Source organism: Chrysoperla carnea, chromosome 5 (assembly GCF_905475395.1).
Source record: "Chrysoperla carnea chromosome 5, inChrCarn1.1, whole genome shotgun sequence".
Classification (NCBI taxonomy): domain Eukaryota; kingdom Metazoa; phylum Arthropoda; class Insecta; order Neuroptera; family Chrysopidae; genus Chrysoperla; species Chrysoperla carnea.
Window position 1 is genome coordinate 22,602,725 of NC_058341.1, and position 72,089 is coordinate 22,674,813.

The 72,089-nt window shown below is 29.2% G+C and overlaps 1 protein-coding gene and 3 non-coding genes across 4 annotated transcripts; all 4 read right to left on the reverse strand.

The window, feature by feature from the left end:
- Positions 1–5,974: 5,974 nt before the first annotated feature.
- On the reverse strand, positions 5,975–6,184 carry LOC123301901. The gene has a single exon (XR_006535457.1). It is a non-coding gene; the product is annotated as a small nucleolar RNA U3 (small nucleolar RNA).
- An 867-nt stretch (positions 6,185–7,051) lies between these two features.
- On the reverse strand, positions 7,052–7,123 carry Trnae-uuc. The gene has a single exon. It is a non-coding gene; the product is annotated as a tRNA-Glu (tRNA).
- Positions 7,124–19,978: 12,855 nt separating this feature from the next.
- On the reverse strand, positions 19,979–55,940 carry LOC123301061. The gene is made up of 10 exons (XM_044883788.1): positions 55,889–55,940; positions 25,850–26,449; positions 24,727–25,416; positions 23,720–24,523; positions 23,318–23,651; positions 22,658–23,193; positions 22,378–22,594; positions 21,789–22,125; positions 21,238–21,513; positions 19,979–20,253 (listed from the first exon to the last, which is right to left on the reverse strand). The coding sequence occupies exons 2-10, from the start codon at positions 26,418–26,420 to the stop codon at positions 20,131–20,133; spliced, it is 3,888 nt and encodes a 1,295-aa protein (XP_044739723.1). The 5' UTR covers positions 26,421–26,449; positions 55,889–55,940; the 3' UTR covers positions 19,979–20,130.
- A 1,492-nt stretch (positions 55,941–57,432) lies between these two features.
- Positions 57,433–57,504, reverse strand: Trnap-cgg. Its single transcript has one exon. It is a non-coding gene; the product is annotated as a tRNA-Pro (tRNA).
- Between the last annotated feature and the right edge of the window lie 14,585 nt (positions 57,505–72,089).

The following is a 72,089-nucleotide window of genomic DNA, read 5'->3' on the forward strand; positions in this document are numbered from 1 at the left end:
TATTAATATAACGCGTGGCGCATTCTTTATTCTGTTCGTGTATGCAAAAATAAGTTAAGGTAATATGTTAATAATTATTTATTTATAATTTGATTTTAGTAGCTGATACTGAGGACATTTTATTACGATTTTATTGGTAGATTAATTAGTGGGTAATTGCAGGTAATTACATAAACGTTGTTAAAAGTAAGATTATGGGGTTACGGTGAACTTTTGTCTTTGATAACAACTTATCATGATTAACATCCTGTTTTATCTGTAGTATACCTAATACATATACAAAAGAAAATTTGTTTTTTAAAGGTATAGTTGAATAAAAATGAATTTGGACAACAATTATGCTGCCAATTATGTTAATTAATTATAGACAATTGATGAGGAGGTTGATTCCATATGTGACTGACGCTACATTTGATCCAAAATGCGTTTTAATTTGCATCATAGTTTGAATACCTACTATTATATTAACGACTTAAGTTTTAGTATACTTTTATTGTTGATTCTATCCTCTGCATTAAAAAAAATGTCGCGTTCGAGAACGATTTAAACTTTGAATATCTTCCCCAATGCAGGATTTATGATTTTAAACTGTATCTGGAGCTAAATTACACAAATTATTGGAAAATGTTAAAATAAAGAACCTTATTATTTTAGAATCAAATTTATTAGAAAAATAAACCGTGACTGACATTACCGTCACTTTGGATTGCAAAATAATTGTATTTTAAAAGAAACCTGAGAAATTACTATTCCAGGACACAAGATATAGGAAATTCAAAACCATTTTAAAGATATATAATAAAGTGAATAAGCCGGAAAAAAGTGTCGGTAGGGAGAAAGTTGGGAAACAGCTCTCAATTTTATGTAACTTTTGCAACGTGTTTATATAATCCCAAGGAATATTCAGCCAATTTAACCTAGTCATATGCGGGCATAGGGACTCAGTGGGATGCATATGTAGCTCAAAAATATTTTGAAATGTTTATTTGAGCTTTAAGTTGTCATCTATTAGACAACTAGTATTCCGATAATTGTGCTATTTTTGACCATTTTTGGCACAAAAACAGCAAACTAAGTATTTATCATCTAAATTTGTATTCGTTATTACATATTATACTTGTTGTAGCAGGTATTTTTGGTTTCTGATTACGAATTCGATGTTAAATAACACGATTTTTTTCTCGAATTAGGTCAACAATTTTACATTTAGACAATTTTATCAAGGTGTTAGTAGCTTCTAGAGACTACGTTCAGAAAAAAATATTAAAGTTTTAGTAACTGGCAAAAATGGTTTCGATGTTGGGAGGACGTGAAAGAATCTGTGTAATCTATCATCGAATTCGTAAACAGCGACCAAAAATACCTCCTAGCACACAGTTTGGACGATAAATGCTGTTTAAGCTTTGATTTTATATTTTAAGTAAATTTTTTCATTGTAAATAAAAATTACATTTTATGACCGAAAAACAAATAAATTTGAATTGATTTCAAATCTCTTCATTCTTAATTATGTAAGTTTAAATTTAACATGAATATTTTCGCTATAAAAACAACAAACATCCTGTGTTGAATTTCTAAGCCGAATATTTGGATATTACACTTTTTTATTTATTTTTATTTTAAAATAATAATAATAATATATGTAAATACCAAAGAAGTAAAAGTTAGATAATATATTAACAACATAAGTGTTTAAATAAAATGGATATCGTAATGGAGAATTACTTAACTAGATTAAAGTGTCAAAATTGGTTTGTTAATTATAATGTGGTAGGTGTGAATTTCTATGTCAACATGATTACGATGACGCGAATATAGCAAAGGGGGAAACGAGCGTTTTTATGCAGGGGATATTTGTCTAGGTCGACCCTCTATCAAGGTGTAGACCCGTCGCAGTTTTTCGGTCATCTTTAGTAATGTAAAATGAATTTAAATCATGTCAGCACTCGCGTTATGAGTACTTTGCTCATGCTTGATTAAAAAAAAACATAATTAATTTTTATTTTTCAAATGGTATATATGTGGTTGATCATATAATTTTATCTATTTTCGAATTATGGTCCAAGTCCTTCTTCCTGTTCCTGCCCTTTCGTTAGTTCATTATAAGTCGTACTCAGTAAATTAAAAAAAATTGCCATCGAAATATGGTGAAATTAGTTAAAATGAATTTAAAGTTAAAGAATCATTAACGCGCGAAACATTTAACTCATGTGCAGAACGCGTTGACAAATCTCTCATCACGCGAATAAAAATTACCAAACGGTTGACGCCAGTGCTGATGGGTTATTTATTTTTCCAAAAGGTCTATGTATCTAAAAATGTATTACCTAAATTCTTAAACTAAAATTATGGACGACCTTAGCAACCTTCTCATATGTATGATAATGTTCGTTTAATAATATAATTAAATTAATTAGTTCATTTAATAAAAGAAAAGTAACTACTTTTATAAGTAATTATTATTTATGTTTAGTCTCATTTCTAGACAAAATATAACACCTACAACTTGTTTATATATTACTATAATAGACCCAAGAATTATTTTCTGACCCTATATTCTCATTAAATACAGTACAATTATAACACCGTGTTACCCAGATTTTGACTTTTCAAAGGACCTAGTGTAGTAATCAAATTTTCTTGTTTAAAAAAGCGTTGTAACTTGAACATTTTCAAACCTATAACTTTTATAAAATGTCCTAATTTTTTTGTAGAAGCTTCTACCTAGGTATAGATTAATATATATACTACGAAAGCTCAATGTCTCTAGTTTTTATTTTAACTTTAGCATAATGATGCCAATTGTTCGCTCATTCAGGACGATTAAATTGACCATAATCTTCCCGTAAAAGTCTTTACACATTTCTTACAGAATTGTTAAGTATGTAGAACATATGCATAATTTGAACGTTATAACGTTCTTGTAGGGTTTGCATAAGTTGGGCTAGTATAATCAGCCCCGGTCTGTCACCTTTCATGGCTCACGTCATCAGGCCTTCTTTTCATTCCCCGATCGGGCCCTGGTTGCAAGTCGGGCAGTAATCGGGCACTTTCTACCAGGGATAGGTAGTTGATCATACCGTAAATTGAATGTTTCAAACTAAAATTTCACGTTTAAAACCAGCGAAATTATCCACATAGCATTTTAATTTACAGAATTGCAATCATAGGAAATTAAAATTTGATCACATTTGGTAACAGCTGATTTACGAATAAAATTTGTTTTTCATAGAATTATAATAATAATTAGCAAAAAAATTTAAAAGGAAATCGTTAGCGAAAAATGAAAAATTATTATGAAAATAAAAACGTAAATATTATAATTTTGTAAATTTTTTATGCAAACAAAACATTTAATAATTTTTTTTATATTGTTCCGTTATTTAAATCATATGGTCGCCTATTCTTTTACTAAAATAGCTTACAAAAAAAAACTGTCACTTATTATTATATCGTGGTTATTATTAATTTATTAACTGTGTTTGGTGTGAATTTGAAGCGTTTTTTTTTGTATTATAAAGCTGATTCCACAATGATGGATACAAATGGTAATTTCCTGTTGTCGAAAATCAAGTAATCGGTTTTATTATCGAAAAATACTTTCGAAATTTTCGTTAGTATATAGGATTATGTTCAATTTTTATTTACACCATAAAAGCGTCCTAAGCTTCCTTTATTATTAAAGCTACCTATCAGAGGCTCAAATGATAAAAAAAAGTCCTGAAAATTGGGTTTTTTAAATGGGCTACGACATATCCAGCCGAGGCAATTATTTGAATAAAATACTACTCAAAAAAATAAAAAATAAAATTAACCACTAAAAAAATGACCTAAATAAAAGTTTAGGAGCTTGAGGAAGGGCATCATGCTCCGACATTAGGTTGGGCCTAGTTCTTCAGGTTTGCTTTAAAAGTCAAGTTAGATCCTAAAAGGTAAGAAATAGAGTAACACTTTAAATAAGAAAGTTGATTCTCATAAAACATTTTTTCGAAAATCGTCATCTTTCCGAGGAAATGAGACTTGTCATTACTGCATTTAATAAAAGATCATGGTTAAATGACCTTAAAACTACAATTTCAGGTCATGGACACAGGCGAATGCCCTATACTGCCCTTGACAACATTTTTATGAGGACTTTCTTCATTGTTAATTCTTTTGAAAACGAAGAAACAAGAAATCTAGACGTTTATTGGATTTTGCTAATATGAATGTTCGAAAAAAGGATTTTAGTAATTACTAACATAGCGCCTTTTCAATGCACAAAAATCGGAAAAATATGCAATGTATGAATAGAGAAGATTCAGAGCGAGTTTGTATTTGGCTGATTTTCGGGTGGCTGTGCCATGCCCATCACCTTTTTTGAGTACTGGATCCGCGCCTGAGAATGGTCCACCCGGTATAAGTGTGAGATAGACTTTAGGATACAATTAAATGACGTTAAATAATCACTTGTTGGTTTAAATGAGATGATTATATCATTTGAATGTTTTTGTGAACTTCATCATAGTGACAAACAACATTACTATATAAATGTCACGGCCTTTGATAGTTCTTTTATGCACATTAAATTCATATTATTATGTAAGTTGTGTAGAAAACTTATACATATTATTATTACTTACTTATAGCTTGAGAAATTGTTAAGTTTTTTTATTTATTTAAAAAACATCATATTGTAGAATCTAGATTATATACACGAACTCTCTCTCTAAGAAAAACTTTCGTATAAAAAAGATAGTATCACTTATATGTCCGTTGAATTTTTAAATATAATCAGATTGTTAACTCTCTTAAAGGTTACCTACCATGTTTAAAGATTTCATTCACATAGAAATTAGATTGAAAAAGTAAAATATGTGGTAAGAATTCATATTTTATACAACTAATGGAAAAAACTACTAAACAGGCCAAAAAGATCGTAAACGCAATTTTAAAAGCAAATACGCGGTAAAAACTTTATTTTTTTATGAATGTTTTGTTGTCTCTAGTGTCGCAAAAGAAAATACACTTCCAGAAATAATTTAAAACAACGGCCAATTTAAGTTTTTTAAAAGCCAATTAAATTACTTTTTGAGCTATGTAAAAAAATATTAATGCATTTTATTAATGCAAATAAATGACTTCAAAAGTAGGCATATTTAACATTGGGCTTATGGGGAAACGTTACATGGATGATTTTTCATAGATTTCACCAAAACTTGTCTGTGGAAATTAAAAACAAACTAAATTAATGTTAAAACTTTAATAAATTATTGAAAACAAAAAAGTGTGTTGTGCCAGACTAATTGAGGATGTCTGAGCACGGTAGGGCACAAATTTTAAAAAATATATTTCTTCAATTTTGATGATGAATTATGTTATAACGACAATATAAGACGAAAAATGAGTGGGAATAATATTTTCGATATCTGGAGTAATTTTTAAAATATCGTATTTGAACATTTTATTTTATTAATTAGCTTTCGATATTTCGAATACCAAGGCAGAAAACCAAAATTTTTTAATTCTAATTTTTCGTCTACACTCTACATTCATGAAATTTTAACAAAATCTACCATCGAAGTTGAAAAATGAGGAATGTAGTGGCTGAGGGGTTCTAAGTTTCTAACTAAATAGGTACCTCTACTTAAGGTATTAATAATTTCAACCACAAATTTAAACTTGCTTTAGCGCTCGTACTACCTTAATTAATGGTTAAATTAAAATTTGAAGTAGCAATTTCTATTTTCGGTTATCGAGAAACTTCAATAAAATTGTTGTAATACACATCAATACACCATTTTAGGTTATCGAAAATCATCAATAAAATTTGTGTAATAAAATCAATACCCTCAACCCCACAATCATCATACGGAGAGCATTTTTTACATGGATATATCCCCCTGCCATTCACAGGCGGGCAGGAACACTGATTAAGACTGGGTTCGTATTCGGTACCCATTGAAACATGAATATTTTAGAATTAAATAAAGAAACCACTCAGCATGTGCAGTTTCCATACCCATCTGTAAACAGATGGTTGAACGATCATCGCTGGTTCGAATTCAACAGAAGTCAAATATCGAACCTACCTCACGCTCAGGAAACCACACTACCGCTCCTCATCGTGGTTACATTGACTCTACAGTTGAGTAGAGATAATGTGAAGACATACTACAGAAATGATCCTGTGAAGTATGATCTTAACTGAAACAACATTTCACAAATATTATATACAAACGACTTCATCATACCACTTGTGCGAGGATATAAGAATATAAAATTTTTACAAGTAGCATAGCACTAGTATGAATAGTATTTCAGCAAAGCAGTAGACAAAGACAGTATAATAAATATTTTACATTGAGCAGTGAGCACATGTTTCTTATCTACATTTTGTTCAAATTTAAAACACTAAATATATTCATACGGAAACATATTCCATTGGAATTTCATTAGTTGAATTAATTAATTATTATTGATATAATATCAAATGAAATTGACATATTGTCTATTTTTAATTAAACTGAAATATTAATTAATTATTGATTGCTAGATAATATGCAATTCGTGGTAATAAAATGTTGGTTTCACGTCACAGAAAAAAAAACTTTATATTAAACTTCAAGTTATTATTATAATAAATAAATAATTATTATTAACAACCATGAATAAGTAAATTAGTCATGGGAGTAATAAATAACTGAACTATTTTAATCATTTTACCCGCGTTATTTGAATTTTCATATTAACTTTAATAAATAGACTTTTTTTAACTATGTATTTTATAATTTAAATTAGACGTCATTAATAGTTATAAAATTATTTATGTTTAATAAAATTTAAATTGCGATTTTGCATATATTAATTATAAACTTTAATGCCTATTGGTTTTAAATGGTCCAGTGAGTATTGGAAATGGTAATTATTACAATCACAGTAATTACTGCAATCAAATATTTGTATCTTTACATTTAAAAAAGTTTCGATTCTCATTTTAGATATATTTGGCTCATTACCCTGCGTAAACAGAAAAATTAATTTCAATGTAAAAATATATTTAAAAAAAATATTCCGATACCGGGAATCGAACCCGAGCCTCCTGGGTGAAAGCCAGGTATCCTAGCCACTAGACCATATCGGATATATCAAATAAGTTTCTAAGCAACTATAAATTTATTTTATAACAAAACTAACCTTTCTTGTTTAATATTCCATAGTTGTTTAACATTTATAAGTTTATATTGATATTCTAGATATTTTTCTTTCGTTTAACAAGAAAATTAGAATTGAAATTGTATTTATATTTAATTATTTAATTACGTAATGCGTCTAACAACATTTGATATTGATAAATAAAATGATTTTTTTAATTATCATTTTGGTAGTTCTTAACTTCGCTAATTTTGTGTCAACACCATAGACATAGTAATACCAAAACCATAGACATGTCAAAACAATCAATATAGATTATAATAAAAATGTATTCTATTATTGATTCCAACAATTTATTTCTACTTCGATTTTTAAGCAACCCTTTTCTACATGTTTCTAATGAATAAAATTGATAAAAAATGCTGCACTGGCTGGCATTTTGTTAAATCAAACGCATATAATTCAGCTTTAAATTAAAGCGCAATGGTACAGAACGAAACAATGATCTCATCAAACAACATCATAAAAAACCAAATGACTAAGTAATTGACAAAAATTCACATATTGATGAATTTTTTTTTTTACACGTAAAACAAATATTTAGTTTGTTCCACATGATATAAATCGTAAAAAAATACCGGTCAAATGCGATTTGGATTGTCGAGGAGAGGGTTCCGCCATAAATATGTTGTTTGAATTTTTATTCATAATAGGGGGAGCCCAAGAGTGGATTTGTGTAGTAACTCGTGTGCGTCAGATTAACATATGAGGGGTTCCTTGGATATTTCTTAGTACCTTCTCCAAATATTAGCCCTAAATATGGGGGGATACACCCTAGGGTAAACGATCAGATTAGTAAATAAAAATTGCGATAGTTGAATTAATACGAGTGCGTCAGATTAAGCTATGGTAGATTAATTACTTGCTAAAAAATGTACATTTCAATATTCTGATGATCTAAGCGTGACGCAAGAAAATGGGAGACTATTGAAATGTTCATCTTAACCTGACGCCCTGAAGTTAATTAGCCTACCGCAATTTCTTTTTTACTAACCTGATCGTCTGGCCGACAAATGTCCTCACATATTCAGTCCTAATTCTTGGTAGAGGTAAGAAAGATCCAAGGAACTGGAGTTACTATGTAAATCCGGCTTTGGGCTTCTCTATAATCAGGACCACTTAACACATATAGTGATTAATATTCAATTAAGGCACTTATGATATAAAAACTATTTCATCATATCACTTGTGAGAGGATCTTTCAAACTGCATTTTCAAATTTAAAAAATGTATGTTTGTATTCTTCGTAAAAAACTAACTCTAACTTCATTTTGAGATTTCACACGATATTCTTGCTTACGTAATTTAAATTTCTAAATTTATCCTCGAACTTTCCTCTGAAAACGAACCTACGAAATTAGAAATCATTTGCTTATACTATGAATCAAATTTTTTTTCGTCAAGTAGATAGGATACAATCTTGATCCCTATAAGTTTTCCTTTTTTTACATCTTATGACGGAACCCTAAAAAATATATACGATAATCAACGAAAAAGATTATTTTAGTAACACGTTCTTCCTGTTTATACAACATAATAATTATCCAATCCAATCGATATTATTTTTATATTGTGTTAAGTCATTGATCGACAATTTTTTGGATTACAAATTAATATTATCGGTTTAAAAAGAATTGCTACTTTTTTTTTTTTTTTGGTTTTGTTTCAATAAGTTTTGATCAAATAATTAAAATACACTTTTAATGCAACAAAAAAACGTTTTTATAAATACTTCATCATTTATTTACTTATTTCAACTAAATAATAGAGGCAATTAGTTTAATTTTGTAGAAAATTTATAATTATTATTTTTATACTTAAAAGTTTAGTTACACTTTTTGATATACTTATTTATAGGTAAGTTATAATAAAGCCCACCCACTCGCATTTTTATTAATTGAGGGAGTTGACCTTTCCTTGAGGTTATATTAATCTACCTACCGAAAATTGAATTTCTATATAAGGAATCTTTTCAGTTAAAGGTAGTACGAGCGAAAAGGTAATTTTAGATTTAGGGTCGAAATTATTTGAACCTTATTTTCAACTTTGATGGTGAATTTTTTTTATAATTTCATGAACGTAGATGAAAATTAAGAATAAAATTTTTCGATGTATTCATAGGTTTTCAAAATATCGAAAGATAAATAGATACCCAGATATCTATTTAGTATGCATGTAGTTATACATATCTGTATATGTATTTGCCTATATACACATAGGCAAAAAAAACTCAAAAACTCATAAGCTGCTATCTAGTAAATTGATCAATAAATCAATTTTTTTTGTATTCTCTTGACAATTCAATGCACTTGGCAGTGATTTTAGGCTTTTGTATAAAAGTTAAAAGATTTATATCTTTATTATATTTAAGGTAATGTAATTAATCAAATATTTCAATAGCAAAAATACAATTTTAGATATGTTTTCATCGCATCCAGGATATAACAAACTAAATCAATTTAAAATCTTGTGAATAACGGATATTAAAAAGGCCAAAATCACAATAACAAGATTTAGTGCGATTACCTACTCATACTAAAAATCGTTAAGTATGTACAGTCAAAATTGATTATAACGACATTAGAAGGGATGAAGGGACCAAAAATTATGCTTGTTATAACCGAAAGTCGTTATAAGCAATATGTACATAAATTACATGAAAGTACTTTGGATGTTTTAATTGTTTGTTCTTGAGACTAGGTTTTTGCGATTCTCTTTTGAATTTCAAGGTGCTTTTTTAGAAAATTTCCTCAAAATACGAAACTAGAGCCAAAATGTAATTGTAATACCATGAATATAGGAAATATATCAAGGTATGCTAAGTTTAGTCCCAAGTGTTCAATGCTTCAAAATATTGATGATATTATGTTCATAAAATCACTTAATTTGTCCATTTCAATTTCTATTAGTCCGTCTGTAAACACAATAACTCAAAAACGAAAAGGTATATCGAGCTGAAATTTTTATAGCGTGCTTTGGACGTAAAAAATGCGGTCGAGTTCGTAAATGAGCAACATAGATCAATTGGCTCTTGCAAGGTATGGAGGACCCACCTTGTAAACCGTTAGAGATAGAACAAAAGTTTAATGTAAAAAATGTTCCTTATAAAAAACTTTTGTTTGAAACAATTCTTCAAAAACACTACTGTTTATCTCTGAGAGTGCAAATTAGGCGTTAATTATATGAGAATCTCTGTTTTGTGAATGTGACATGTATTTATGTGTGGCCATCTAAGAGTGACTATCTTTTTTTACTTACATGGCTTAAAAAATTAAACGATCGCGTAATCAACACTGTCTATACATGGTCTTTCAACAATTAACTCAGTCACTGGTCACTGGTTTGTTTTCACTTGTTTTAATAGATTTTTTTACATTCAATTTCTAAGGAATCAATTTATATTTCGAAAAATTTATAAGAAATAATTTTCTTATTCAAAGCCACGGCCACCATTGATGCGAACAACTTTTGCTTGAAAAGTTTTTATGTAGGAATCTTTACTTCTGGATCTTTTAGGACTCACTGTATAATTAGATGTTAGAAAGATAATAGAAGTACTAGAAGATAGTAGAAGTAATTAATAAAAAACGTAAAAATTATACTAGTTTTTTTCAGTTAAAAAAATCTTCCCCACTTTTGGATGAAAAAAAAGGTTCCAAATTGATCCTGAACAAGGAACTATTTCAAAAAAAAAAAATCGACGGCGCTGGGAGTAATATCCTTATTAAAATAAACTTGTCTTTTATATGAGATAAAAAAAAAAACATTGAAAAATTAAAAACATCTTTTTAGTACCCAGAACAAATAAATACAACAATGATACCCATTTATATTATTACGAAATAAACAATCGTATATATTGAGATTTCCTTTGACCCTCTAATTATGTAGATGTCATATCAACAATGTACAACCTATCATCTATCTACTTTTATAACAGTGAGTAATATATTGTTGTAATAAGATCTAATCAACAATCAATTAGTATTTATACCTATATAAAATCAACTTTTATCTTTATACTTATTTATTATGTTTATTTTTTAACAAGTGTAAAAATATTCTTTTCCTCAATTAAACGCAAATAAAAAAACAATATTTTTATTTATTTATTTGTATTTTTTTATAAACATTCCTTTTAATTAATAGTTAGCCATCATATTTCTTGTTTTTGTTCTTTTAAGGTAGTTCCATCGTGGCAAAATATCTTTTCATTTTAAAATTACGATTTAGTTTTGTTTCGAATGAAATGATTGATGATAACACCAATGAGATAAAATGAATAACAAAATATCTTCTATCGTACTACCTATAATTTACCCTTAATTCTAATAAAAAGGTTCATCGAAGATGAAAAATCCTTAGTTTTTACCCGACTGTCAAGAATATATTTGTTTGTAAATTTCTTTGATTACCTCGTATTTTCCAAACGGCTTGATGGATTTCGAGAGTTATCGTTATATTCGGATAACCCAAGTATCCATAGATAGGTTTTTGAAAAAAAAGAAAAAATGGCGTATTTTTGGCACGAAGTAAAGGTATACTAAGTTTAATCCCAATGAACAAAATTTTCGTATAGGTGTTCATAATATCACCTAATTAGTCCATGTCCGGTTGCAGTCCGTCCGTTAACACGATAACTCAAAAACGAAAAAAGACACCAAGCTGAAATTTTTAAAGTGTGCTCAGGACGCAAAAAGTGAGGTTGAGTTCGTAAATGAACAACATAGAACAATTTGGTCTTACGTCTGTTGGACCCATCTTGCAAACCGTCAGAGCTAGAACAAAAGTTTAAGTGTAAAAAATGTTCCTTATAAAAAAATAAACAACTTCTGTTTGAAAACTTTTTTCGTAATCATCACGGTTTACCCGTGAGAGCGCAAATTAGGTTATGCCATTATAGAATGTATTAAATGGGAATATCAGTTATGAGTGACCCCCAGTCGTGTTATATATACGCAACTAGGGCAATCTAAGGTGACTATCTTTCTTTACTCACCAGACGCAAGAAACAAACGATTGCGTAATCAACACTGTCTATGCATGGTATTTCAACAATTAACTCAGTAAATTGTTTGTTATCACTTGTGTTTACAAACAGTTTTCAAGTAAACTACCTTAACTTCGATATCTTTTTTTTAAATTTTTACAGATACAATTCTTTAGTTCTAAGTTTAGAAGCGGAAAATATTTGTAGTAATAAAATTGCAATTAAATAGTTACCGGAGTCAATCATAATTCATAGGAAATAAATAAAATAATTCCGTTATATTTTCTTAGGATATTCTTTTCAAGGCTGTGTTTTACACATCATATTATCCTCCAAAAATAGAAATTAAATATTGTAAGAAGTTATAGATATTTATGGATATGATCATTTTATATTTTATATCTAAGAAATATTTGATAATCAATTTTTCGAAAATGCTTCACAAATTTGATTTTGAGAGCAACAACAACCTTTTAACATTTTTCTAACGGCATTAAAATCGAAGTTGGGGTGTTATGAAGTTTTTAGTACACTGATGGCTAAAAACTTGAAGTTTCTAAGAGTAATCTTGAGGTTTTATATTTAATAAAATATCAGTAATCATTGAGAATAACTAATTTTATTCTTTTTAGTGCAATAAAAATTTGAATATTGAAAATCCTTATTTTCTTAAATTTTTAACTCCTAAACGATTTAGTTCAAGTGACAAAGCTTACTTAACTGTCGGAAATAAGACTATTGGGGTTATTTTGTATAAAAAAATTTGTGCTACCTATGTAATCCACAAAAAACTGCAAAATTTTCTTTTAGACTTTTTACAGTTTTTGCGAACTAATTCAAAAACTATGAGCTTTTGACATTAGTTGCTAATATTATTTTGAAAGTATATTAAATTTGAAACAATTGAAGCCAACTCTCAGGTCCGTATGTCTAATAGTTTTTGAGATATGATGTTTGAAAAATTTACATGGTTTTCAGAAATGTTAAAATTTTGAGTTTTGATCATGTTAAACCGTTAGAAATAAATCAAAAGTTTAATTACAAAAAATGTTCCTTATAAAAAAATTAACAACTTTTGTTTGAAACAAGTTTTCGTTAACATCATTGTTTTCTCGTGAGGGAGCAAATTAAGGCAAAACTTTGGTGTTCATTTTTTCTAAAAATATAAAAGATAGAGAGATGAAAATTTGTAAGTAGCTTCAACTATAGTTTTTTGCAAACAAACAAAAAAAAAGTTTTTTGAAAAATACTTCTCTAAAAATTTTCAAAAACTAGCCCAAATTGCGATCGGAAGGCGATGTAAAGATACTTTTTTGGTATGTTATTTGGATATTTGGACCTCTAAAGGGTAAGTCAAACTACGTTTTGCAAGCAAAAATACTCTGCTACCTGCGTGTTAGGTGAAAACCTGAGAAAAGTTTGATTTGAAGCACAACTTTATTTAATTTGTAAAGCGTTGTTTTACACTAAGAGGTCCATATTACATACCAAAAAAGCAGATTTACATCGCTTTTTGTGATTTTAATGTAGAATTTGAGTGGCGCAGTATCTGATTTATCATATTTTAATACTATTTTTTGTTCAAGGTCTTATAACAACTAATAAGTCAAATAATAATAATTGGTAACGCGAAGACAATTAAGACTGATATCTTAATTTATAGTCTTCCCATTATTATCACAGAATATTTTACATTCATCATTTTGTACACACCAAGTTTTGCTTTTTTTTTTCATTTTATAAGGTAAGAAGTAAGTAATATGCGAGGTGTGACGTACCTGGGTAATAATGGGAATTAAATATTGTTTTTTTTTCTAAAGAAATGATGCGAGTGAACCATATAATATACAACTCTATTGAACCAAGACCACCTTTGCGATTACAAACTTCATATAAAATTAAATAAAAAAAAATAACTTTTTATTCTCTTTTTGTAAAAAATATATCAGACTTCAAACAAAATATTTATTGTAAAAGAGCGAGGTTTTCTGATTCACATTGCATTTACAAAACAGTAGAGATATGAGAAAATTACAATTTAAATATGTAATTATCACCCATTCAATAAAATGAACCGTTGCGGATATGATATTTACGGGGCAGATCCTTCACTTTCTGATTAATTGCCAGCATATTGTAGGTACACTCTATTATCAAGAATTTTGACCAACGCGGTACTATATATTCTTTAAATCAATACAAATATGTGCCAATGCTGATGAAATTGAATTAATAACTCGAACAAAATTGAGACTTGTGTGGAGTTATTCAGAGGCATGGAAAAAAAGGCTAAGGAAGTCGGTCTCACATTCAATGATAAAAAAAAACACAGTACATGATTGCGCCATCAAACAAAAGACAAAACTAACTAGACCTTGTAATTGATAATAGAACTTTCAAAGGAGTAACATCCTTGATCGACGATAATGCGCAATGTTTAACGTCCATCAAAGGACGAATACAAGCTGTATTTAGGGCATACTATGCAAATATAAATCTCTTTAAAAACAAACTATTAAATGACAAACAAAAAATGCAAATTTATATATCACTAATTCGCCCAGTAGTGACATATGATCGAGAAACATGGACGCTGACCGAGAATGATAAGGAAAGGCTGAGAAGATTCGAAAGGTGGGTAATCAGGAAGATATACGGCGATGTGAAAGAAAATAACGAATGGAGAATTCGATACAACACGGGGAAAAATAACAATTTTCAAAATTAAGACATTGTCCGTTTCATCAAAGCTCGTAGAATTGAATGGTTTGTCCACATAATGCCTAAAAAAGTATTTAATGTCATAGTTTACAACACAAGGATAAGAGCAGAACCCAAAATGAGATGGATGGACAATGTCATGGATGATCTCGTAATTATGAAGATCAAAGGATGGTTTTCTAAGGCGAAAAAGAAACTGCTATGGAGGTCAATTGTTGAATTGTCATCGTTTTAAATTGATCAGAGATTTAAATTTAAATCATTTCGCCGTAAGGTTATTAAATATCTGTAATTTCGATGTGAAAACAGTATCTTTTTATCAGATAACTAAAATTTAATCGATGCAGTGTGTTTAAAAACGACCCTTCTTACAGTTCTGTCGGTACCTACATAAGTCGTTGTTGAGTTCCAAAGCACCAAAGCTCCATAACTGAGACTTCTTTATAGATCCTATAAAAAAAGGTTGTGTCTGGTTATTTATATAACCAGACATTTTAGGCCGAGCGTAAATTAACAAACATTTTTGTCAGGTGACATGACACGTGTATTTTGTAAATGAAAGTCAGTGACTAACGCAGGTTTTTATATGATGAAAGGAATAAAATAGATTTGCGTCGAATTATTATTGTATGAAAAAAAAAACTTTCAAAAAAAAGTTGTTTGTCTCTACCCGTTTAAAGTTTTGAATTTTGGGCCGCCTGTGCACTATCACCCACTCTTAGCCCAATTTTCCCCAAAAACAATAGAGCTTCTTTTCTCCTTTAAATTCAAAATGTATATACTGAATTTTATTGTCAATGGTCCAATCGTGTGGCCTGAAGGAATAATATGAAAAAGCCCATATATCTAAGAATATTAAGGATGATTATATCTTACCTCTAAACCAGAAAAATTTTATTAAGGAGTTCTTAATACATGAAATATTGACGAAACAGCGAAAATTATTATTTTCAACCTTTCTATACTTTATCTTTTTACATTGTATATGGGTAAAATTAGTGTCCTAGATAGCAATATATTTTAACTAACATTACAGTGATCCAAGGTACATTATTCACAAAGTACAACACTTTATCGTATACGGAATGCTAAAAACAAAATTGCGTTAAAAAATCAAACAAAGAAATATATATATTTCTCAAATAAATAAATAAAATGCTTTTATTTTATTGATTACTTTTTGATTATTTCAACAAATAGTTATTATTAAAGGTTGAATACTTATACCTATATAGACATATAAGTATGTATTTCTTATATTATTACCTTTACCTTTACGTTCTACGTTTTGCTGATGACAAAACAAAAATAAAAAGTATGCAGAAAGAAATTACTTAGGGTTAGTCATGTACAACAAACACATCTACTCCAGCATTCAGTTCTGTTCAGATGATGATTATATTGCATTTTAAGAGGCAAAGACCAAACAAACCATCTATAAAGTCACTCTACCGCGAAATCAAAAGGTTATTGATGCTTTTTAAACACCTGTGTAAAAAAAAAGAACTAGAAAAAAAATCATACATACCATTTGTCAAGTGTGAATGAATAATTCAACCCTCAAAATTTTGGCATGGTATCAAGATGGTTCTTAAGAATGACAAATATTTAATCATTGCTCAATTATTTTGTTAAATAGGTATTATTGTGTGGCCTTGATGCGGATATAAAATTAGGACGAATATTTTCTGAAAAATTATATTTTTACTTCTCATAGTTTTCTTTACAACCGAACATTATACATTTATAGGCAATATGTATAGCATTTTTGATAAGTATTTGCTTTAACACGGTGCTGTTGCTACTGCTTACAGTGAAAATTCTATGATTTAGCTGACTTTTGAACCTGAGCTGAGTGAAGTATTTATATCAAATTTCGGGACGAAGAGATATTTATGCTCAAAATCGATCAAAAAGACTATTTAGGAGCAAAAATACCTTTTATTTGGCCATATAAAATTCTTCAAATCTAAGTATTTCATTTTCTACTTCAATTTTTTTAACTTTTTCTGCTTCTGACACATGTTTTTGTGTTATCTATGCTTACTTTTGTGTCCACGTAACGTGATTTTGGAATTATAAACTACAAAGTTTCACTGGAAAACTGCTCGCTCTTTTTTTGACATTTGCCTCAAGCTATTTTAATCCCTATCCTTATCACAATTATTAACATATCTAAATGAGAAGAAATTATCGCTTAGAAATAACAATGACATCTCGAAAGATTATGATAATCTTCAGCCACCCTCTGAGAAGGAGCAAAATTTTCATTTAGAATGCATTCACTTGTAAAGCATTTTTAACACTTTGATTTGATTGAAAAGTAATAATGTAATTTTTCAATTTGCACGTACTTGAGGCTAATTGTGCTTAGATTGTGACTAAGAAAAACAGTTACATTCATATAGCTGGAGTGTAAGAGCTTTCTTTGTTGAAATTTGTTCAGCTACGGAATTCTAAACTTGATTATTTTAAAAATTCAATAACTATTTAAGAAACAATTTACAAAACGCACGACTTTTTAAGTTACACAAACAAGAATATCATAAACAACCCTCAATCCTGATAATAAAAATTTAACTTTCCTACCTACCTACAATCCTCAAAATCATTGATAACAAATAATACCTACCCCTTTATAAAAATGAATTATTATTAAATAATAATAGATTTTATTATTATAAATCATTGACTCAAGGTCACCCGCACAAACAATGGTAAAAATAAATTCACATTTGTAATAAAATGGTTTTTTTTTCTTGTTCTTGATGATTGAATGCACATTATTATACACTTCATTTCAAAAAACAATAGTTCAAATAAAAATTAGCCATTTTTTTAAAAACATTATAAGTAATAATAAGTATCGAATTGATTTGGTTCAATTAAGAAATTTATTTTGTCTATGCTATATGGTGGATAGATTCATGTTCGTTTAACAGTATATTTTTTATGATTTAGTCTTATAGATCAGCTTTTAATTATCAGAAGAGTATTTCCAATTAATTACATAACTAGTTATTTTTGATTATTTTAACACTATTCAACAATTTATAATTCAGTTTAAAACAAGTGAAAACAAACAATTGACTGAGTTAATTGTTGAAATACCATGCACAGACAGTGTTGATTACTCTATCACATTACACATACATACATTTCACACATACGTAACTGATATCCCAATATAATACATACTATACAATTTACGCCTAATTTACGCCCTCACGGGTAAACAGTGATGTTTACGAAAAAATGTTTCAACCAAAGTTGTTTATTTTTTGATAAGGAAGATTTTTTATATTTAACTTTTGTTCTATCTCTAACGGTTTACAAGATGGGTCCTACGGACCCATAATTCCAGGCCCAATTGACTTATGGTGCTCATTTACGAACTGGACCAAACTTTTTAGAATTTTAGCTTGATATCTTTTTTCGTTTTGAGTTATCGACTATCAGACAGGCGGACAGACAACCGAAAATGGACTAATTAGGTGATTTTATGAACACCTATACCAAAATTTTGTTCATAGCATCAATATTTTTAAGCGTTACAAACTTGGGACTAAACTTAGTATACCTTGCATATTACATATATGCATGGTATAAAAATATTAATCAACATTTTATAAATCATTAAATTATACCTCCAAAAATTGAAAAATAATTTAACAACTTAAGAACGTTACCAAAAAGTATGCAAATATTTTTGACTTACCTACAGCTTGTTTCTCATTGTGATTATTGGTATCTTCATTTTGGTGGAAGCGCAACTCAGCTAAATGCATTAAGGAAGGACGTTACCAATAACATGAGTGTATGAAAATATTGGAGATTTACGTTTCATATTTTGATGGTGAATTCTGTTAGCACTTGGGAAAATTAGACGAAAATTAAGAGTACAATTTTTCGATAATATGTATATCATAGTTTTTGAAATATTGATGCTTAAGGATTTTGAAAAAAGTCACTTTTAGAAGAAATACTTATTTTCCAAACACATCTGTCATTCATTTCATCACTTCAATTAGATTTTATTGAAAAACTTGAGTGCTGCTTGTTATAATTTTATTTATTTATTTGTCATGCTTTTAACTAATGAATATTAGTTTTCCAAATTAATCTTAAGAAAATAAGCCTTGTTGCATTAATTAAATTTTTTTTCATAATATGACGTCTGGTGGTTGCCATATTGAATTTTCATTATTGCCATATTTTCAGTAGCACTTGTAAGGTTAAGGCAAATTGATTGACATCAGAATCATCAAAATCGGCCAACGCGTTTGGTCTATGGTGTGCCATATAGGAAAATACATACATTCGTTTTCCACAATATGGCATCTGGTGGTCACCATATTGAATTTTCATTACTGCCATGTCTCCAGTAGCACTCGAAAAGTTTAGAAAAATAGATTGACATTGACATAAGAATCTTCAAAACCAGCCCACGCGTTTGGTGTCTAGTGTGCCATCTAGGAACAGGCATAGAAACACATACCATTCCTTTGCGTTGCTCAGTCGGATAAAAATAGTTAGGTCGAAAAACATTCCTTCAAAAAAACTATCAGATGATTTTTTAAATTTTATTTAATTTTTTTACTTTTAACATTTTTACAATTTATTTTCATTTTTTTTTTTTTAAATTTTGTTTTATTTTTTATAAAAATGATTTTTTTAAAGGTCTTTTTGAAGAAAAACTTACAATGTTAATTTGTTTTTTTACACAACAAAAATGAACATTTTTTCAAAAATAGATTTTCATGTTTATATAGATTTATAATCAAAATTTTCTCAAAATCATGAAAATTTTTTGTTTATCAAAAGTTATGAAAGTTTTCATGATTTCGGAAAATATATGTTTTGAATAATTTCGATTAGTTTAATGATTTTTTATATATACAATATTTAAACTTTTCAATAAAAAAAATTTTCGTATAAAATTGTTTATTGAATAATTAATGATGAACTGTTGACAAAAAATCGATAGGGCCTTAAATATTTAAAATTATAAAACATCAAAATTTTAAATTTTGGAAATTAGATTTGAAAATTATTTTAAATGTCTACTCTTATTTTATTTTAAATTTTTAAATTCTAAACTGAATGAACGTCAAAATAAATCCCAAATTACATTCTAGAAATCGTTTTCTAAGACAACTATCGATATTTTATCAACGCAAACTTCATGATAATTAGTTAAATAAATAATAATAATTTTTTGTTTTTCAGTTTCTAAAATATGGTGGCCGTCCTGGTGTGTACGTGCTCATCGGTATCCCTCCACCATTTGCATGTTTATAAATTTCCCCTTGATCATAATCCACATCATAATATATTCCACTTTGATTCTACAAGAAAAATTACATTTTTATATTTACACGTTTTATTTTTTTAATTTTATATAAAATATTACAGTTTAACCGTCTTAAGGTTATATTGCAATAAATTTTAGTCTTTCACCACATTTTAATAGATGATACAATTTTACTTAACAAATTGATATCTCAAAGGAGAAATTTTTCTGGCGTTTGGGTTTCCTGAAAATGAATGTGAAAGTTATAGATGTGTCCTCCTTACTCTTACATTACCTAATGAAATAATTTTGACAGTCAAAACTGTTTTGGTTTTTCATAAAGAAAAAATTAGAAGCTTTTTTTCAAACGAAAAAGTCTACCAATACAACTATATACGGTTTGGAAAAGAGTGCATTTCATATTGTTTGCCAATTCTTCAATAGCAGACTGGGTGAAACCAAGAAATTTTTGTTGATAAAATTTAAAAAGTTACTCGTTTACCTGTGAGGTAGTCTATTAGCAATTTTCAGATAATTAGATATTTTTCTAAGGGCTATAAACATATTTTTGTATAACCTTTTTCAAAATTTTCTTTGACGCTATTCATAAACTACGTACGCAAATAGGCACGCAAATTCTTGAACAAACACATAAAATTATAAAAACAAATCTTGAAATCAGGTCAGTTGGTAATAGCAAAGAGGTTTTAACCCATGGCAGTCGTAATTACAACACTTTTTGGACAAAGAGGATGGAATGAAAATCTAAATAAACTACGAAAATCTAAACTATATTTAGAACTCAATTGTATATTCTCTTCTAATACCATATTTTAATGACATTTTTCGTTCTTCAAATTTTTAGTTGAGTTTCGGAAACGTTATCTAATGAATAGGTCCTATATTGCAATTTTACTGGCCTTAATTTTTGTAAAAATGAAGAAAAGTAGCTTTTGGTTACTTCGTTTTCATATTTTTTAATATTCAGCCCCTTAAGACGGTATTCTATAATTTTTATAATTTAATGCCAATTTCTTACAGCTACACTACTTCTACTTTTCGGCCTTGGCACATGGAAATTTCTTCCTAATAAATCTGTACGATCCTCTTCTTCACTCGAACTTGTATTATCCGCCGATTGTTGATTACTTCGTAGATTTGCGCCATGTATGCTAGCTGCTCGTTGCTGTTGTGAGGCCATATGTAATCCTAATCGTGGTAATGGTACAGGAGGTGCTATTGTACCATGTAACGATAATGTTGGATAACCACCAAATACAGCAGATGAAGGGCGTGTTATAGCTCCTGGTTCAGGCTGCTAACAATAAAAATTGTTATTAAAATAAACGATATATTGTACGATAATCGGATAATTCGGATGCTCGATCACGATTCGAACATGGGTCTTCTTATAGTTACTTAATTTTAATATGCAGGATCTTCTCAAACTCAACTAAAGTTCATAAATGATAGAGAGATAAGAGATAACATTTTTCCCCGGAAATTTTGAAAATCGAACGGTTTGATAGAAATAAAAAACTACAAAGTTTAACTGGGATATTGTACTCGTATTTCCTTAAAAATACTTACGGCATAATGATTTGCTTGAGCCATGACATCTGCTAAATGTGCCCATCGCATTCTATCTTCTAATGTCAACTGGTATGGCGGGGGTCCAACTGCGGGTGTTTTTACAGTACCACCAGTACCAGCCGCCATATAACCAAACACTGGACTTCCTAATCCGCCTAAACCACCCACAGCCGCTGCAGCAGCTTTTTGTTCTCTGTTCCATTTTCTACTCCACATTACCAAACATACTAAAGTCAATCCTATTATAATAATCGCTGCAACACTTGCTCCAACCGCTACGGTTACAACTTCACCATCAACTTCACATTGGGAGCCATAATAGTTTCCTTGACAGCTGTAATAAAAATTTGTGTTATTAAAGTATTTGCCTAAAACTAACGATTATTTAACGTAAGCATTTGTACGAGTCCGTAGAAACTGCCTGTAAAAGGTAGTTAGGTCGATTTTCTTTTTTTAAACTAACTGTAGGAGCGTAGGCTCGTACTACAGTGTAGCCTCCCAGTGGCCGTACCCTTGTTCTTTTATCATAGGCCTTTTTGTAACTCTAAACCGCGAGGTATTTTAATTAAAATTTTTAGAGACTTACACACAGACTTGTTGCCCTTTGTCATATTTACATTGTCCCCGATTATTACAATAAGATGTAGGACAAGTTTCACATTTTCTTCCAGCTCTGGCACGATTATCAGCCCAAGGATCTCGGAATCCATTCTTACATTGACACTTAAAACTACCAAAGATATTTGTGCAGGTTGCTTCAGCATGACAATCATTCAAATCAGGACTTGAACATTCATCCAAATCTATAAATAAATAAAAATTAAAAATGTAAAATACGAATTAAAACTATAAATTTATTTATTTACCATGTAGAGCGGAAACTGCTCCTGCTGGACCATCAACCCATAGTGCACTACTTCCAATATTATTACTTCGCCTTTGTATGACACCTAATAAATGCCTATGAATATCCGCTTTCACTTGGGGTCTTACTGTTTCACTATCTTCTTCCAAGTGCATTGTAATATTAACAAATACTCCAGCAGTTCCAGCAGCAGGATCTCCTTTAAATACATTATTCACTTTAGCTTCGAGGAAGTCATCACTAAATGGTGTCATAGACATTGCTGAATCGATTGCTCGAGTAGCTTCATACGCTAATTGTCGATATTCGTCTGTATCTTTATTCGCTAATTTAGAATCCCAAACAATTCTACGTTCATACATTTTGTCAACACGTAATGAGACTAATATCGCAACAACACGTCTACAAGGTTCACGATGCTTTCGTCGAGAATATCCAGGTCGACAATGACATGACGAGACACCCATTTCTGTTCGACACATTTCTTGTTGGCCTGCATCACAAGTTGAATCATCTCCAACAATGCAAGTATCAATTCTAGAAAAAAGAGAATTTGATCGATTAACTAGTTGAATTTATTCGCAACTTGGCAGGCGAGGTATTACAAAATCCATGCCTTGGTTGTTAGTTGAAATAAATTAGTGTAAAATTAACAATTTACCTAACGGGTGGCAAAGGTCGTTTACTGAAAACTGGTCGTCGAGTAGGTACCGCTTTGGATGGTAAACCAGGTCGATTTGGAGCTCCTGGCTGAACAATATCTGCTTGTGGAATTGCGTAACCAGTGCCAGTAATTTGTACGGTACTATCAGGAGAAGTTTTTGTTGGTTTGATATGTGTATCGATTCTTGAAGTAGTTGGAACTGAGGTGGATTCATCGCCAAATAGATTTAAATATGTTCGTTTTCCATCTATAGAGACAAATCCTTCCGAGCCCGATGGAGATGTGATGACATCTGCATTTGTGGGCATGATATGTACTCCATCAATATCAACTGAAAATTAAATTTAATTAATTAATAATTTTTTTCCCCGATTAACAAATTATTTATAGTATAATTACCAGGAATAACATAAGGTTTGCCTTGTCCACTTTGTGGTGCTCCACCTGGTCCTTGGATAGCCGAAACAGTTATGTCGAAAATTTCCCCTACACCACTTAACGGTGGCCGAGTTAAAATTGGAGGGCGTCTATGGCCACCGGGTTTGAAGTCAGTATCATCAAGAACAATTCCTGGACGAGGTCGGTACGGATAATATGGAAATCCACTATTGCTTTGCGTCACTGTCGGTTGATTGTTAATAATATTCACTTCACTGGTTGTAGAAATAATTTCTGTTGATCTCGTGCTTGGATCCGTTAGAACTTGAGTCGATGTAAACGATGGTAAACCTTCGGTTGGTGTAGGTTGTTGATGTATGCTGCTACTGGTACTATTCGTTGAAGCAGTCGCATCAATTTTCGATACCATTGATTCAATTTCTTTCATTGATGTTTCTAAAATTGGTATTGCTTCACCAATACCCTCAATTTCTGGTATAAGTTCCAAATTCTCGTTAATTATTGAACTTGTCGTAATATCCATTGTCGATATACGAATTTCAGTTGATGTTACTGTTGGCTGAATGTTTATACTGTCAGCGGTCTCTTCGAAAAGTGTAGGAATTTGTGTTGAGTTAGAATCTAATGTTAAAACTTCTTCTTCTCTTTCGACAATTTTTTCTGTCTTATTTAATGATGGCTTATCCTTATCTTTTATGGTGGGTTTCTTTTCTGAGTATGGTTCTTTCATATATTCATTTTTATCGCTTGTAAGGTCTATAGGATTTGCGGATGTTGATTCTAAGTTAATTTCTGTAATTAAAACTGTTGAAAAATTTGATTAATGCAAAAATTACTTGATTATGAGGGATTAATATAATGGGTGTCCCAAAATTAACGCAAGAAATAATTTGGATAGAAACTACAGGTTTTTAATCATATCCGATAAAAATGAATGGCATTCAAATTTTGCGTTAATTTTGGGACCCGGTTAGAATTTGGAAATAAGAAACTAAACAATATTTTACCTCCGGTATCATTTGAATCCAAATTAAAATCATGGAATGTCAACTGATCGCCCAAATCATGGTAAGTAGCTTCTGTTTGCCCAATATTTGAGTTTATCATAGGTTCTTGATTATCAGTAATTGGAATATGTTGACTATGTTCTCCACCCGACATGATATTTTCAATATTAGCAGGCTCAACAGACGTTAAACTAATTTCATCACCTAAATCCATTGGTGGCATTGGTTTATACGGTGGAATATTTGGTGGTAATCTTTGCGGTGGTCTTGGTCGTCGATGCCAAGGTGGACGATTCCCATGAGGCCTTCCATTACCGTTTGGTCTATGTCCTCCTCCTAATGGAACAATTTGCTCTGGTACAGGTACACCATTCAAAAACGGTCGTAATGGTGGAGTATTTGGATGGGGTAGATCAAATGGATATGGTGGGGGAATTTTTGTTGATGGTAAAGTATTTGGAGACGATGATGGAACTGTCATTTGACCAGTTGGAGGTGGTGGAAGAACATTGGAACTGGGAGTTGAAGGATCTGGGGGATTTTCGAAGTCGGTAGGTAATGGTGGTAAATCAGAAATCCGTGGTGGACCTCGATTGTTAATTCTTGTTGATAGTGGTCGATGAGGCCGATTAACTGGCGGTGCTGTATTTGCTTGTACATTCACATTTCCATTTAGAAGTTTTACAATTCCTTTAGAACGAAAAATAAAAATTAATACCATTGTAAATTTGTATCTTTTAGCTACCTACAGGTGTCCGATTTAGAAAAGGTGGAAGAAATACAAATTTGATGATTATTTTCATTGTATATGTGGGAAATCATTCCCACTTACACAGTAATAGAAAGTCGTTAGATTTTTATCGTTCAAATTGAAATCAAAGGTTTTTATGAAAAACAAGAAATTCTTCTTCCATAAAAGATGGCCACTGCAGTGCATTATATTTTAGAGGAACTATCTCGTAATTCGAAAAAAAACATTAGAAAGAAACGAGAAATAGAAAAAAACAAAAAAATTACACAGAAGTCGGGATTCGTACCCGGATCTTCCAAATATCTGATCTAGGATGTATCCAACTCCATCACACCTGTTGTATGTGAGTGACATAAAATATTGATTCCTTACCAGTAATTATATCCTGAATATCTGGATTTGATTGTCGAGCTCTAGACGTTTCCGTAACAGTATCCTTCGGCGTCGTTACCATTACTACTTCCGTAACACTCTTCTGGGTGTTTGAGGTATTGGGCTCCAGCAGTGACAGTGCTTTGCCATGTGGAGCCCTCAATACTTCCCCCGAATTCGTCGATAATAAAGTTTTATATGATTGCGTTGGACTCAAATGTAAATATTTTTCAATATTATTCAATTCATCATTACGATTCGCTCCGATTTGATCGTTTAAATTATTTTTAATTGTATCTTTTAATAAGATTTCTTCATCGCCTGATAATATCGGTGAGGCTGAACGTACAACAATTATATGTTCATTACTATTCGATGAACTCAATAACAGTTCTTCATTTAAGGATTCTGTTGGAGTTATAATTGTCGTTTCAGATGTATCTAATGGAGCTTCATTATCGAAGACTACCGTTGGTGTAGATTCAAATACTATATTTTCTATTGGTTGTGACGAAGATTTTATTATATTTTGTTCAATATCATTCAAATGATGGTCTGATTTTGGTGACATATGTGAATTGGAATAGAGATCATTTACACCTGGAATCAAAAATGTTGAATATTAATAGGATATTAAATATAAAAAAAAAAATTGAAATATTTTAAAATTTAGCTTAAATTTCTGATTAACAGAAATCTTTAATTTATGGTTCAAAATGATGCTCATAGATGGTACAGTGAAATGTGAAATATAATATACCAGCTTGATACCCACAAGCTTTAATGGGCTTAAAAGTAAAAACCACCGCTTTATAGCCTTTACCATTCTTGATCTCGTTTATCCCCCTTCCATAACACTCAAAGGAATTCTTTTAGACAACTAAAATATATACACAGTTTTAAAGTGTAAAATAATCATAATTTATTGAGTATTTTAGAAAAGATGGAAGTAAAAAATCTTAAATTTTCAGGTAGGTAAAAAATTCAGGTATAGGTTGTCTAAAATCTAATGATTTTGTGGAAAAGTTTATTCAACATGGTACTGCAACACCCTTATGGAACAAGTTTATTTATTGCTTGACCGATTTTTCTAATTTAATTTTTTTTTTTCAAAACAATTTTTTTATAAGAAATTCTCTCAATTTTAAAGTTGAAAAAAAAATGTAAATAAATATATGCTTATTATGGTTTTTATATATTATACATAGGTATACGTTTGTAATTAATGTTTAATGGTAAAGAACCCACGTACGTTTTTAAAAACCGTTAGTTTTCTTTTGTTATATAATTTGATTTTTTCATGAAATTTTAAAGAAATTTATTGATTAGATATTAGATTTTGTTTTTTATATTGTTATTTTCATCAATACAGGTATTTCTAATCTAGAATGTATTTTTATAATTATTGTTTTCTTAAAAAAGTAAACCAGTTAAGGACGTCCAATCGTCAATGATATTAGTAGAGAAAAAAAGGGTAATAAAAAGGGTTGATTCTTAAGTTTAAAAGGTACAAAAAGCAAGAATTTACATGGGACTAAACAGACAATAGAAATCGATATTTCTCAATTCTTTAATTTTATAGTCATTTAAAATTATTTATAAAAATACATGTGTGGAAAGTCCTCTATAATGATCCTTCAGGTTAAAATGATCCCTCCCGTTGTTTTAAGTGAACCATTAAAGCCATCTAGTATATTTATCAATAGATGACTTCCACATGATCAAATAAATCGTTCAACAAAGACCGAAGAAAATCGTTCTGTTTCGTAGCAAAAATGTTAATAACTGCTTAAGTTTTCGTCGGCTGGTTGTTTTACTCTAGGCTTCTGTTTACATTTAATAATATTACAACACATTTTGATAGGCGTAAAATAAATTTGACGATATGTCGTTATGAGTAAAATGATCCCCTTCATATACGTTAAAATGATCCCTATTTTGTGAGTAAAATTATAATAGATCAAATGATCCACCATCATGTGGCGGATTTGGAATGTATATTGATTTAGTTTTAGATGATTTTACCAGTAATTTTTGTTATAAAAATTCACCTCAGACCACGTTAGTCATAGGTGAATTTATATAAATATGAAAATAACATGAAATTTTATTTACAAATACAGGAAGACATCCTGTATAAATTGAATATAAAAGAAATTCTTTGCCTTTTCTTCTTATAAAATAAATTAAATTGTGATTTTTGAAAGTGATTCATAATTGCACAAATACCGATGTGGTTTACTGCATATAATAAGTCTTCATTGTTTAACGTCACTCAATACGAACAAATACAAAATTAAATTGTTAATGTCATTTTATTTTTTTCTATATCTAATTTATCTTATCCCTTCCATTGCTATTTTTGTGTAATATTGTTATCGTCTTCATTACTATTATATGCTATAACGACAAAACTGCATCAATAATGTAAGATATGCTCGACTTTTAGAAGGAAGAACAATGACTTTCTAATTAATTAAATTAGGTACTTTAGTGTTTGATAAATCATTGTAAAATTTGTTTTCTCAAGTTTTCATGTCATCATACCAAATATTTTTCAATATATTTAAAAACGATATCTTTTAGACAGTTTCGCACCCAGAGTAACTTAACACTAAGATAAATTTTCCTGGCAGAACGTTACTTAGACTTTTCAATAAATATTATTCTTAAATTAATGCCTAATAATTTCATTTTCGGCCTAAAAACAACTACTTTCTATCAGAAAGTTTATATCATAATATAAGAAAAGTCCATATGTCTTTTCGTTCCAATCTATGATTTTTTTAATATGAAAGTTTCATTTAAATTTTTTACTTTAAACAAATATACAGTTTTACGATAATAATCTATAATATGGTGATTAATTTATTTTTAATTGAAAATGCAGTTTTATTAATTATTCTAATACCTAATTACATTAGTAAAAAATGTCACAATTTCTAATTTATATCATTGATATTTATCTTTTGTAATCACATATTTCAAGTTGATCAAGTGATAAAATATAAGCGCATCAATATCATCATAATACTGCGCATCGGTATCGCCAAAGGTGGAGGTAAGGGTAGTTGCCCTTCAAAAGTTTCACAAAAATGGTTCAAAGAACCCACTTGTCTTAAAAAGTAAAATTAGAATCAATGAATTATTAAATTAGAATCAATGAAGCTATCTACAAATTTTCAATTCACCATCTTTTATAGTTTTTGAGAAAAAGGGAACTTAATTTATGCTCTACGTGTTATCGTGTTAACGAACAGACAAACGGAAATGTACTAATTAAGTTAATTTTATTATATTTCTAAGCGTTACAAACTTGGAATAAAATCAGTTTTAACAACAATTTTTTAGAAAAAGTGGCCATACGATGAAAGGGGGGATAAAAAGGTAGAAAAATGAAATTTTTAGGTAAGCCCCCCCCCCCACATGAAAACACAAAAAAAGTCTACGGTCCTCTCCGTTATAAATCCGGATAGCTTTATTCGACAGATAATTTTATGGCATGAATGTTTGAATATGATTTCGGGCATTATATCATCACGAGTACTCAATTCACAGTAAATCAAGCTGTATTTTGGCAATACGCGTCGAATGTTGGCTTCCAAGAGCAATCGTTCTAGTATCTGAGATGAAATAATCTAATCGCATCAAATCGCACGAACGAGGTGCATATTCAACATTAATACAAATATATATTTGCCAAATTAATCCAATTTTATGAATATTAAAAAAGGAGTTTCTATTTGAAATTTTGAAGTCGACCTTCATAGAACCTTCCATTGTCATTTCAAGACCAAACTTATATGCCCCCTAATTAGATTTTTTGGATTCCTGCGACTTTTGTAAAGTATTTGATCGCTTCCTGACTTTTGTTACGCAGTGTATAAATCAGTCAATGGATCTCGTTCCTCGCAATTTCCAATCTTATTACTCAACTCCCGTCAGAACCTGATTAATACGGTACGTATTTGATCTAGTATCTAGTCACATAAAAATTTATGGATACAAGCCAATGAATATATTATACCAACTATCTTGTAGGTAAATAAATAAGTTAGTAATGAATGTTTTGAATACATAATTTTTTTCAATATTTAACGGATGTTTTTAAATCACATAATAATATTTAAATCACATAGCAATTTAATTTATTCTGCAACTGTATTTTTTATGGTATATTAAAATAAAATTGCAGTTTTACATTAAGCAAACAAAAAATTTAATTTTAAGTTGCAAGGATTCCGTAACAAAACTTGAAATTGCATAATTTATATTGCTTTTTTGACCTAGAGAAGCAAAAGTCTTAATAAATTAAAACTATTATTATTTTCAATATCCGATACAAGGTTTTATAGGTTCGATTTCCGCGACGATTAAGATGTGCTGAAAAGACTGTCAAAAACGGCGCGTAGAAATTAGAGCAACTACAGCAAGACTTCATCAAATATTAGATAACATTAATATCGCCACCAGAATATACTCTTTACAGTTAAATATTTAGGGGTATTGGAAATTGTATTTAAAAAGTAAAATTGACTGAGTTAACTGTTGAAATACCTTGTATAGAAAGTGTTAAATGTCAGGGTTTGCATTATTTTTTATAAATTAGAAGAGTTTAAATAACCAACCCAATCCGAGAATATTTTACAAGACCACCAGTTGAAGCTACCTGCAAATTTAAACTCCCTATCTTTAATAGTTTTGGAGAAAATGGACACCAAAGTTTTGTTCTAATTTTCGCCCTAACGAGTAAACAGTTATGTTTACAATATAAGATTTCAAACAAAAGTTGTTAATTTTTTTTATAAGGAACAGTTAAACTTGTGGTTTATGTATTTACAAGATCGGTTTTTACCGAACAAAGAGCCAATTGACCTATCTTGTTCATTCACAAACTTAGCCTCACTTTTACGCCCTGAACACGCTATAAAAATTTCAGCTTGATATCTTTTTTCGTTTTTGAGTTATCGTGCCGACGAACAGATGGGCAAAAAACCGGAAATGGGCTAATTAGGTGATTTTATGAACACCTATACCAAAATTTTGTTCGTATCACCAATATTTTTAAGCGTTACAAACTTGGGATTAAAATTAGTATATACCTTGATATATATTTCATATATACAGGATATAAAAACTCATATATGCATGAAACGTATAGGTATGTATGACCATTAAGAATCATAATTTTATATATTAAATCATAAAACAAAATTAACAAAAGTTAATTATAATTACTAATAATATTTTGTTTTAATTTAATTTCGTAAAGTAAAAGTACCGTTTAACACGGTAAAGGTATCTAATCTATCTATTCATTTTTTTTTTTGTTAATAACTATTAAAATATATTTAGCAACTATATTCTAAATTTCGTATTTAATGATATGGTTCGTTTTTGTACAACGTTTATAAAAAAAAAATCTTCAAATAATCTTAAACTCAAATTAATTTTAGATTGGATTGATAATTTTGACCAAAAATTTCAAAAATCATAAAATAAATAATAATTAAACATGATCTATTTGTATTTGAAATGTTTGTTATTTTGTTTCTATGGAAGTTTCGATTCTGTTGCATCCATAATCTGAATTCACCATTTTGAATCCAAACAGAAACAGACACTATGTAATCCTTACGAAATTCTAAGCCCAAAACTTTTTGCCGTTGACAGGAAATTCAACGGCAAGGTTTTATTAATTATATTTTATAATTTTAGGAATTTCTCGGATCGTATTACGAAAACGTAATTTTTTATAAGAAAAAATGTACTATAATTTATCATCAGATCATTTTTTCGTTAAGTTTAGTTTTTACATTAAGAAAGTTTAGCTTAATCCTAAGATAGAAGATAGAACTACAATAACAGGCTTAAACTGAACTTCAGCAGGCGTTGAATACCAGTCTAACAAATAATACTTTATTAAAAATTTTAAGAATCCCCCGGCATTAATTAAATCTGATTGATTCGTTTGTGATATCACCAATTTTGTTTCTTACTCTTTCAAAGGTAATTCGATAAAGAGTGCTTTTAGCTATATAATTTTTCAAGAAAATCTACTTAGCCATTTAAAGATCCGGACGTCTTTTTTTATTATCATAGACAACGGAAATCTAAACTCGAACTTGACCTTGAAACAAAGCTAAGAAAACTATTGAACAAATAACCCTTCAAACAAACAAAAAATCAAAATCAATCCGTCCCTTTAGGAGCTATATTGCCACAGACAAATATACAGATCCGTTAAACTTATTACACCCCTCTTTGTTAGTCGGAGCTAAAAAGAGTCCACTCTTTAATGTTCTTGTAATTCCGCATGCCCTTAATGTATTCTTTAAGATTAAAGCCTGTTTATGACTGTCATAATGACTGTTTGACGACATTAGTGATTTTCCTCTTAACAGTCCCGATGATCGATAAATTCATAAAATGTAAATGTACTAAAAACTTTCTTACTTAGAAAGAGTTTGGTACTAAATATTATTTAAAAAATAAAAAAAAATTTTTAACTATTAAAATTGAGGTCGTTAGTTACAAAAAAAAAAAATTAATATTTAGTTAAGTAAAAGATCTTTTATATTTTTTAATAGTTATTCTTGATTTGTTTTTAATGAATCACGCGTACCTCTCAATTATTATAAAATGTTTTGAAGGATTTCCTGTCAATAAAATAAATAAAAATTTAAATGTAATAAAGAGATTTTAATAATTCTTAATTATTCATTGATTTGTTTTATCATTCTTCAAGCTATGAAAAGATGTAAAGCTATGTCATGTCTAAATTGGATCACTTGAAATTATATATTTACCTACATGTTAAGATGCTTTAGGGTTTCCTAAAATTTTATGCTTAAACAGCGACCTTGCTAACCACGAGCTACATATAATTCAAAAAAGGTAATTTCTGCGATGAATCAATGACTGCGGACATGGGCTTTGTTGTGGCTTAAGGGAAAGGAACAGAAATTTTTTTAATATGCACATGAAAGCCAGCAAAATCTTTGGTCCACTGTGGACCAATAGCAGTTCGAAGGAATATTTTTATTGCGAATTTTAATGACGTGGAATCAAATGGCAAGGTTGTTTTGATAGACCATATTTTTTCTTTTTCCTTAACTATCGTAATAAGAAATAATTAGAAAAATTTCAACACATTATCTTAGAAAAAAGAATGACTAGTTGATTGGTTAAAAAAAATATTTAAAAAACTCAAAAAACCCGACTGCGTTAAATATAAACTAAAAAAGAAAAACAAGTCCAGTAGTTAGCAACTTTAACAGTCGGGAGTCATTATTGGGGTAAATTTGAGCCGGAGTAAATTTTAATGGGTGTTATAAGTTTGACCGCTATGTGTGTGTGTCTGTCTGCGTGCCTGTGGCATCGTAGCGCCTTAACGCATGAATCGATTTAGGTTTTTTTTTTGTATCGTTTGAAAGACAATTAAATGGGGAGTGTTCTTTGCTATGTTTCAAGTGGGAGTTTACGGTTGCGTAAAAGAAAACTTGGAGAGGGTTTTCCAAATTTTGTAAATTTCACTTGTACTCTTTTTAGTTAGGATTTTCAAATACCTATTCAACGATACCTCACTTTTCATAGTTCGTCGAATTTCATTTTCATTTTCCTCTGAGGCACTCTAGAGACCAAATGCGTGTGCGTGAGCATTTGGTCTTGTTATATGACCTTATGCCTGTGTCGATACAAGCCTAATTATAACTCAGTAGATCAGCCGCCCATTCCAAAATACTCTGCGAGACTGAATAAAAAAAGACAATACAAGTCAATAAGAAAAAAATTATAGAAAGAAAACTAAGAAAGCAGGTTTCCCAGGATTTATAAAACTATCTTTGATTAAATAAATTCTGGAAATAAAGGTTTAAAGTTAAAACAATTCACATGTTTTTGTATTTCGTAGTTATTGGCATGCATTCTTTTTTTTACACACCTTCCAAATGAATTAGGTCAACATTATAAAATACACCTTTAGACAGAGTAGAATAAAATAAATGTGTAAACAGTGCCCTCAAAGAAAACATTCCTTACAACAATTTTAACATTTCAAAAAAAAAATATATACATTCATTAAAAAATGTATTGTATTAAGCTGTTGCAAATAAGTTTTTTATAATCTTTTTATTTTTTTATTTTGGTATAGTCTATGAAATAATATAATCGTGTTACGTAATATTTTAATTTACTAAAATTGAACGCTTCAGTATTTCAATATAACGGATTTTAGGGAACAGCCACTTGGAACAGCCAAACTTTCAAGCCAGTCATCATAGCTGTGCGCTTAATATTTAATGAAAGTAAGAGTTAAATTTTTGTTCCGAATTTTTTAAAGGTCTTTGAAAAATTGTTTATTACAAATTAGAATAAAAATAGTTTTCTTAAGCAGTTTCGAACCACACGTAAGTGAATCACAATTCAACCGAGTATATAACCTACGTTAAACTTATTTTAGGATAATATATGCTTAATTCTCTGAGATGTAAATTTTGGCTCTTCAGTTTTTGAAATCTTCAAAATGACGTATATCATCTTCGATGCAAATCACCCCCAAACTTTCTACCCCTTTTCAACCCCGTTAGGCGATTAATTTCAATAAAGTTCGAAACACGTATTCCAGCAATGAATGTACCTATATGAAATTTTTTTTAAGTAGATTGGACCAAGAAACCACGTTGTCCCATACAAACTTTGCACCGGTTTTTCATTCTCTTAGGGGTAGAATTTCGGAAAATCTTTTCTTATGATGTTTATGTCATACAAAGAACACACCCTACAAGTTTAAGGCCTCTACGATCAGCGGTTTAGGCTGTGTGATGATCCGTCAGTCAATCAGTGATTCAGTCAATCAATAGTTCAGGACTAAGCATTTTATATGTATAGATAGATAAATTTGGTGATAAAGAAATTTGAGATCTCTTTCATGACATCGAGAATCCAATTATATCGTATATCTTAACAGAATGAATGTTTTTTTGTAGCGTTTTAATAATGAAAGTACAATTATTTTATCGCACAAATTTTAATTAATTTTTAAAATCTTTCAAAAAGTGTAAAAAAATCCAAAAACCGAAAATTTATTAACCCTGGAAAAGCCTGCACAGCGAATAATGGAATATTCGCTTCATTGTAGTAACTCACGGTCTATTTTACGAAATCAAAAGTATTAATTTCTGTAACCATAAATAAATACTATTAAAGGCTTATAAAAATGAGTATTCATAAAAAAAATACACCTATGCCATAAAATATACATAATATAATAATAATACAGGTATATGTTTTGTTGGCAAAGACGCAAAAGATATAACGGACATTGAAGTAAGCAACACAGCAAGACAGGCAATATACTTAATAATAAAATGATGATAAAACTTCACTTGTTTTTACCATTGCAGGTTCCTAATAACGGTATCGCTTTTTAGTTAGTTAGCTAGTATAGGTAGTAGTTATTCAACTCTTTAAAAATTTAATATATTTATTATGTATTTTACACATACATACATATACATAGCCTATATGTATATTTGTCATTTCACTTCCACTTACAAAAATGCGATATTGGTGTGGATTGAACAAAAAAGATGGACACATTATATGTTATCGGGAAAAAAATTTGGTGTGTATGCCACACAGCCTCTATATACAATCGTTATTTATGATACTAGTGGGATAACAGCATTATTAACGTACGCGTGCGAAAAGACCTCGCAGAAATTAGATCTTATCTGCATACAAATGAGTACATTTTCCAACTTTAATTCAGCGATAACTTGAAATCCTGTCATTTTTATGACTTGTGACCATGGGACTTTTATTCAGAATGACTTAAACTATCATTTCTCAAAATTTGAAAAAGTTTGACCGAAATGCAAATCACATCTAATTTATGCGAGGTCCTTTGCACTAGTATGGAGATAATGATCGTTCCAGCATTAGCTGCAGCACATGTTCGAAGAATAATCTATGAAGGCTACCAAGACCTTTTTTAAGTTAGTCGTGTGAACTAACATATAATCGCACTCACACGAATTCAGTACCACACCGACTATGTACTGCCAATTTATTAATAAAAGATAATACACTGTTAAAACCACCCATACCTTTTATTTGAATCAAAAAAATTATTAAATTTTCTTTTCAATAACATCAATATCACGTCAATTAACATTATTTTTACACGTTTTATTTCATTTTAAAAAACACCTTAAAAAGACCCACATCCTATATATGGAGGTTGTGTGGCGTTCAAATAACATTTTTTCTGTTCATATAATATTATATGATGCGTGAGTTGTTTTTATTTGTATATTCGATGACCATCAATGGAATTTCCTTATGGCAGTCATTAAATAAATTCTTTCAATTCGTTTTAATTTCGAACATAATTACTTTTTTATATAGCACAAATGTTATTAATTAATTCTACGTAATATTTGATTGTTTTAAATTGTGTTTTAATATATAATAATATTGAACTTAAAAATCCAACTGCGTAAAACTGAAAAAATCAAAATAATTACCTATTTATGAATATACTGGTTGTAAACCATATCGTTAGCCATTTATATTATTTGAAATAGCAAAAATTCGCGTGGACGTTCTTATGTATAAAACAAAGAAGGGTTGTATACACATTCAATACCAATCACACACATAATTATAACACACCGTAGCTCACCGTAACACAGTACACATTTCCTCTTTGTTTTATCCATAAGAACGTCCATAAAAACCTTCCTTACTTCATATATTTTATGTGGCTAACGAGATATATTAGAATCGGTATATATATATATATATCAATGACCATGTTATTCTAAGCCCTTGATTTTTCAGGATTCATATAAATTAATAAATCCTTAATACTAAAAATTTACATTCTAATGAAAATGACGCACTGCTGATGATGTTGACAAACGTACTTTCCCCATAAGGGGATTCTGAAATTAAATAGAATGCAATAAAATCTAACCTAAAAGTGGCCAAAAGTCTTGACGATATAAGATAAAAGGTAAGAAAAATTTTTTTCGATATTTGGCTTAGTTTTAAAATATTGAAAATTTTCTTTAATTATTCAGCTTTCGATATTTTATAACTTGGGAAAAAGATGGTCATATCCAGGACTGTCTTTATAAGATATTTACTTAGAATGTGGAAAGTAACAGAGTATATACGTTTAATATAGTGACCTGCGCTCCCGCCATAAAAAAGACCATTACAAAAACATAGGAAATATATTTTGATATCAAAGACATAACTTCTACATCTGGATTCTTGTAATTTTAGAAGATTCATAAAACTTAACACTTTCAAATGTAAAAATTTCTATTTTGTTACCTTATTTAATATAATTTTATTGTGGTTTGCCATTTTAAAACAGTAAGTATCAAAACGTAAATACGTTATACCTACCTATTATTATATAATTTTATAAATATAATTTATCAAAAGTGTTAAAAAGTGTCATAAAATTTATAGTAATAATCATATTTAACTATAATTATATCGTAATTCTTTATTTTTTTTTATTTTTCTTGTTTATTTGTTTTATTTAACTTACTAAACCATGTAATAACTAAATAAAAAAAATTACAACTGTATTAGACAATAAAATTTAAAGTCATTTATTTTTTACGAAATGTACTGGCCATAAAAATGAATCACTAGGTCATAATCTACGTATAGCGGGCACTACAAAATATTATATATTCCATTTACACTCAGTGAGACTCAAATTTTGTATAAAATAAACTATAATCAAAATTTAAACCAGCGATTCATTCATTTTAACCATTGATAGCTGATATTGAAAAATTGTATTCTTATTTTTCGTCTACATTCATGAATTTATAACAAAATTCATCATCAAAGTTGAAAATGAGGTACAAATAATTTCAACCACAAGTTTAAACTTGCCTTAGCGCTAGCGATCTTAAATGAATTGAATATAGGTATTTTGGGTCCCAATAAGTAAGTTTTTGTATTTTTTTTAATTTTACCAGAATTGAGAATTTGTAATTCGTTACATATCCTTCAAAAATCGCTAAAGTAAGAATAATGAATTCAATCAAAATAAAAAATCAAGAAAGTTCAAGCGTCCAAAAAAAATCTAATATCAAAAAATCATCTGATGTCATCCAAAAAGTAACGTTAATCGAACTGTTTGTATACCTTAAATAGTCTCTTACATATCAACTTTAAATATAATTAAATACGGATATCCGGTTATATCGACATTATATTTTATACATTATTGTTTGTCAGTATGCAGATACCAACAATAGACAATCACATAGTTACGAATTTCTCATCAATAAAAAAGATCTATTTGATATTGTTCTGAAGCAGACATCGAAAATGACCATCGTTAAAATTGATTTATAATTACATGTTTGCGTTGATTTCCAATTTTTACATTTCCGGATTTTTGAATTTTTGAAAAAGAAAACTATTCAACTTTCGAATATTAGCAAATTTCTGCCATTTCTTGCTAGCTATCTTTTTGTTAATAACTTTACTGTAGACAACAAAAAGCCGTAGAAAAAGACGAAAATCGAATAATTTTCATAAATTCGACAATCTAGCACTATTAAAACTACAGACTGTTTAATTAGCAAAGTATCTTAATCAAACCTCGAAAAGGCAGGCAAAAATGAACATAGAAATCTGGCTTCGTTATGGGCTCACGGTGTATTGGTATTAGTAAAATTGAAAGTTTTATTACAATTTATTTTAAATTACCCAATAGGGAACATTCGTTTAACTTACGCAGGTTCTACGTGATGAATTTTATATATGTATTTTGTACATGAATGTTTGCATGAGTGCAATACAGATCACAATAATAAAAAAAAAAAACTTAATTTATGCATTAAAGTATACGTGTCCATGATATCTTTTTCCTTTAAACTAAAATTAAAAATATTATTATCGGTGATTATGTGACTTCTGTTCGAATATACTTTCTTCTAACCGCAAATATTTATACTTATTATTTGCCAAAGTACCTACAGGAAATTTATTACGTGGAATTATCATATCCTCTAAAACTAATAAAGTTTGATAAATGCAATTCTTAACACCCGCTATGTATCTCAATGTAGCTCTAGCTAATGTAAGAATTGTTAAATAAAGTGGTAAAGGAACTTTGCTAGACGTAAAACTGATAAAATTATTATATCAGTTAAACAAATTTGTCCTGCATTTTCGATTTTCAACCAGTGAACAAAAACATTCTCTAAGTAATTCAACTGCAATTGCCAGAATTAAAGCATGAGTTATGGCAAATACACTCCAGTTTTTTTAAAATTATTATCGGCTTTTAAGAAAAGATTTTGCTTATTATAGAAGTACACCATTTCTCTGAGGCTTCAGGCGTTGCCAAGTATTAAAAGTTAACCACCGTTATACCCTCTCTTTGAAACATTTCTTGCTTTAAGCAAAGCTCACATTCATTCATTAAGCAAACCTGTTCAGCCAATTAAAGATTATTGACTTCTTCCTAGTTATTGATTTAGCCTGCAAAGAAGCGGAAGTGAAGATTGGTGCATTTCACATATCCGTTTAAACCTGCAAGTGATATATCTTACACTCTCATCAGAATATCTTGTTTTTTTTTATATGAAGTTGGACTAAGTCTAAATCAATTCTGAAAAATTTATGGGAGTTTGCCCGATTATTTAAATAAATAAATGACTTCAAAAGAAGGCATATTTAACATTGGCCTTACGGGAAAACGATAGATGGATGATTTGTTTATGGAAATTAGAAAAAACTATTTAAATTAAAGATAAAACCTTAATAAATTATTGAAAACAAAAAAAACTCGTACTGCCCGACCAATTAAGGATGTATGAGCACAGTAGTGGGGGCACAGATAAAAAAATATTTATATTTTTAATTTTGGTGGTGAATTATGATATAACTTGACAATAGAATTGACGAAAAGTAAGAATGCAATTTTTCAATATCTGGAGTAATTTTCAAAATATTGTAATTTGAAAATTTTCTATTATTATTTGGCTTTCAAGGTTTCGAAAACGAAGGCAGATATCGAACAATTTTTATTCTTATTTTTCGTCTACATTCATGAAGTTATAACAAAATTCATCATCAAAGTTAAAAATAAGATACCAATAATTTCTACCATTTGATAAGATTTTCTTATCAAATATGTTTCGTTTCAATCAAGTCTTAAATATTTACGATAATCAATATAAATTATGCTCTTAATTCTAGCTTCTTTTTAACCATATGTTCTGTGGATATATAGTTTTATTTATTTATCACTATAGTCAATACGTTGATGTATTTAATTTAGGGAAAGTTTAATGTGAGATGATACTTTGTTGTCTGTATATATGTTTAATTTATTATAAACTTCTTCTAAATTAATAGTAATTGATATCAATATTAATAATACCATATGGTTATAATTTTATAGGTATAGTAATACATTTATTGGTTTTATAGGTATACGTATTAAATATATTTACATTTATTTACATCACTTGTGTAAAATGTTTACATGCAGTTATTCATTAACAAAAAGAGTTAAAAACTAGTATGATTTGTTAATAGAAACTATTCAATTACAAGCGACATTTAACTTGATTTTATGAGTTCATGGTTTTTATACCATGTATATATGAAATATATCAAGGTATACTAAGTTTGCAACGCTTAAAAATATTGAGACTAAAGTAAATTATCGGTTGTCCGTCCGTCTATCTATCTGATCGTTCGTCTGACAACACGACTACTCAAAAACGAAAAAAGGTATCAAGCTGAAATTAATACAACGTGAAGTCGAGTTCGTAAATGAGCAACATAGGTCAATTGAGTCTTGGGTCCGTAGGACCCATCTTGTAAACTGTTAGAGATAGAACAAAATGTTAAATGTAAAAATTTTTTGTCATCATTATTTGTATAGGTACTTGTTTGTGAGCCGTAAGTTAAAATAGGCAAGACACACGTTTCCAAAACTTTAATTTTTAGGCTTAGTGGTAAGAAATTATTCTTAAAGCCCAAAATCCTTTTCACGAGTTACCTGTTCTTGCCTTAATATACGCTTCGGCCGTATTATCAAAAGATAGGGTCTGTCCTAACTATTTAAAGCTTGTGACATTTTCGATATTTGTACCATCAATTGTTACATTTGTACCCAGTCTTACATTTGACATAATCTTCAATATTTATTTGTAATTCTACTTGTTTGATTTGTTCATTTATTTAGTTTACCATGCTTTGGAGTTGGATTAGGTTAGATGCAAGCAAGACCATGTCATCTGCAAATCTAAGCTTTGACAAATAAATACCGTCGATTTTTATACCGGGGTTTTCCCAATTTAAGGCGTCAAATACAAGCTTGAGCACACATCTCTCTGTCTTAAGCCTCTTTTGATGGGCAATTCGTCCCAGAATGCTTCGTAATTTTGTTGTAGTGTTGTTGTACATTTCTTGAATAACCAAATCAAAATCACCGAAAACATACAGTAGCTATTGCGTTCACGCCTACAATTACATAGTTATATCGTCAAAAAATTTCTTACTTATACTTTTCGAGTATCTATTCTTATACCATACCAGCACTGTAATAAACGGCCATGAATTTCTTACTGTGTATTTTTTTTGATTGAATTCCAAAATCTAAATCCGTAAATTTCTTTATTTTTTTTAAATATACTATAAAATGAATAGATCAAAATAATAAATAAATAAAAACTTTTGAACAAACATAAATAATAATAAAATAAAAAAACCATAATAAATAATAAAAATAAAATAAAGATATATAATTTTATATTAATTGGAGTAATTTTAGTGCGCTAATTATTTCGTATGTATTATATTATTATTATAGTATGATGATCATATGTGTGTGTCTTACTCATTCAAACATGAACAAGAATGTGTTAACTCATGCACATTAAAAAAATTTCCAACTGAAATTAATTTTTATTACAGACACAGTAACTCTATTATTCTTTTCTATCAGAAATAGGCAAAACATATATCTATTTTAAGGTAACTATAATCTACCAAATTACTATTTGTAAATAATAATTGAATGGCCTCAGCGACTCCACCATAATTATATTATATTAATTGTATTTAAAATTATTCGATTACATCAATTCGAGGCTCTTGTGACTATCCAGAATTGTTTTAATTATAACTTCACATTGGTCAATTAAGCACAATATTATGGCGAATATGATCAGTGATAAATGTAGAGAATTCGTCAATTAGAAAAACCGAACGGTGTTCTCCCAGCTTTTCATGAAAACTAATAAAACTAGGGCTTACACACAGGCAAATGTCCTAATTGCCATTGGCAATTTTGAGCTAAAGCATTTTTTTCAGCAAGCGTGTTTTCTTTCGATTAAATGTAATCTGATATAAATATATGATTATCGTGAAAGTCTGGGTGGATGGATGGGTGAATGGATGTTTGTTACCCTTTCACGCAAAAACTACCGAACGGATTTTGATGAAATTTAGCATTGAGATATATTATAGTTTGGAATATCACATATCCCGATAATAAGTATGGTTTCCGTGGGATAGATTTGTTTTAATTTTTCATAGAGCAAAGGATCGGCATGATTTTTTGTATAGGTAGTGATAGTTTATTCGTCAGAAAATGACATATGGCTAATTTTTATCCCGGAACAATGCACGATTCTTATGGGATAGTATACAGAAACCGTATTTTTTAAACGGTTTTGTAAAAGTTTGTGAAATAGATTTTTGGCCCATTTTTCTCAAGAAGGCTTGATTAATTTTCACAGTAACGATAAAAACACTCAAAATCTCTTTTAATCTCGGGTAAACACCTCTTTTAGTCGCGGATAACACCGCGAGACACAGCTAGAAATGACATACTTTTAAAGCTAACTAATTTCGAAAAAATATAATGTTGCAAATTACGAGCTTTTAGCCATAATAATTACCTCTGTATACATTTTCTTTTTGCAGAAATTTTTTCGATGGAAGAATTTTGCTAGTTTTAATTAGATTTAGGAACATACATACTACCTAACAGTCTTTTCAGAACGGCTGAAAACTTGATAGGCTAAAAAAAATTAATAGCATTCGGTCTAGTCGTTTCGAATCGGGCGAGTTTTTATTTTTTTTAATTTTTTATAACTTTCTAGACCACTAGACTTTGCCCACAACGTGTTTCTGTTATATTTTTGCCAATATTATCGCAGTAATATTGAAAGTTATACACTGTATTTAAGTGTACATCATACACAAAGAATATTTTGCATACATTTGTATACGTGGATACCTTTTCATTATGGTTAATCATTCGAACGAAGTGTTTTATTATTTATAAGAGCAGAAACTTGTAGAAAAAAATCTATATATATGTGTAGCCTAATTCTGTTTCTAATTGTTAATGTTTACGTTGCTTATAAGTTTTATTATACATAAAACTTTTAGTTTTTATTTAGACATAGAATATAAATTGATAATATACAAAGTATATAATTCTGGTGGAAGAGTTAAATTCTTGTAATTTTGATACAAATAGATATGTTTAATGTACTTACTTGCGCTTCCACCATATTAACATACAAAAACTAAGGAGAATATTGATAAAGTGAAATTTATAGTATATAATAATAATGAAATGAAGTTTTAACTGCAGCTCTAGTGTCAAATTTATTGAATTCTGATTCATAGAAATTCATTTTTTAAGTTGAGTAAGGTTCGTTTAAGTTTATTTCCACGATGATTAATAATTATATACTATTTTACCATTATAATAACGTTAGTTTAAATTTTTTCGCAGGTTAGTTGTTTTGACGGAATTGTTATTTTACACATCCTAAAGACGCTCATTCAAAAACCCCCCTCCTCCCTAAAATTTTCAAAATTGAATTAGACTTAGTCAAACTTCATATTTAAAAAAAAATTCTTAATAGAAAATTGAAATTCTTTTGTGTTAAAAATTTAAATAATAATTAACTTTAATGAAATTAAGTAGCTAACAGTATTAACAAGTTTCATGAATGTACGTACGTCCTTAACTGTTATAAAAATTTTGCATTATAAATAAATATTATGTTATTGATATGTTATTAACATATTAGAACTTACAAATAATATTATTACCGTAATAATAATAGTTTGTACCTGTTAATTAACAAAACGTATTAAAAACTCATTATTGTTAATATCCTCTCACGCAACAATTAAATTATAACCATTAATTATATTAATAGTTATTCAAATAATGATAATAAGAGATAAAAGGTTCTCTACATTTATGTTCAATTTCTAATTGAAAAGTACCTATATGCAAAGTACAGTTTTGTAAACAATTAATTGCGCCCAAAACAAAGGCTTAATAATTTCAGGATACATGAAAACTTTCTGAAAAAGCTGCAAAAAATTCCTATAAATATTTTGTTACCAGCTTAAGAAGTCGTATAAAAAACTTTTCTTTTTTAGACCGCCAATTTTTTAACATTCTTCGATCTGCCTAGTAAACAACCCTACATCCCCAATTTCAGTTCATTTGAACTAAAGGAGCTGAGTGTATAAGACTGAAAATCAAGAACAAACAATAACTAACAAATAATTTTATGATAGGTCAATTTGAAATGATAAAAATTATTAGTTACCTAATTTATTATGACATTATATTATTCATTGTACAGAATACCTACTACAAAACCGTTGTTTGAAGGTTAAAAGGTTACCAATTTTATAAATTAAATTTCTTTACTATATACGAATACGATATACCTACGTAATGTAATAATTACATTTTGTACTACAAAAAGTTCTATCCACTGTAATTACATATTTTATATTGTTAATTTTTTACTTATGGTATGTGAAACAAAATGTCCACAAATTCTTTCACATCCATTTTAAAGACAATTTTGTACTTACGTTATTGTTTTACATTAAAGATTATTTAATTTTGTTCTTATTTGCAAATTGTTTGAAACTAAAAGGTTCAATTGTTAATCATACTTTAAATAACTTACCCATAAAAACTAAGTTTTAATTATACTCCGAAATTTTTTGTATTATAATTATTAAAATTTGTCGTTGCCATGAGTATGCAAAGTTTAATCTCGATTGGATCCAGAGAAAAGGGTGAAAACTTAGTCAATTTCGAAGTTAGAAATGAAAAAAAATGATCATGATTCAAAAGAAAAGATTACTGTATTAGTATTTTCAAAAATTCAATTCTTCAGGGGGCTAAAATGAGGGGCGAAAGTTAATATGAATATGTGCTCATGGTTTTAGACAAAAGTTTAATGTATAGCTCTTTTATTTCATTCTCTAAAGGAGCGTAGCAAACTCCATGACCGAATTCCACGTTATTTTCCAAGGAAAGCGATACAGGTACTTTAGTCTACCTAATTTCAATGAAAAAAGACAAGTTCAAGATCTAGTCATTTGGAAATCAATTTTTTCATAACCCATTAATATTTGTGCAGAATTTTCGAGCAGAAATATTGTGTGTTGTATACTAAGTTTAGTCTCAAGTTTGTAACGCTTAAAAATATTGATTCTATGAACAAAATTTTGGCATATGTGTACATAGACTGACAATACGATAACTCAATAACAAAAAGAGATATCAAGCTGAAATTTTTATAACGTGATTAGGACATAAAAATTGAATTGGATCCTGAATCTGTGGGGCCCATCTTGTAAACCGTTAGAGATAGAATAAAAGTTTAATTATAAAAAAAACAACAACTTTTGCTTCAAATATTCTTTCCTAAACATCAATGTATACCCGTGAAGGCATGAGGGTTGAAAAACTCTTCGTAGAGTCTTCGCTACTTAAGGGAGAGGTTGTCATCAGACAAAACAAAGTATTTCAAGAAATTTAACACGGATTAAATGTTTGTTTGCGTATGATATTTTGTTATAGTAAGCCAATTACAATCTCAGGTTTAAATGAGTAACCACAATTATTATTTTTTTATGCGATATGCGTAGTAAATATTATACATTAAAAAATTTGTTGAACTAAATTCTATTTACGTGTTAAGTTTATATACATAATTTTACATTCATTTAACTTTATTTTTTTATTTTTATATTATGTGGGCATTTTAAAAAATGATATTAAACATTGTCCTACTAGGAGATTTTTACTGGGGTACGATAACTAAACTTTCTTTTTCGAAAAAAATGTCGAATTTTTTAGTAGCCATTGTATAAAATAATTAGACAGAAACAATTATACATCAAAATTGTGATCTTTGTACAGTCTTGATCGTTGTTATGATATGACCAAAAATAAATTCCTTCACGTTGGTATGTTTAGGTAAACTAGATATTTGTTAAAATTGTGTCAACAAGTGAAATTTACAAAATTTAAAAAAACCCCCGACAAATGCGATTTATTCATTGTAAACCGATTTTTGGAAACTTTGATATAAAATGTTCACAATCGAGTCGGTTTGATCGTTAAGGAGTTACGATGCCACCGAGAAACACACAGACGCACAGATAAACACTTTAAACTTATAACACTCCTTCTTAAATCAATATCAAAGTGATGGTCAAGGACATCAGATGAGATGAAGAGGATACTTAGAGAGGTGTCATTTTTGGGGACAAATTTTTGGAAATATTTTAATTGAAATTGAAATATTTGAATTGACTTTGTTCTTTTGAATTATTGTTTTAAATTACCTAATTATTTTACCATTTCACTTTTCGAAATGAATTGAATCGGGTTTATTTGACCATTCATTTCCATAGTAATTACTTATAAGTCATGCCTTTTCCAAACTGAATCGATTTTGAAGATCATCGCAAATTTTTAGTTTTTTTTTGGTACGAAAACCTAAACTAGCACTTCAAACAAAGCTAAGAACACGCTCCGTTAAATTACCTTTCAAATGAAACCAAAAAAATTAAAATCGGTTCATCCGTTCAGGCACTACGATGCCATAGACAGACAAACACACAGACACACACACACATAGCTGTCAAACTTATAACACCCCTTTAAAGGAGGGTTAAAAAAGAACTAAAGCTAGGTTTTCAGTTTTAAACCCACATTGACTACAATTTGTGGCAATGTCAACACTTGAAGGTCTTCTTAAAGGTCAAAGTCAAGACTTGAAGATCTTGTTCTTGCAAATTTGATATTGCTCTTGCTTTGTGCGTCTAGTCTTAGTTTTGTAGGACCCCGGATTTTCACTGAGGTTGATTTATTACATGCACTTTTTTTTTTCAAATAGGGAAAACTATATACGATTTCAACAAGAAAAATGTCTGTTTAAAATTGTTTATTTATAAACGCGCAACCAATAATGAAAAACAAAAACAATGTTTAAACTATATTATTATTAAGACATAAATATTACTTTTAAATAAATTCTATAATATCTTTTAAATAAAGTATCTACTCCAAGTAAATCTTTAGGCATTAAAACGTATATAGACAATTAGGGTTAGGTTTGATTATAGTACATGATTAAAATTGTCTGATTATAGTTAAGAATTATTATAATATACATATTACCTTTACATTTTTAGATGTATTTTTTACTATAATTGTACTTCTATATACTCACAGCCTCATACATAACTTGAAATACAGGCATATTACTTGTAAAAGCCGAACATTTTTATATTTTTACGCCAAAATTATTTTATAATGATTTCCATTCATTATTCATTTAAAAATTTTTGTTTCAATTTCAACATTAATTTTACGATAGTCTAGTCTTAAAATCGACTAGAATGGTATGGTTCCCGAGATACAAAGTCCACATGATTTGCTTTTGTAAGTATTCTTGATAGTGACATCGCGTAAGTGCCTCCATCATAATCCATACACTGAAGTGGAAATGTCCAATTTGACCACTCTTAAATCCATTTTCACTAGTTTTGGGGTGACGTCAGTACTTGCGTATCTACGTATATGAATTGTGGAGTCATTTGCTGAGTTTTCTAAAGTGGCTAAGACCTAGTAGAAAGTGTCTACTACTTTATTCAAATTGTTTTTCATCAGATATGTATATAGAAGTCATGTGAATATTTCATCCAATTTTTTTATTTTTTTAATTTAAACGTATATTATTACATTCCATTATTATTACTAAAGTCTATGGTACTGTGGTTAAGAAAATTTTATGAATATGTAAAATTATAAATAAATATTTTAGCTTTAGGGTTTTTTACTATAGTTAAAGAATCAAAAAAATTAATGTTGTATTTGTTATTAAGTTCGTTGAGGTCCAGTACCATTTTTAATTTAGAGTCCATTAATTATTTTGCTTCTCAGAGCTTGAAGATCATGTTTCAAGAGGCAGAAATTCAGTATTATTTCAGTATGATACTTTTGTGTACCTACAATTTATACTGTTCACAAATTGTAGGTACACGAAAGTATCATTGTGCAGTCCGCCACCAAATTAGCAAAGAGTAACATTCATAATAAGAGCAATCACTAGCTAATTCTTACTGATGATGACTACATGGTAGTCGAAATACGTATTTAAAAAATACAAAAAACTGATCTAGAAAATTGGGGCAAAATAATAGCTTGTATATATGTATGCATTTTTTGTGACACAGCATGTATTGGAAAATAGTGCCGAAATTTAAATGAGTACTACATTTGCTGCTTACTATCTGTACTTAAATTCTAGTTCAATCCAGTGCATTTTATAGATGCACTTTCAAACAAAACGCAATTTAATATTAACAATTTTAGTATACAATTAACATTAGTTTCCATTGATATAAATAATAATTACGAAACATACATAATTAAAGTGAAATTTAATTTAGCCTTGAAGTCAGTAAATTCACTAATACATATATTTTTATTTATTTTATGGATGACATTTTCTTTTGTGATGTAAACGTTTAGTTAGCCCCTATGTATAACATACTTTATCTATTGTTTCAATAAAATAATTTTTTTTTTTTTATTAGAAAGTATACATACATTAATTAATTATTGTTAATTAATTAGAAATACTCTAATATATCTAATTTTGTCTTTGTTATTCTAATTATTGTTTCTTGTTATTGTAGTAACTTAACTAGAAACTTGAAAAATATAATTAATGATATTATGTCGAATTTCAATCATTGGTTTGTAAATATTTAATTTAACTAATATAAGAATAGTGATGAAAGGCTGAAAGGTAAAGGTAGTAATCATAAACATTAAACAAGTAAACTAAAACTAATAATAATACTTAAAAGTAAGTATTTATAAGTAATTTTATATGCATTTAGAATGATTATAATAACAAACACATAGGATTGGATTAGATAGGATGTCACAAGAGTTATCAGGGTATTCTAACGGGGTTTTACATACCTTTCAACTATATTCAATAAACATATTACGTATGTATATTTATTTACAACTAACTCATCTATATGTATACACTTCACTACACCTATCTATGTATATATTCAAATTCACAGGTATTTTTTACATATCAAACTTATTTTATCACATAACATTAAGAAATACAAAGTGGTGTGGAAATAATTATAGTATGCAATCATGGATGCTATTTGAAACGTGGTTAATGTTTATGAGCTACTAGCTGTGAACTACCCGCTTTGCTGGGCAACATTCCCACTTTCACCCCTCCCCCCATATTCCATATCCTTTTCTAGGTTACTATCTATCACCTAACTAAATTTCATCAAAATCCGTTCAGCCGTTTAGGCATGATAGAGCAAAACTCCCAGCAAAAACCATAAAAAAATCACTAACTCAATTCAATTTTCTGCCTACTTCCTATCCCCTAAGTACGATGACGTGATCTTATATCCGTTTTTAGGTAACCATCTATTACCTTACTAAATTTCATCAAAATCTGTTCAGCCGTTTAGACGTGAAAGAGCAAAAGTCCCAACAAAAACGCCTAAAAATCACTAACTCAATTTAGTTATCTGCCTACTGCCTACCCCCTGAGAACGATGGCGTGATTATTTATAGCCTATGACCATTTCTAGGTTATCATCTATCACCATACCAAATTTCATCAAAATCCGTTCAGCCGTTTAGGCGTGAAAGAGTAACAGACAGACAGAGTTACTTTCGCATTTATAATATTAGTATGGATTATGTGTGACTACTTCATTTAGATTGGAAGGAAATTGAGTGAGGAGAATGTTTTATACCAAGAAACAAACGTGTCAAATTTTGATCATAAGCTGGCCTCTTATCATTAAGGCATACCAATATATTAGTCAGTAAACACTTACTTTACGCTTTATTGATTTTCTTATGGGTAGAATTATGCATATTTATTTTATATGTACCCTACTTTTAAGAATTTTATTCCTTATATATTTGACTTCTCAGTTGAATTGATAATAAATAGTACATAGTCGGTACATAGGGACGAAGTGGGGGCATATGTAACCCAAAATTTTATTGAAATACTTATTTTGGGTTAAAATTGTCATGTAGTAGGGGTTTTTGGTCGCTGAATACAAATCCGATGTCAGAATTCACGAATTCTATCACGTTTTCTGAAAATCGTGCCAATTTTGGCCAACAATTTCACCTTTTGTGGGACAAAAACAGCAAACTAATGTATTTATCCTCCAAACTGTGCTCTAGGAGGTATTTTTGGTCGCTGATAACGAATTCGATGTCAGATTGCACGGATTCTGTCACGTCTTCCGAAAATCATGCCAAAATACCTTCAACTAATATTATCTTCCGGTCAAAAATGGCACGATTTTCGCAACACGTGACAGAATTCGTGTAATCTGCCATCTGATTCGTATTCAGCGACCTATGACTAGGTTAAGTTGCCTGAATGTTCCTTGGGAACGTTACAAAAAGTTTCATTAAAATCGAAGCTGTTTTCCAACTTTTCCACTATCGCCTTATTCACTCTATTATTAGTTTGACTTATGTTGTTTACGATTTACAATTTTATATACTTCAGTTGATCATTAATATCAGGTGCCGGGTTTCTTATTAAGGGTTTTAATTTTCCAGGGATCATTTTTCATTTTAGCTACATATTTCCCCTTTATCTTTATTTCATTTTTCCTATCCCATTTTATAACATGTTCGGCACAATGTTTGTATTGTCGAAAAAATTAATAAATTTAATTGAATTGTCCGCAAATGGAGGCTTTGGAAGTTACATGTCTAAGTCTTCAAGATACCATTGATTACTAGATTTTTAATAGCTTTTACTAGCTTTTAGTTAAGGCTCATCATAAACAAGAGCATAAGCGATCATCATTAACATTTATTTTATGCACAGTCTTTTCATTTATAAGATGCTTATTTATTTTTGAACCACTTTGTTTTTATTATATTGTGTTCAAGAATCCATTATTTTGTCAATGGAAAAATATTACCACACGCATATTTTCTAAATTTTTCAACTGTAAACATGGAGGTTATTGTGGAATACATACTAGTTTTTTTTGGTAGGTATTATTAAACAATCATCCGTAATCATAAAATAATAAAAAAATTAGTTGTAACATATAATTTAATTTTTATATAATTTTAATTCATCGGATTTAATTTATTTACGTTATATGCAGCAATTAAATGTCGCGTCGTTTCAATTTTTCATGTTTTTCAAAATAGTAAAAAAACCTGTACTTTGTGGTAATATTTGTTGAAAGTTTCGTCGGTATGTCTGGAACGTGACGGCGAGAAATTTCATTCTTTACAATACGGATTCTGAATAATCAATCAGAAAAATGACTTAGCTGTTTTAAGCTTCCCACTTCCCAATTTTAAGATTCCCAGAAATAAAGTGTTTGAATTTATCAAATTCTCTAGAAAAAACACGGATGAAAATTAAAACTATGTGAACAACCTTGTATTTTCTACCAATATTTAGAGAAATGAAATAATCTCTCAAATTAATAGAGTGTCAGTCGCACTAAATACCATTTACGGAAACTGTTAAAAATAAAAATTGTTTGGTTAAATCTGGCTCATTTTTGGTATTACCTACAAACAATTTAATACATATTTTATTCATGTAATAATGATAATAATATATAATTTTATCTCCACAATTATTTGGTATGATATTGTGGTAAAACGCAGTGATACAAATGTTTAATTGCTTACATTCCTTCATATAAATATTTTTAAAGCTATTAAATATCAGATTTAATTTTAATTTTTTTTGTCACTTTATATAGACTGTTATGTTTCACGAAATTTAACCGCCACTTTCAAATGATATTTTAGGTCTCAAATGAAATTCTACGAATTAATCGTTATAATATTGGTCAGGAATACGTTCAAATAAACTTGCAAGTTTTCGTAACTCAGCAATAAACCCCATTTACTAAGAAATATTTGTTTTAAAACCAGGAATGGGCGAGTTAATTAAAGCGAAGTCACAATTTTTATAGCTTTATTGTGTATCAAAAACTTTATTATGTAAACTTTATCCAAGTCCGCATTGCTCATAGAGGAGAAGCGAGGCGGGTATAAGACTCTTCTACCTATTTCAGTTTCTCTAATAGTAATGAGATGGTAGAAAAAAAGTAAGTAAGTCCCGTTTGCTCATGCCTGTTTTAGACTATAGAAAACGATCCTGGAAGGTTAAAATGATCCGATTTACGACTTTATACAAGTCAAATCAGTATTCAGAGAATCGACGCTAGAGTATTTTGAAATATGAAAAGGTATGTTGAAATAAGAGTTTAAATTCAAAATCCAGACAGAATTGACATCACCTACAATAACAAATGAAACAAATGAATGTGGCACACCTCATATTTAAAATTCAGTTTCATGTATAGGTGTGTCGAATAAAATACGAACCAAGAAATTCCAAGCGATACAATTAATTTTTCTATCGTTTAACTATAAACATCAAAATTTATGTCTAGGAATTAAGATGATTTTGAAGAATTTTGATTCAAATTCTAGAGCTTTCATTGATTAATTCTTAGATAATTTACTAGAAAAAATGTTTAGTAAATGTGTGATAGTATCGAACAAAACTTTGTGTCCAAACATGGTTTGTAATAACCAAGTTTAATCAATTTGTAAGCAAACATTAGTTTTATTATATTTTTGTATGAATATTTTGTATAAATAAAATTGTGTACTAAGACACAAAATGTTTGGGTTGTGCATTGGAAATATTGATAAACAAAACGCCTTTAAAACAAAAATTTTTGTTTGATCAATTTGTGTCAAAATGCTTTTCAATGTATCAAAATCTTTTGCTTAACAACGTATAACTGAGATACAATGTATATTGTTTGATAGTCTTACAAATGGTGGGAGCGCATGTAATAACATCAGTCATATCTATTTGTAACAAAAATTACTATTTCCTGCGCTTCCACCATAATTATACCTATATTCGATTATACTATTTTTGCCATTTTATGGCAGCTAGGTTTCTATAAAATTAGTTCCAGTTTTCAAAAACTACAAATCTTTATACACTCTATATTTTTGTCTTTGCTTTTGAACATAGCAATTTTCGTTTTACGCATTTCTATGTGACGCTTTACGTATCTGGGGTTATCTGTTTGTAATCATGTAACTACTTTTGCTATCTAACATTCTCTTGCTTGAGTCTAAATTTACGAGTGAAAGGAGTGAAGTTCTGCAGCCCGAAACCTCGACCCTCTAGTTCAAAGCCCAGTCACGGTGATCCTTAGCTTCTCGATGTTTAAGGGTAAAGGACTAATAAATCAACAACGTATATAATCTCCATATATTATAAATGCGAAAGTGAGCATGTTTATTTCTTTGTTTGTTTGTTACGCTTTCACGCTAAAACTTACGAATAGTTTTTAATCAATACTTAATACTTCAGAATAACACATGAGATATAGTTTATAAAGATAAATTAATAAAAAAAATTAATTTAATTTGACATTACCATAAATTTCTGTAAAAGTAGTCAATATAAAATGTTTTACGGCCATCTTTTCTGATATAATCAATGAATAATTTCGACTATAATACATTTAAAAAAATAGAAAATCATACATATATTTTACCTGTGTAAAACAATCCTTACCATTATTGCGAGTGTTATATAGAAAAGGGATAAGCGAGAGCAATCTTTATCAATCTCTACTTTTAAACTCAGCGAAGCGGGTGGGTAGCACTCTAGTTCCATATAAATTTTCTATTTTACAAATCGAACGCCATTTAAATTAAATACAAATTTCACTTGTGTTAATTAATATTGCGACATTATGTTATAAAGAAGTTCGATTACGTATGTCAAAAGAAATGACAATAATTAATTATAAAAATACTCACAAAATCTCATATTATATATATATATATAAATAATAATATTTCGTGGGTACACAATATCCGTATTTGATGAATCAGACTACAAAAAAACACATATAAGAGAAAGTTTTTTTTTGTCATATATACAAATCAGTATTTTATTGTTAATATTTTACGAGTGCAATACACACATATGTAAATTTCACCTGAATGGTACAATCATTAGAGATCGGATTTAAAGGATTTATAATTATCAAATATTTGGATTTTACGCGGATATTACTTGAGTTTAGAAGTTATGTAATACGAAGACAATCGCAACAAAAAGTGTATGTATACTTGTACACCAAATCTTTGGTAACTAACTCTACAAAACAACTCTATGCTTTCTTTGAGTACAATTTCACCATACAGGATTGATCCCTAGTCAAAGGAATCTTTCCAATTGAAGAGAATAAAGCTATAGGAATTTCATAGCTTCTCTATATAACTTCCTTCCCTAACACTAAGTTAAAAAGAAATCTTTAAATTAGAGCCGAGATCATTTAATTGACTTTTCTTCGGTTTAAAATTCCTAAAGCCTTATCAAATACACTTTCAATAATCTTTATCACATGCAATTGATTCTCACGAAGTCATTGAGTTTCGAGACCCCAACCAAAAACTAAAACGGACTTGGTACAACTATAAAGATTTGAATGTACGAAAGGAATTGCTTTAGAATCCTTTAGAATTGCTTCTGTTAGAATCTTGCTCAGAGAAATTCCAGATTAGAGAGTGATTACGACAAACTGTATAGGCTGCAATTAGACCCTATGTTATCTGCAATGTGTGTATGCAATTGTACCCTAATATATACACTATAAAATAGATCCTACTATAGTAATTTTCTAAGGGGAAGTCCGTTTCTCAGAGAATTGTGAACCCGGTTAAAAAGGGCGTTTAAATCTTCCTCGGCGAGTGTTTATAGTAGTATCAGTGGAAATTTGTCTGTATTATTCAATGCTAGGCGATTCAATTTGCGGTCGGAGTCTCGAAACTCAACAGTATGAAATTTCTTCATGGCTTTCAGAAAAGTTACTTTGTGTGGTTCCTTAGACAGTAATATAATTCAGTTTAGCTGGATATGCGTTGAAAGAAGTGAAATATTAGTAAAAACAAAATAAAAATAACTGCAGAAGTAAGTATCGACGTGGCAGCTCACTGAAAAGATGATATTAACTATTGGAAGCTTTTTTGAAACTATTGGAATTACTACTGTTCCATTCGAATGAAAACTTTTTAAGCATGTAACTATAAGCAGTCACTTCATATTTTGGGAATGACATAAGGAATCGTATACCCAGCCCCTTCAATTGAAGTTAACTGAAGTTAAACTGCTTAGAATTAAAAAGCCTAAATTTATTTGGAATGTAATCCAATTCGGCATTGATTGTTATTTCTTTGAGACAGTTTTTGTGTGCAAAGTTTAAGAACGATCAAGCGACAGGTATTACTACTATACACTATCAAAAAGTTGGAGGGGGGTTAATGAGCAACATTTTAGGTTATAAGATACAATTTATCAAAAAAATCTCCTGGAGAACTTTAACAAAAAAGATTGTGTGTAAAAAATTTGAGATCGAATAGGTGACAATTATTGCTCCTGCCTCTCTTTGGTTGGAGTATAGATAAATCTTATTTCCACCTTAAATACTTCGAAAACCAACGTAGAAGATTTTTCCCGATAGTTGTCGTTATAAACACTCACGCCACTCATACTGAACCTAAAATATTTATAACAAAAATCTTACCATTCACTACACACGTTTGACTTAAAATTCCTAAAAATACAACAAAAATAAACAATCCATAATGATTCCAATAATTTAAAGTCCTAGATATTGTATGAATTTGATGACACGCTGCCATCTTTATACTGCTTTGCAGCAAAGTCAGAGGTCACTAACACTATAGAAACAACTCTCCTATATATTTATACAGAGTCACCTTGCGCGCTTATGTTGTTATTAAATGTTGTTTTAAATAAATCACATACACCTCAAAAAAACAAATCACTCGTAAAAATACAATTTGTGACACAAACACAATTTTTTTGTGGCTCCTTTTAATAAAACACTTGTTTTTCAAAAAACTCCATTGTTATTTTTATGGGTGAAAAACAAATTTTCACTTGATAACGCACTTGTGTTTTATTTATTAAAAATCAATCATTTTATTTATAAATTTTATGTTTAACTGTTAAAATTATTTGGAACAGTGAATTTTTGATTAGTGGTTCACATATTTTATGAATAAATTTTGTTTGTTAAACAGTTCTTTACTATTTTTTTGTTGATTTATTTTATTTTTAAGTAGACGGATTCACTTTAATAACGGATTGAATCTGGCCATGACCGTACTACGTCTGTTTCTTAGTTACTTGTTTGATGTTAACACTGTAGAAAGAAATACCATCATCGGCAACCATTTTATTATGGTGGTAAAGGTAATACGAGAGAAGTGGAAGAATATTTTACCTTATATACATGCATTATAATTTTATACTCGCGTCTAGGCACATATCCAATCGACAAAGTTGCATATATTTGTGAAATCATTCAAATTTCAGTGAAAATATCGAACTGTGAGAATGGTTTTATTAGCAACCATTCGCAAAGTCCAGAGTTTCCGAGTAAGTCCTAAATCATCCGGCCATGTTTTTCAAAATCGCTTGTATTTTCACTTTAGACCTTCAATTATTGGTTCACTTTAATTTACTGTTGCAATATTTGCTTGCCACCGGGATTTTAAAACTCGCGTGATATACCTCTAAGGAGAAAAGCCAATTTGTTTTTCACACAATGAAATATTTTCTAATAAGTATTGCGCCAAATCTTACACATTTCAACATTACGCAATATTTTCTTTTTCCGGAATAGAGAGTTTGATGGAAATATTATGTGAAAAACTCCATTTTCAAAAAGGTAACTTTAGCATAAAAATATCCCGAAATAAATAGATATTATCTCAAAAGTATCATGAATTTTTCTTTTTAAAAAATTTTCGTATTCAAGCAAAATACTATGCGTTACGGTAGCCATAAGGTGTTTTTCCGAAATAAAATTAGAATTAAACGATTGCAATGACTTCTTTTTTGTTATAGAAAAATAATAAAAATTAATTCATTGTATTTTCTGAAACTGAAAAGGGAGGAAGAATTTTTCTAAATTTGTTTTCTAATGAAAATTTATACTTTTATGTAAAAGCTAGTCAATCGTTAAAGTTATTTTTTGTATTGTTATGATTACCTGCACAAAATGTTGAAAGAGTTGAATTTAAAAAAAATTATATAAATGGGCTCGTCCGGGATTTGAACCCGGGACCTCTCGCACCCGAAGCGAGAATCATACCCCTAGACCAACGAGCCATGAGTGACTCTCACCTAAATGTGAAATAAATACTAGACGTGTATATATACATATAATTTTATATTGATTTTATTAAGGTATAAAAGTTTTCATGAAAATTTTTCATTATGCATTGATATAATATGATATTAATACTAAATTTAATTCATTTTCTACGGATATATTGTTAATGTTAAATATTTTCAAATTTAACACTCAAAATAGCATAATTTTTATTCATTTTTATGGAATTTTTGTTTTGGTTTAAACATACAGCCAAGACATACACCTTAGTTGGACAATACTTTCAAACATACTGAAATACTTCACTTTATCGAATGAACAATAAATGAAGATTAAATAATGATAAAAATAAATTTATTATTTCAAGCAATATCAGCAACACCTTAAGGTAGTTCCTTAAAAAATGAATGTATGATTATACTTAGGACTAGTGTTTCTAATTTTATTTATAAATTTTGTTTCTATTAGTACTTGGAAAAATTACACGAAAATTATGGAAAAACGAGTGCCGCTTGATATAATTTTCTTTATAGAAAAATATTTGTCATGCTTTTAGCTAATGAATATGAGTATTCCAAATGTTTCTAAGGAAAATTATCCTTTTAATTTCTCAACGATATACACCCTTTAAACATCCTCCTAAGAAAACGAGATATTTTGCTCCTTCCCGAAAAACGTCTATAATAAACAAATTGAAAATTTATAATCTTTCAAAATGCAGCCACTTTATTTTTGTGCGAAACTCGAAAAGTAGTCAATGGGTTGACTTGAGTTTTTATTTTAATAGAAAAAAGAAGAATGTTTTATATTCCTTTATATTCTAAAGTTCTCAAGATCGAAATATTTAGTTTTCAAGGTATAAATCATAATAATAGGTATCACCGTATTTTTCTTTTCGATATTATGTGATATTAAGCATATATAAAATCAGCCAAATGGCAATTGGTTGGGCAGCACACACGCAATTAATATTGGGAAATACCAAGTGTCCTATTATTGAATTGTATAGGCAATGCTCTCGCATACTTGTGCTTAAATGGTTGCATAACCTGAATAATATTACACTAAGTATAAATTCATTATTTTATTTGGGTGAATCAGTCTTGCCTTGCTATTGCTTTTATTTAATTTTAAAACTAATAAATTATAGTTAAATGCTTTAAATAAACAACAAAATCCTGTATTTTTTCATAATTTTCCAGCAAAACCTATATTTCATTCAACTTATACCAAAATGATAACTTTTAAAAGTACAGTACAACCCGATTCTTTAGTTTTATACATCAATGCTAACAATATGCGTTTTTAAAACAGAATATAAGCAAGTATCTATACATATCGAAAACCTAAATGCATACATTGTAGGCTCTTCAAATAGATTTTAACAATAAAACTTTATGAAGGGATAAAAAACAACAAAGAGAGTTATATTTATCTAAATTGAATTTGGGCAATCTATCTCACTTGACAAAAAAACATTATTTTATTGTAAATATTTCTTTAAATGTTTACAGCTGATTATAAATATATAAACATTTAACAAAATTATTTATATTTTAGAGCGATTTCTAATTGCTTTTTTTTTAATGGAAATTAGGTTAAACGATCAAAATTTATAATTATGATAAATTAGAAGATTTAATATTACATTTATTCATTAAAAAGATAAAGTTTTTAAAGCTTTCAACATGAAGCAATTTCATCTACGTGAAGGAAATATTTAATTGATATAAATCTGCCGATTCGCAGACATCAGTTTGAGTTTGGAGTGTCTACCTGGGGCATCCAAATTCCCAAAGAGATGCACCAGTTACAACATTTTCAATGCTGTTTTTTATATTAATCGGAATGTTTTGATGAATTGATCATCAATATCATCAATTTTTCAATAGTATTGAAAAAAGGACCGCTTTTGGGGATATATCATGGCTAAAAGTAAGGAAGAAACTGGATTAAATGTTTTTATTTTTAGTAAAAAAAAGATCGCAGCAGGTCATTTAAGTGTTAAGAAACTTTTTTACAAATATTATATCGTTCTTTGTAATCAAAGCTTAAGGTAATAAAAATTGATAGAATATTTATAAAAAGGTTTCTTAAGATTTAAATAGCATGTAGCGATCTTTTTTATAGTAAGATAATAGTCTTAAACTTTTTTTAAAATTTGCTTTGCCTGTAGGTGGTACCTTTGACAATAAGCTCCTATGTTTTTTAAACTTTTTTAAACTTCTCTTAAATTTAGGTGTACAACCTTCTGAAAGTATAAATACCATTCAAAACAAATTTCCATTCATGCAAATTTCCAATTTGCTTTCATAAAAAGCTGTAATGTTTCACTTTTTGCAGCATTTTCAAAATAATGTAAATATTATATTACTTGAAGAAGGCGTTGTTGCATGCGACTTTCACAGCAAATTATCAAAATGAAATATAATTTAAAATTGTAATATTTTTCCAAAACAATTTTAATATTTATGATCAGTTTTAATAAGCAAATAGAAGCATTATTTTAAAATGGAAATTTGAATGAATGGAAATATTCTGAAAGGTTTTTGAATTATGAAAAAGTTGTCAGCTTTTTATAAATTTTTAAAATTTTAAATGAAGACTAATTTTCTTACTACAAAATTTATGGCTAGAAAAAAAGATGTTAAAATTGTTAATTGAAAATATTTTCGGATAAAATTTCCCCACTAAGAACAACCTAAGAACAACAAAAATGTAGAAAGCAGAGAGTAGGGAGAAGGCATCTTAAGGTATTGAATTAATAATTAATTTGCAAAGCATTGTCTGTAGACCCATAAAAATCTTATACTTAGGGCTTACTGATAATCCCTATCGCCTTTTTTTCGAACTTATTATTTGTGTATCTTAAAATAGCATCCATATTTTACCTGTATTAAAGAAAACATCCCTAGTAAGCATATCAATTCACGAGCACAAATTCCATTTTGGCGAGTCTTCATCTATAATATCGTTAAGCCAGGAAATATTTCGTTTTGTCGCATCTAAAAGTATTAATTTTAAAAATCTATAAGTTAGATATTAAAGATACCGACTAATTTCCATTTAGGTTTCTGTTTAATATTAATAATATCGTGATAATAAAAACAGATATATGAAACCTAAAGATTTTTCGGATATAATTTTCAGAAAAATTATTTCTTGAAAGATTCATTTGAGAAATGTTAAATAATAAAAACAACACAATAATTGATTTGAGCGAAATTTTTTCTAATTATTTATCGTCATTGGATCATGTAAGACGCGTTTTGAAAAAATCAAAAAACAGGGCTTTTATGCTTGACAGCTACAAGGTTTGCAAATAATAAAATTTTTTTTTCTTCTTTAAAAATTAATGGAGTGATATCTGTGGTACTTGGACACAATTTTTTCGACAGATATAATGATTATTCTATTTCTAATTCAAGTATCTTTTTATAAACCATAAAAACGAAAAACCAAATCGCCGAATATTTTCGGCGTCAACCGTTCGCAATCTTTACTCGCGTGATGAGCATGCTGGCGTGATAACGCTAGTACTGACGGATGAATTTGTTTTATTCGAATGCTTGTAAAAATTTAAATAAATAGACGAAACATCGCAAATCAATTTATTTGTTTTAATTATTCAAATTTCTCGAATTTTTTAAGAAATTTATATAAATTAGATACTTTCAAGTCCTTAACTTCTACCCTACCAAGTATCACATATAATGCCTGTGTACCCTATATACCTAGTCGCAAAGAACATTACTCTTTCATTTTTTTATTAAAAGGGTAGAAAAAATTTGAAGCCCCTATATTAAAATGTTGACCTAATTACGAAAAATTTGAATAGAACATAAAATTATGAAAAGAAACCAGTCTAGACACAAAAACCGAAAAATAGGTTATTGACCTTTGTGTAGCGATTAGTAACAATAAGCAATAAACTTTGGAATCTTCTGTATATAAACAATTGTAAACATTCAGAAAGGAGCAAACTGTTTATTATGTAGAAGTATCACAGGCACATATTGGTAAGCAGTAGACTTCAGAAGTGATGGTAGAATTTCAACTGTTGTGGAGTGAGTGTATGTGAATGTGTGTGTTGTTACATAGATATTTAAAAAAAAAAATAGGATCCAATTATTATAATTCAAAAACTAACCTTAAAAAAAATTTAAAGTTCATTTTTTCAAAAAAAATTACTAACGAAAAGAAATAGTGTCTTGTTTGGATAATTTTAATAAATTTAGTTTGCTTTAAAAATGATGTTCTATGTTAATTAAATTATGTGACACCGGTTTCATTACATAAAAATTTCATCCACACTGTTACGGTAAATTGAAAATATTTTTATCAACTTTTAATCTTTTCCTCTCAAGTTCATTGTTACACATTCTATTCAAAATATTTTTCATGCGCTTGCGCATAACCACAATACAAAATATTTTTTGAAAAATGTATTTTTTGAATAGTTTTTTTAAAAAAACTTCAAAGAAATTAATGCGTAGATTTAAAAAAAAAATTACAACGATGAATATTGAAATATATTATGTTTTTTTTATAATGTAAAGATAAAAAAAATGCCCAGTTTATAAATTCATGATGTCTTATCTTTATTGAATTTAACATACATTTGTTGACCCAAGAACATTGATCTAAATACCTGTATAATTTTTAAATAGTCATTTTACGTCATTTTTCGTCAAGTCAAAATAGAAGTTAATTTTCAATTTAATACAAAAAAATTATTTTAAAAAAAAATGTTATAAAATTTATTATCAAATGATAAAAGAGATCCTTAATGTTTAAATTTAAATCATAAATAGAAGTACAATTAAAATATAATGTTTTGTATAAAAAAAATGTTCATGCTAAAATATATGTAATAATTTTTTTTAAATGCCAAATTTTTACTTCCATGTACATATTGATAACGTTGTATATCACATGGATGTTAATATTTTTTGTGCTAATAGACTGAATTATGTTTATTTACTATTGAATCTGCACCTTTTGGAGTTTTCAAGACCTTTCATGTTTAATTATTAGGATGCGGCTTTGTTTTTCAAGAGACCATTTTTAGAAAACATACACAAAGCGATAACGATAGCGATCAGTCCACTTGTGCGCGATGTATGCATATAAACAACGCACTTTTGTGTAGATATTTTCATCCAGCATTCTTCCATTTTCTTCTTTTCTTAGTGTACTTATAGAGTATTTAGTTTTCTATTACATATGGGCATTTTAGAATATTCTCTATTCTTGTTTTACAGGAACAGATTTGATACTTTCGATCGAATTTCTTGAGTTCATTTTTAGCTTACCTCAATCCTGGAAATCCAGGAAGTAAATTGTAGAGCTTTTTCGAAATCTGTCAATTCTTTCTTGAGAACATAGATATGTTCTCCAATTTCAGAGAAGCGCTACGATCTGTGAAACGTGCCAAGACTCCTTTCCTTGTCAAGTGTTTATAATCCCCATTTTTTTAAATGGCTTGGCATCCAGAAGACTATGGAGATTAGTCTAAACTGTGTGGGATTACATAAACTTTGATAGAAGTTTTGGATGATATCTGCATGAGTCGTGTACTGTTTATCAAATACTTCGAAACTTTGGAGATTTTTAACCTTTAATTCTCTTCCTTCATATTAGTTGACTTAATGAGGCCCAATCTTCATTTAAGTGGTAGTGTTTTCGTATTTTAAGAAACGAGATTTGAGGACGGTGTTAAAATATTAAGGGCTGTGTGAGAGTCAATCAGAGTAAAATTTAAACTGACTGACTGTCATAACTGTTATCTATATGCAATATACAAGCTGTATAACAATTTTCAGCTTTAATAAATTCATTTAAATACCATGGAAATCATAAATGATTCTGATGTATTTATTGTTCATAAGTAAGGGCTGACTGACCAGCCCTGTTCTAACACCTAACTGCTTGACAATCATAAATGTTATTTATATGCAATATACTATCTGTATAACAATTTTCAACTTTAGTAAATTCATTTTAGTACCACGTAAAACTTAAGCGTTTCGATAGCATATATCTGACGCCTGTTCTATCGTTCGCTTTACTGACCGCAGTATGTGTGTGTACACAACTACTATAACCAATCCTTAAATTATCAGTTTTAGTAAATTCAACGAATTTTTTTTTGGCCTGGCTCTTCCATTATGATGATTGTATTTTTAAATCTGACATTATAGTGGTATATATATATATATATGGAGGCTAATGTGATGATTCAAATTTTGTGTGTGTTTTTGTAGCTTTTGATGAATGATCAGTGATGAACATAATAAAATAATTAATTCGTTTTTTTTTTACATAATAATTATTAGATTCGACTACAATATTTACAATATACTACAAGTTAAGTTCTATATTGGACCTGCTTGCCAGCCAGCCAAACTATTATGTAATTTTTTGTTTGTTTGCTATTACGTTTTTAAAAATTAAACTATTCAAATGTTGAGATATGTCAGTTCCGGTTTAGAATCTACATGTACATGTATAGAATAAACATACACAGTATTAAATAATATGTACTTTTTATTATATTTAAACTTGGAGACACTGACGCAAAATTTAAAACAATTTGTTAACCGTTAATACATCGAATATCGTAATTATTGAAAGGACAATTAATGCCACAGCGTTGGTCGATCAACGATCTTGGAAATGGCTCCAACGATTTTCATGAAAAAGAGTATGCAGGGGGTTTTTTGAGGCGAAAAGTCGATCTAGCTAGGTTTCATTTTTAAAAAAACGTAGTTTTATCCGCCTTTTCATGAAAAACTGAAACATACACTGCAAAATATGACTCTTCCTGACATCTATTGGTGTATATCGTAGTTAACGAAATAAAGTACGTTACCGGGACATTCAAATTGGTATTTATGTAGAGTTTTAAACGGTTCTAGTGCTGGTACAGCTGAGTACAGGTGAGAACATGAATGTCACACCCCTTGGTGTCTCATCCCTGCATCATCAAATGTATACGACGTTGCTGAATACGAACTCTACATAATAATTCGAAGCGAATTAATGGTTTAGGGTATAGGAAATTAGAAAAATGTTTGATCTTCTGTCAATTTCCGAAGCCCTGTGTGATTTGTTTCTATACGGCATTTATGTGATTCGCTTTGAAAACTTATGCAGGGATGGTGAGACTTAGTATCTCACTTGTACCGCGCACAACTGAGCATCTTTTAGGAGCATCTTTTCAACATGATTAATGGTGGGTCATTTCACCCCAAAAATTTAAGCATGGGGTTGTATTCTACTATTTAAAATTACTATTTTTATTTAAAAAAAAAAATACATCAAATAATTAAAAGGAAAATCTTTTTCTAGTTTATGGGTTCAATAAATTTCATCTTATAATTTTAGTGTAAATATCCTATTCACCATATTAACGCCCGCCATAATGTTACAGATTTTTTATCATGGTTTCCAAGTCTATTCGTTTGAAAATATTACGATAAGGAAACTGTAAAATCAGTAATATTAGTGATAATAATAATAATATCCCTTCTAGGTATGTGTGTTGTATGTGTATAGTTTGATAAAAATTGGTTCCCACGCATTTCGGATTTTTTGACCTCTATATAAAGGATGTAACGTCGTTATAGAAGATAGAAGTTTTGTAACCGTCAATATGTAACCGACTATTGAATAACCGCAATCGCCTGTTGTTGTTGCCAGATACACGATTACTCGTTTAGAATTTCCCGAACATTCCTGGGCATTTCCTGGTGTTTGCTGTACGCTCTCCACGCACTTCCGTCTTTGTATGGAATGGAATTATTTTCTATTTTAAAAAAATATAGGCTTATGTCCTGCATCGAAGGATGACAATAAAGAGTGAAGTTGTGTTATAAATCCCCATTTTATAACCCTCAGAAGACGTTTTATGGGGCTTTTGGGGTGTCTAATTTTTTTAGTACTACTTTAGGGCACTTTTCTGTTGTTTTCTTTACTTAAAATGACCTGCACTTTGATTAATAAACTCTTATTAAATGAGCTGAAATACGATTATTCGGAGTTAACTCTTTATTGAAAATGGGGGATCGTTCTTTTTCATTTATGCATACCATTTTCTTACAAACTTTTCTTCTAGATTTTTCAAATTTTTGTGAGGGAATCAATTTTGTTTCTTCTCCAATTTGGAGTAACTTGTTTAGTTGTTGTATGCTATTTTGAGCACTCTATCTATCAGAAAACATCCCTATATACAAACCAGATCTATATACAGAGGTCAAATGACTTGTTCACACCAGTTTTTTTTTTTTTTCAATTGGAATGCGGTTATATTATTTATTTGTAAATGATTTTTAACTGCCGATTTGGCGGTGTTTATCGTTGTATTTTAAACTTATTTCACAAGCTTTGCTCGTGTTAAAAATATATGAATGGATTTTTAGGTGGGGTTAAACAACTGTATAGAAACATCACCAATGGTTATTATTTTAACAATCGCAAATTGTTATTTTATGTTAAAATGAAACAAATATTTGAAATTTTGTGACTCAGTTTCGGAAGTTGTAATAGAAAATAAAAATATGGTTCTTCCTTAAGGACGTATCCCAAAAAAATCATGTTTTCTCGGGATAGTCTTGAAATCGTATATATTTTTAATCGAGTTCTTCGGGAGCTTTGCCTCAAGTCTAGATAAATTTATGTATAATAGATAGATTATGTATAACATCGTATGGTAATCGGAAAAGAGTTGAGTTTGTCGACTATAGAGAAGTTGTTTATGATCCATATTTAAAAAAAAAATTTCATATTATAGGTGAAAATAGGTTTCATAGAATTTTGAAATGAAAGTTTTCGATTCGAAAAATTTAATATGCAATTTTGTGGAATTTTAAGGTGTTTAATTTTATTCTACATATCCTCGAAAGAATCTTTTAACTATTTTCTGATACCTAGTTTCACACGCTCTCTAAATAACGTTTATGGTTTTATTTTTATTACCTTTTATGCATAGGCGCCACAACATATCAATTTAAAATTGTAATGGAATTCAGCAATTGTTTAAAAAAATCAAAAAACCCGACTGCATAAAATGCAAACTGATAAAATGAAGTATCTTCAAATGAAAAAACGAGCAGTCGATATTTTGATTCTTTTAATTTATTCATTACATTTGTTTACGATTTTTAAGTTTGTTCCTAAACTCATAACTTTCAGTTGATAACCTTTTTGAAAATATATTAAATTGACGACAAAAATATTGTTTTGGTAACTTCTTGATAGTTGTTTAGAATAATGAGGCCAGTGATATTTTGAAAACACGTAAAATTTTCTTGAAACAGTCAAACTTTTTAAAACAAATAGATAGCGTAATTCGTAAAAGCCGTTTTTGACCATCTGTAATTTCATGTGGGATAAGTGCATGCCGTCTGTCTTCAATTGATATATTATATACTAATAATTCACTCTTTCAAAACTTGACAGGCCATAAATGCCATATTGGGATACCAACTTTACCTATAAGATAACCGGGTAATTTTCACGTGAAGTTATAGCTTTCAATCAGGTCAACTGTGGATAAAGTATGGCAACCATAGTTTTTAGGGGTGTGATTGCCGCTTTATTACAAAATTTGAGCCGATTACCGATGGGTCAAGTTATTTTGCAGCCCGCTACCGGACCAATCGTATGTATCTATCAATTGAAACTTCGCACACTTATCAAGGACCGATGACAATACAATAATTTAATAAGTTTGTCCGATTATCCTGATCAGGATCTGCCGGATTAACGATTTTAGTATATAAATAATTCATATTTTTTAGAAGCGCAGATAGCATTCCATAATAAATAATAGTTTAAACAACTAAAAAAACATCCTCTTTTAGCTAGCTGAACTAAAAAGTAGAAAATAACAAATACTTTAAAAAAGCTAAAAATAATTTCTTTAAGTTAAAAAAATAAAGTGATCTAAAAATCATTTTATCGTAAAAAAGTGAGGGATGTTTTTTAAGATATTTTATAATGACTTAACTTTAACAATTATTTTCAATGTAAAATATTCACAATCATTGAAATCTAACACCCAAGTTTTTTTTACGATAAAATGGTTTTTTTCTTAATCACCTTTTTTTTACCTTTCAGAAATTATTTTCTACTTTTTAGTTCAGCTAGCTACAAAAGCGTGTTTTTATAGTCTTTTAGACTTTTTATTTTGCATTAAAATGGTATCTATAGAAAGTGCAACTAAAACCAACATACCTACTACCCTCCTTTTGGGGCAGTTTACTAAAAAAATTAAACTTTTGTTTTGCAAAAATTCTTTACTTAAAAAAAACTGGATCATTTGGTCAATGCACTCGTTACAATGCTAATGTTATAAAATATAATGTACTTGAAAACTTAAATGTTGTTTGTTTCCTAAATCCAAATTTGGCTAAAAATACTGTTTGAGGAACAATCAATACATGTATAAATGTTTTTTTTTTCTTTTAATAATAATACATTCTAGAGAATGTGTACAACTTTTTTTACACCAGTGGTAGACAATATTATATTTCATTTAACACCACTAATTAATTATATATAGTATTTAAAACAAATGAAAACAAACAATTGACTGAGTTAATTGTTGAAATACCATGCATAGTCAGTGTTGATTTCTTTATCATATTACACATACAAACATGTGACACATACATAACGGATATTCAAGTATAGTACATATTATAAAATTTCCGCCTAATTGGCGCACTCACGGGTAAACAGTGATGTTTACGAAAAAATGTTTCAAACAAAAGTAGTTTAATTTTTGATAAGGAACATTTTTTATATTTAAACTTTTGTTCTATCTCTAACGGTTTACAAGATGGGTCCTACGGACCCAAGACCCAATTGACCTATGATGCTCATTTACGAACTTGACCTCACTTTTTACGTCCTGAGTACGCTGTAAAAATTTCAGCTCGATATCTTTTTTCGTTTTTGAGTTATCGTGTCCACAGACGGACGGACGGACGGACAACCGGAAATATACTAATTAGGTGATTTTATGAACACCTATGACAAAATTTTTTTCCTAGCATCATTATTTTTAAGCGTTACAAACTTGGGACTAAACTTAATATACTATGTATATTTCATATATACATAGTATAAAAATGTATTTCATAACTAATGAAAAATGTTGCAACGACCTAAAAAAGTTGATATCAAAATGGCCCATTTTGTATATTCGTTTTCTTATTGAAATTAGGCAAAGTATCTGAGAGCGATTACGTTTATTACATTTACTTGGATGCATTCTCGAAAAAAGCTTCGAAAATCGTTAAAAAAAGCTGCGAAAATTGTGAATTTTAGCCATCTTAAAATAAACTCTCGAAAAAGTTACCAGCCAGATCCCGTGGCAGGACGTAAATGAAAAATTTTGAAAGGAACTGAATGAAAAACAATATGTTTGTAATGATAAAGTGGGTCGATCGATTTGTGTTAAAGCTTTACACATTGAAAAAGCTTCTTTGTAAACATGATGAAATTCTCAATTCCTTAGGAAATTTGCTGGAAGACAACTTAAGTCTTAAATTCTAGCATTCAAAGACGTATTGCAGCTTATCAATAACTGTTATAATTAAAAACCAATAAAATACTTGAAAGGTGAAATCATTGTGTGAAAAGTCATATTAATACATGTATTAATAATGAAAAGTGCGCAACGATAAAGAAAAAATTAGTTTTACGTTAAAAGTATTCTATTCATTTTAGTATTTCACGTAGAAAATGCGTAATTTATTTTTAGTCATCGCGATATTATTCTTAAACAGATCAAGAACATAAAAAGATAAAAAAAAAAATAAAACTTTGAGATATCCCAATTCTTTCCAAGTAAATAACTAAAAAAAAAAATAATTTTTTTGATGGACTGCCACTGAAGACAACCAAGAGATGCGAATTGTCGGTGTATTTTGATGTACCAAAGGAAGAAGAACTGCTTGTGTGTGGTTGAGAGGACCCTGATTCTTGGAACCGCTCTGTCTCAAGATGCTATATTCTTGCATACCATACTCATAGGTAGCTATCTACAGAGTCAACAAAATAAATTAGGCAGATTTTAATTTTTATACTTTGATTTTAAAACCTGTAAAAATATGAATTTTGAAAAGTCCTAATTTAACAGAGGCTTAAACCATTAAAAATATACCGAAAATTGGGTTATTAGAATTAACTTTTGTATATCCTGCCGAAGCAATTGTTTGAATGAAATTCTATTCCATTCTTAATCGGAAGATTTATCCTTGAAAAAAAGTACAATCATTGGTTAATGTTAATTGTATTTGTTTTCAAGGAGGTTCCCCTGTGTGGCAGCCTTTTTTTTAAGCATTTTTTGGAAATTATTTTTGACCAACAATGAAGTGACACTCGGAAGTCACCCACCTAACTAACTTCTTCCACGATTTCGACTGATTGGCTCAATATCTGAAAAAAGTAAAACAAAACGGCATTTTAACCTAAAACTCCAAATGTATCGAACGACATATTAAAAACAAACTAAAAGATGCCTCACCTTATAGAGCGCACACTTGCCCCAGATGACTAGCATAAAAATCGAAAAAATCGTGAAAGAAAATTGATTTAATGAAACTTAAAGAAAATATAGTAAGCTGTTTACAACTACATTTGAATCATTCTGTACTTAATCAGGACTGATTTAACTGCACTCAATATACCTCTTCAGTATTAAATTCCTAGAATTTTAAATTCGTTCGTTCACTAACACATATACATACATACCAAACATTTAAATAGATTAGGTATATTTTTAACAAAAACATGGTAAAAGGGACTAAAAAGAATCCTAATAAATAAATTCAAAATTAAATCCAAAATTTAAGTATCGGATGCTTATCCTTATTTAGTTTATTCCTGGTTGATGGGCTACTAGCCGCAATAAGAGTAAAATTCATCTATCCCCTCCGTCTACAATGCTCCCGGCCAATACCACTTGGTAAGTTTTTGCATACTATACAAACCCAAATAGAACCTCCTTTATTTATGGATATTTTAACGTAGGTAAAGATTCCAAGATCTGATTATTATTTTTTTTGGCTTGTTTACAAGTAGTTTTTAGTCACGTTTTGTTTTATAAATAATTGAAAAATTATTGTAATTATTTTGTTGCTGGTAAAAACATTGATTTGATTCATATCTTTTAAAAACAAGACGGTGGGAGGCGGAATTTTTAGAGGTGAGAACCATAACTTTCTGATTCAGTAAATTATTGTATTCATTAAAGTTGATTGTATTCATTAAAGTTGATTGTATTCTTCAAAATAAAAGCTTTTTTTTTTATTTTATGACATAAGCGAAACCACCCACTTTAAACTATTTTTATAGAATAATTCGACAACCGGACAAAGGATCGAAGAAATTTTATAAAAAAAAGAAGATATTATCATGGGAACTGTTGACGGAAGTGAAAATTTAAAACTTTGGAATAACTGGTCTCCAGCCTGGCTAGAGCCTTCGTCAGTGGATCTCGTTGCGATCGCATATAGCTCTAATAAATACATATTCACAATACCTGAATAATAATAAATAATATCTCAATGCTATTCAAATAGCTGTTCACGCGGAACTCTCAAAAACATTTTGTAGTGGACCTAATTGTGAATCAAAAGCAACCTCGCATCTACTTGAATACACACACAAATTTCATCAAAATCGATCCATCGTTTATGAGGAGTTACAAACACCGATAACACGAGTTCCATGATTTTTGTTCACCCAAAAAGTGCTCGACGTGCCAAAAGAAGTTTCACCTCAAAAATGAAGCTGATAATAATCAAGAGATAAAGTGTCTCATTTCTCTAAAATCAATAACTTCTGAGATATGGAAGAAAAAATCTTTATTTAGCGAAAACAAAAGTTGGATAAAATTTTCCAGATGATTCCACCGTAACGATTCGACGATAAATTTTCCTATTTCCATTTTCGTAATTTAAAAACTAACTTTCGATCAAATAGTTAATAATCTTAAATATTATTAAAAAAGGATGTTTTTGTTCACATCCGGGCATATATCACACACGTATTGATTATTACTATATACGCAGAATAAATTAAGACACTAAACTCTCATAAATATGAATGAATCACAGAAGTCATTAATTGATGCGTCACGCTTCACGCAGGTGATAAAACAATAAAAAAAAAAAAAAAAAACATAGCCCATATATCCTTGAGAAAAACATCGTATTTATATACCAAAAGATATTTTAAAAATGATCTAAATATTATAATCATTTCCGGTTCAATATTTATGTATTTTAAAATGATTGATATATTTTTATCAAGAATGGAATTGAAATGTTATAATGAGATTTTTTTTATCAATAATTATATTTTATACAGAGATTATACCATATTTGGTCAAAGTGTTTGAGTATTGTTCGTTAAATGTACACATTTTTCAAGTATTTATAATTTGGCAGTAAGTTAATTACGCGTAATTCAACTACTAGGGTTTCATATCCGTTACATTCGCCTTCCGGTTTAATAGCTTTTATATTTCGCGTAATTTACTCATGCCTATTGTAATGAACTGGAG

Bases quoted from the DNA above. Each gene is read 5' to 3' on its own strand.
- LOC123301061 (XM_044883788.1), bottom strand. From the start codon at position 26,420: ATGTCACCAAAATCAGACCATCATTTGAATGATATTGAACAAAATATA. The intron at 23,194-23,317 runs GTAAATTGTTAA...TCTTTTTTCTAG, and splicing joins CGACCTTTGCCACCCGTTAG to AATTGATACTTGCATTGTTG. The intron at 21,514-21,788 runs GTAAGTATTTTT...TATTGTTAGCAG, and splicing joins CTCAAGCAAATCATTATGCC to CCTGAACCAGGAGCTATAAC.